At 43.8% G+C, this 72,089-nt stretch overlaps 1 protein-coding gene and 1 long non-coding RNA gene across 2 annotated transcripts; one reads left to right on the top strand and one right to left on the bottom strand.

Moving 5' to 3' along the window:
- Positions 1 to 19,543: 19,543 nt before the first annotated feature.
- On the bottom strand, positions 19,544 to 54,926 carry LOC132029054 (uncharacterized). Its single transcript, XR_009407673.1, has 3 exons — positions 54,662 to 54,926; positions 54,008 to 54,087; positions 19,544 to 19,824 (listed from the first exon to the last, which is right to left on the bottom strand). It is a non-coding gene; the product is annotated as an uncharacterized LOC132029054 (long non-coding RNA).
- Positions 33,600 to 35,323, top strand: LOC132029053 (transmembrane protein 106B-like). The gene has a single exon (XM_059418458.1). It carries the CDS (start codon positions 33,752 to 33,754, stop codon positions 34,577 to 34,579), a length of 828 nt encoding a protein of 275 aa, XP_059274441.1. The 5' UTR covers positions 33,600 to 33,751; the 3' UTR covers positions 34,580 to 35,323.
- Positions 54,927 to 72,089: the final 17,163 nt, after the last annotated feature.

The following is a 72,089-nucleotide window of genomic DNA, read 5'->3' as shown; positions in this document are numbered from 1 at the left end:
TTACTGAAGAACACCAAGCAGCTTGATGCTACCCATCCTCACCCAGGCACCTGGCCCTTCTTTCCCTTAAGAGTATCACCAAAAAAGGTTGGAAACCCAACTGCTTTATAACTGGCTGCATTATGAAATCGGTTTATAAAACTGGCAGAGATAAAGTAATCAAGAATGGCATCCAAATGCTAGTCCAGATGGTCAAGGAAAGCCATCCAGTGTTATAGAGCTAGAACGTAGAGGAATCCGAGTGAGAAATGACGGTGGGAACTGGGAGAGGTTGGCTCGGTGATTCTGTTGAAAGATGGACTATGGCTCAGGGTATGTCACAGGCTTCGGAGTACTGTGTTGTGGTATCTTTTTAAAAAATTGAACATATAATGTTAAGTCAGCTTTTTAAAAAAATTGACATATAATTGACATACAACGTTAAGTCGGCCATGACCTGTTATGTTTATATATTGCAGTGTGATCACCACTATGATTTAGCTCCACATTCTTGTCAACACTTGTTATCTTCTGCCTTCTTGATAATAGTCATTGTAGGTGCAAAGGGATATCTCATGGTGGTTTTGGTTTGCATTTCCCTGATGTTTGTGATATCGATCATCTTTTCATGAACCTGTTGGCCATTTGTGTGTCTTCTTTGGAGAAATGTCTATTCAATTCCTTTGTCCACTTTTTGCATTATTTGTGTTTTTGTTATTAAATTGTATGAGTTCTTTATACATTTTGGGGCATCTACCCCTTAATCACAAGGGACAAAAGCAAAAAGCAACAAAGTGGAACTCTATCGGACTAAAAGTAACAGTCAACAAAATGAAAAGGCAACATACAAGATGAAAGGAGCTATTTGCAAACCATCTGTCTGTGTTACAGTGTCTTGAATCAGGGCTTGGTTATTCTGTGAGTAACAATCTTAAAAGGACCCTTCTCTACCCTGAAGATGTGAAAATGTTGCCATTTTATTACCTCTAACGGATAGTAGGATGTTAGGAACTAGGGGTTAGACTGGATGGGATGAAGGCCTGGGGTACTGTTGGATGGCAGGAGCATCTAGCAGAGACTCCAAAGCTGCTGGGGACGCTCCTCTTGAGATTTTTCCTTTTGTTGGCTTTGCTCTGTCAGCAGCACTCAGTCTACCTTGCAAAAAGCTCCTGCAGCTCACATCTCAAAAAGCTGCCCCTCTCCACCCCTAGGGAGACTGATTCTCCTAACCCGGGTCCACTGAGAAAAACCCAAGAGGTAGACCTTAATTAGCCACCTGAGTGGCGTGCACAACCTCTAGGTGATCAGCTGCTGCCCCCCGTCCAGAGCCCAAATAGCCATACAGCATTTCCTCTGTGGCTGATGTGAATTTACTCAAGTGAATTCTTACTTCTTGTCACAATGCTAGAGGGTGATCCATGACGGAGGCACTCTTAGGATCATCGCTTCTGGGGACACAGAACGAGGCAGAGAGAGGTTGGAGACCTGTCCAGGGGAAGTTGCAAAGCTGGGATGAGAATCCAGGCAATTCTGACCCAAAGCCATGCTCTGAACTCTTGTTCCATAGCGGGTCTCACAGGATGTTGGAGAGGAAAGGGAGACAGGCTGCCCCGAAGAGGGCCGATTTTCTGAGAAGAGAGGAAGGAGGTGGGCAGCTGGGTACTTAACCTCTCTCAGTCTTACCACATGTCGCATGGGGTTGGCACTGGCTCGTACCTGGCAGCCAGGACAGCCTCCTAAGTGATGGGTTGTTGCTTTAGCATCCTTCCTACTCGTTCTAATTTCATTCCGTCTTGGTGTTCGAAGAGCCCCTGTGAAACCTGCAGGCATCTGTGCCGGGAGGAAGCAAGAGAGCCGGCGGTGTCCTGTCTGAAGGCGGGGGCAGGTGCGGGCGCAGAGCCCTGTGAGGTCACACGCGGGAGGAGAATTTGAGGCCACAGCTCCCTGCGGAAAGGTGACTTCAGAGCTGCTCCAACCATGTGGATGCTGCGTGTTGTCTAGTGAGGGCGCGGAGGTCCCTCAGAGGTCACAGTGGGGCTTTTCACGGCCCCACAGCTGACCACCGGTGGGGTACCTGTCCCAGACCGAAGCGGGTCCCACAGGTAGATGTGGATGTATTTGTTTAAATGGGAAAAAGTAAAAGTGGGAAAGGGAAAGGCTGGGGATAGAGCACACCCCACGTCCGAGGGGCAGGGAAGTTGGAAACAGCCTGAAGTCAGCAGAGCATCCAGGAGGGGCTTCCTGTGGCTTCCTGAGAGCTGACCCGGCGGCGGGACTCCTGCTTTTCCAGGCGCAGAGGTGTCGGCAGCGGCAGGTCCTGGACAGGGAAGGCCTTTCTGTGCGGCTGGTGAGAACAGGAACCGTGGCTGGCCGTGGCCGGAGGTGGACGGACAATGGGCGCATCTGAACTCGGCGAGGTCCCTGCTTCTCCCCCTGCTCCTTTCTCTTCCTGTCCTGCCGGTTGCCGGCTTTGTCCGCTCTCTCACCCGCAGCGCATCCACATTTGGGAGGAAGGTCTTGAAGGAGAGCGACCCAGTTAGGATGGCTTCCTCCGAGCCCGGCAGGGACAGTGCTGATTCACACGCGGCTTCCCCGAGGCCCACATCCACCTCCTCACAGCCCTGCCCAGCACCACACTCGTCTCCCAGCAGACTTCACCCCGCGCAGGAGGCTCTGGGCTCCACATACCAGAGGGATGAAAGTTGGTTTTGATTCCAGCTGTGGAAAGGAAGTGGGGAGAGCAGTTAATATTCCTGCCAGAGTGCTCTGCGAGATCAAATTCCTGCTTTTTTTTGAAGAGGGAGAGTTGGGCTCAGTCCACCGAAACAAGTCAAGAAATGGCCATGCTAATTGCTACTGAAAAGGAGGGTTCACTTTGATGTGAGGTTAATAGACCTTATTCCTGTTTATCATTCCTTCCCATACATCCGAGCTGCAAGCCTTCCTCTTTTCTGGTGTTTGCATGTTTCAAGCTTTGCGCTTTTCAGAGTCAGAAATCCATTCCCTCAGGCAGCTCCAGGTAGGAACTGAAGAGATATTAGGGGAACCTGCTCTTTTTGTTTTTATAAATGTGTCTTGAGTGATTGAAGAAAACCACTTCCTTTGTCACCAGGTTCTGAACTACCGTTGGAAGGCTCAGGATTCCCGGGGAGGACACCGGGGAAATGTTGGTAGGTCCTCTATGCCTTGATTTTGTCAAACTCTAACACTCTTCTCTCCTTACAAGCCCAAGTACACTGGCTTCCACTGCCAAGCTCAGGTGAGGAATTGTGGGGTTCTGCACAATGAAAAGCAAGCCTTTGATCTGGGATAGGCTTTCCTTGATCTAAATGGGTGGCTTCTAAACTTTGGTTAAGCAGTGACTGTGCTTGGGGAGCTGCTTTGGCACAGGGAAAGTGGAGATGAATCAGATTCAGTCCCAGCCCTCCCAGAATCCACATTCTTAGCCCATTAATGACAATGCAGCATTATAAATGCTTCTTTCCGTTTGTGAAACATTTCTGGGCAGACCTCCTTCTGACCTGGAGATCAGAGCAACTGTGTCTTGAAGGATGAGTAGGAGTTCTAAGAGCAAAGGATGGAGCAGGGATTTGTGAGGCACAGAGAGAGCATAAGGCGAGGAGGGGTCTGAGGGCACGAAGGACCCTTAGTGGACACAGGGCGGCTTCGTGCGATGGGCGGGGGAGCGTGGCGGAAAACAGGGAGACGCAGCTGATGAGTTCACAGCATTAGAAAAGGGGGCAGGAGATGAATCCTGGGGTCTTGCAAGTCATGCCACGGAGTCAGGTTCCACTTTCTAAGAAGGGAGACCTACCGAAGTGTGTTAAGCAGGAGTGTCTGCAGGAAAGCAAGGCAGGCAGGAGGACTTCTCAGAGCCCACAGTCGGAAGGAGTCCGGAGAACTGGAGAACAGACATGAGGGGTCAGATGCAACAAATACCTGAAGATATTTGGGGGTAAACAGAGATTAAGAAAAAAATCTGAGTTTAATAATTAGGTTTACCACTTCCTGGCTGATTGATATTGGCCAAGACTTTCACTAGAACTCAATTATCTTGAGCCCTACAGTACAGATGGTAGTCATGTATTTTTTTAAATATATTTTTAAAAGATTTTATTTATGTATTTGACAGAGAGAGAGATCATAGGTGGGCAGAGAGGCAGGCAGAGAGAGAGGAGAAAGCAGGCTCCCCACTGAGCAGAGAGCCCAATGCCAGCCTCGATCCCAAAAACCTGAAATCATGACCTGAGCCAAAGGCAGAGGCTTAACCCACTGAACCACCCAGACACCCTGGATGGTAGTCATATTATCAACAATCAACTACAGCCAAGGGCCTCAGATGCTGGGCTCTGAGGTCACTGCTGGCTTGCACCCAGCCTTTCCTGGCTGGGGCTGCTCCCAGGGTCCATGTTCATGGGGGCCACAAGTCCTGAACATCCTGCTTTGGCTTGCAGACTCTCTGACGGCCTTGCGGAGCCTCCCCTGGACTGGCTGGGGCCAAGGACATCTCTGGGCACCCTTCCCCACCTCCCCGTGGGGTCAGAGGCTTGCACGGTGTCCCCCGACCTCCAGCCTTCCCCACTTCCCTCACAGGCAGCTTAACGAATGAAAAACCCGTATATATTTAATCCCATTTGGGCGTCTGCCTTTCAGAGAACCTGACTGAGATGGCTATTGGTAAATTTTAAAACTCTGCACAGAGCAACCCGGTTACCCACGGATGGATGACTGCACAGACGCAACGTCATATATCCACAAAATGGAGCATTATTCATTCATAAAAAAGAAAGGAAGCACTCACACACGCTACGACATGAATTGACATGAGCTATGAGATCTTCTTATGCTACGGGAGAGACATCAACCACACTACCTCTCTGGTACGAAATATTCAGAACATTCAGAATAGGCAAATTCACAGAAACAGAAAGAAGATTGGTGATTCCAGGGGCTGGGAAGAAGGGGGAAGTGAGTCTGTTTGGGGGACTGAGCATTTACTGGGAAGTTTATTTGGGCTCTGGAAAATCACCAGGAGGTGACTGTGTCACAAGTACCACTGATTTGTGTACCTTAAGATAATTAAAATGGTGACTTTTACATTATATGTATATTTCCACAATGAAGCCCTGGACGCCGGTGTTAGGCATTTTTACTGTTATAAAAGCAGTTCCTCTCCGTCAGCCTGCCCCACCTCCCAGCTCCGCGGTCCTTTCTCTCTTGGCTTCTCCTCCCCAGCGATCCGTTGAAACGGATCCAGCCCCCCAGTCACACCGTACACGATCTGCTGGAGCCGTCTCCCTGCCGCTTCTGACATGACAGCTTCTCGTGTTGTCTCGTAATGCCCTTGGCCCCTGTGTTGCCTGTTCCCGTACTCCCTTTAAACCTGGGTGGTCCCAGGGTTGGTCTCGATCCCTCTTCAAGAAATGGGGACAGTCTCCAAGAGTCCAACTCAGCCTCATGTGCTCCCTGGAGCTCCAGCCCCGAGGAGTCCCCGCCTCCTCCCAGAACGGAGCTCGCGGCGATGCTTCCCGGGCTCCGATGCTTCCCGGGCTCCCGACCCACCGGGGTCACCACCAGACACACACTGGGTCTCACTTTGAACTCATCCCTCCCTCTCAATCCCCAGATCAACTTTGTCCAGAGCCCAGGCAAAGCTCTCATGTGAGTGTGCAGTTCGAGCGCACAGGGCGATGAGCCCTTGGCAGTGCTCCCGTGACGGTCCTCCTCCGCCACTAACCTGGACCACACCACAGCCTTTCACGGGTCTCCGCGCCTCCCTTACCTCCTCTTTCCAAACCGTCCTCTTTGTGGCTGCTAACATAATTTCCAACAATGGAAATGTGACTATGTCACTGCCCAGCATGGAACCCTTCAGGACCTCTGGGTGCCTCCTCCTGTGACATGACTGCTGAGTCCTCCGGAAGTCCCATGGCGGGTCCTCACCCTCCCACATGTCTCGGCTTGCAGGCTTCCCTGCTCTCCCTTCTGGCCCAGAGGGCCTGACCCCAGATCACATTGGGGGATGATGGCTGAGCACTCCTGACCAGAGATTCTGGGCTGAGACCCGAGACACTAGTGTTTTGTTAGTTGAAATTCCCAGAGGCTGCTGATGTGCGTCCAACTTGAACCAGCCCTCCCTGGGAGGGGCGTAGGGACCTCAGGTCCCGCAGGTGCAGGAGGAGAAGGAACCAAGGTAGGGAGCCTTCCCTCCCCCATCCCGTCATGATGTTTTAAAGAAGGTTACCGTGAGCTGTGTAGCAAAAACCCCTAGAAACCCACCCAGGGCCTGCTGAAATGAAGGCTGGTGTCCTTCCTACCGGCTGGAGAGGGGAAGGGGTGGAGGTTTCAGCGTCCGAGAGGAGCCGGCAGGGAAGGGTTGAGGGTGACTCGGGCCAGTGTCCCCTGTCCCTTGCCACCCCCTCGATTCCCCCCGGCCTCGCCGTGCTGGTTTGTGAGGGCTGCGCCAACAGCATCACGCGCTGGCTGCCTCCCCAGAACCCAGATCACAGTTTGGAGACTAGAAGCTGGCCGTCGGTGCAGGTGGGGGCGTGGTTGGGTTTTTCTGAGGGGACGAGGAAGATTCAGCCCCATGACCCCGTCCCAGCCTCTGGCGGTTGGCCGGCCCCCGTTGCAATCTTCTCTGGTGGTTCTGCTGGCATTGCCCTGGCGGCTGGACTCAGTACCCCAACCTCTGGTTTCACTGTCTCATGGCGTTCTCTCTGTGTGCTTGTCTGTGTCTAGATTTCCTTTCTATAAAGAGCCCATCATTGGATTAGGGGTCCAACCGACGCCAGTGTGACCTCATCTCAACTAACTCCTCCTTAATGACCTTCATTTCCAACAAGGTCACGTTCTGAGCTATGCAGGGTTAGGACCTTGACATATGAATTTGGGGGGGTAACACAATTCAGCTTATCTCACTGCGGAGAGGCAGGCAGCCCAAAGGTGACGGAGGCCTGAGAGGGGGCAGGACATCTCTAAAATTGGCAGTGGGTCACCCCTGCTCTCCTGTCCACACAAACCCCTCGAACCCAAGACAAGCGATGAAAAAGTGACCACGTCTGCACCACAGCCCAACCCCCCATCCGCCCGAATCTCCTTTTAACCTCTCCAGGCCTGTTTACATCCCAGATCCCCATGGCCAGTTTCAGACCTGACTTTTATTCAACCCCTGGGCCTAGTCATGGGCAGACGCACCTTCTTGTCTGAGATGGAGAAACGGAACTAAAACCTCTTCTATGGGTGCCCCGTTTCATTACTCCGATCTGATCTACGAGGATTGCTGGAAGGAACTAGGGGAGCTAGCAGTGTAGTGAAGGGTTAAAAATAGCAAATAACATTTGGAACAGCCACCCTGAAAGTAAGTCAGCGGAAGACACAGAGAACAAATTTTCTTTTCAGCCCTGCCTGCCTCTCCATCTCTTTCTCCATTTCCAGGGTGTGGGGGAGACCCCCCCCCATCTTAACGCAGGCTTTCTCGGCCTGGGCACTGCGACGTCCCTTGATGAGGGGCGGTCCTCTGCGTGCGGGACCCTTGGCAGCATCCTGGGCCTCTCCCAGTGTCTGGAGGCACCACACACATCCTCTGAAGGGAGAAATCACCCCCAGTTGAGAACCACTGTCTTCAAGGACGCAAGAGCACTTGGTAAATGCTGTGCGGCGCGTGTGGAGAGATCTCCCGTATGACTTCAGACAGCTCGGTGGTTCGCTATTCTTCCCCGTTTACAGATGGGGAAATAGGGCCAGTTGTTTGATGACCGCTTCGGGTCGCACTGCCCACGTGTCCCGGCCCAGCGTGCTCTGGCCACCACCATCATCACGTGAGCTTCTCTTCTAAGAGGTCTCATTCGTTCTGTCCACAGGAAAGGGTGTTGTCCCCAGGTCGCCAGCTGAGGACGTCTCTGGGGGCCCCCTGGACTCATCCCCGGGCTTGCTGGGACCTGTCCCCGCAGATGCCGCTGGTGCGGATCTCACCTGGACGATGGGACAAGCGCGCGGTGCACACACAGCCTCCCTGGTGAGTGTTTATTTCAGCTCACGTTCTCTGTGCGGGGGCGGGCGCAGCGACTCAGGACAGATCCCCGGGTTTAAGCGGCGTAAAATGCAGGGTGTGAATGAGATACCCCTCCCTCCCACCTCTGCCATGGTCACAGGGGCTGGTCCTATCCAGCCTGCCAACTGTGGGAAGCTTAGTTAATCTCATTAAACGAAGCCCGTCCTCACCCTTCTCCGTCAGGGAATGGCTTTAATAGGTCCACCAAGGGTTCAGCCCAGTGCACCATGAATCTGAGATAACGTCCCACGTTGGGTTAACGGAACCCTCCTGCCGGGGAGAGCTGGTGCCATCTGCCCATTTACTGACAGCCTTGTCAGCAAGAATCTGAGTCTGGGGGTTGGCAGGCAGCCAGCTCGCCTTCCGCGGTCTCTCCGGCGTCTCAGTAACAGATGTTGTGCCTCGTGCCTCGAGCTGCTGCTGGCAAATTGCTGCGTGCCCGTGTTGTTTATCAGGGGCGGAGGGAGGGCGGGCAGGGAGACTTGTTTTCCAGGAAGGAATCTGGATCCCTCTCCGGGTTCTCGTCTTGCAGACCAAAAAATAGAGAATAACAATAATAATAATAATAATAAATCATCACTTGAAACTGACTTTCTAAAAGATGAAATAATTAGCTGGTTTAAAAAAAAAATAAAAGATTATTCCAAACCCTGTAACTTGGAGGTTCCAAATCAGGAGTTCTGCAGCTCACATGATCAGGGACCACAGTCCATCCCTCTTCCCATGCCCCCGCCCCCAGAACCTGCTTTTTAGTTCCAGTGATACACAAAAGCGACTGCGTTGGGAAGACCTTTCAGGAATCTTAGCTGACTCAGGAGCGTTCTTACCTCTCCTCCATGGAAATCGATCAGGGGGGCTGTTTACTGAACGGGTTTCCAGAGTCAAGTGTGACTCGGGGAGGAGAGGTTTGCTATGTCCTTGAGAGACGACATTTTTCCGGCAGCACCTTTCCTTTTGCAGGAGGGAACAGGAGCAATGGGAGTGCGACTTCTCTGCAGAGCTCTGCCCCCACGTCCCAAGCGGGCGTTCCAAGCTGGGACTCGCCTAGGTGGAGCGTGTTCTGAAAGCCATCGTCGCGGGAACGTCTCCCCTTAAGTGGGACTCTCAAGCACGGGCTCTCGGAGGCTCTGTGTGTTCCTCCAGCCGTAACAAAGGGAGTCTTGGATCAGGACAGAAAAGTCATGCAGGGGGGATTCATGCCGTGCTGGCGTCCTGGGAGAGATAGTCATTGACCAGGGCGGGGCGGGGGAGGGGAGGCGTCTACACAGCCCTGAGCCCTGATCACGAAGGTTGATCACTTCTCACTGCTGTGCACATTGAAAGGGAGGAATCCAGGAACTTGCCAGCAAAAAGGCCCCAGAGAGGACATCTCCCCCAGCACAGGGACTGTGAACCGGTTGGCTCTGGGGAGGCACCAGAAGCCGCACACCCCTCTAGGATGTCCTGGGGCAGGCAGCAAAACCCGGCAAACTGCCGTCTCGCGTCTGGTGCCCTCTCTGCTCTCTAAGACAAGTCTCACTGTCTCCGGATGAGCGGATCTCGAGCATGAATAAGACAATGGAAGCCTGAATGCGAAGGAGCGCAAAGCACATGGGACCGTAAGCCCCCAACCCACAGAGAAGGCATCGTGGACATGCTGGGCTCCGGCACGGAACCTGGGGCTGGCGATCACGTTAGCATTCAGATGGCGCTTTGCTGTTGGAACATGGGTTTCTGATGCATTTTCTTCGCCACCGGAAGGCTTTCTTCCTTGCTGATGTCCAGGCTGGCCTGTGCCGTCTGGCACTCGCTCCGGGTTAGGACGATGGCTTGGATCCCAGGCGGGGTCCCCAGCTGTTCATTCTTCACTCATTGTCACGGGTTCGTCTTTCCGCACCTTCGTGCCTGCTGGGACAAGCTGAGAACCGGGGACCCCTCTTCCGCTCCGTTCTCTCCTGCTCCACCTGCCAGAGCAGGAGGCACTGGGGGCCCCTGCCCCTGGACTGGGGACCCTCCCTTCATTCTCCGTGTGCTGCCAGTGGCTCCCTGCCGGGACACACCCCACGTGTGCTCCAAACCCGCAGCCTCCCCTGACCCGACACTGAAAGTTAAAGAGGGAAAGAGTTCAGGTGCCCGTTAACTTGGAGACAGGAGAGTAGGATCGCCCCGTCTGGAAAGGGCACTGCTGCTCAGCCCCATGGGCTAATGTCGCATCTTCCAGGTTTTCAAGAAAAGCCACCCATTCTAATTTTCATGTAAAATCTTTGGGTTTCACATACTGGTAACAAATCCCAAGTTTTCTTAAGCACCAAGTAACCCAACTCTGCAGGCATGCAAGGCCCAGGGCCTGTCAGTGTGTGTTTTCTGCCCCCAACGTGTGAGGGTAAAGCTATAAACAAAGCCCTTCTGGGGCTGGTGGGGGTCATGGGGTTGTGTACTGTGGTTCTGCGCAGTGAACCTCTTCTCAACGGTTCTGAGCTCCTCCCGGGTGTCCCATTTTGGTTTGTGTTCTTGGGGGCGTAGCTGAAGCCTTTCAGTGCAGTCCCCACCAGGAGGAAACCAAATTGTGAATAAAGAGACTGTTCTAGGCCCCGCCTTGCCCAGGGTTTAGTATCTGATCTAAGCCTCTTTGTTTTCTCTACGGTATAACGAATTAGCATAAAGGTCAAGGCTTAAAGCAATGTGGATTTGCCTTAGCACAGCCTGGGGTGAGCCCCGCAGCAGGGGGTCCACAGCTCAGGGTCTCTGTATCACTTGGCTGGGGCTGTGCCTGCCCATCCAAAGCTCGGGGTCGTCTTCTAAGCTCACGCAGGTTGCTGGCAAAGTTCATTTCCTTGTGGTTGTAGGACCGAGATTCTCGGCTCCTTTGAGAAAGTTGTCCACCACGCGGCCCTGTCTGCAACGTCACAGGGTTTCTTCAAGGCTGATCAGAGAACCTCTCTTGCTTGGAATCTCCAATTTCATTCAGGAATCAACTGATTAGGTCAAGCCCACCCAAGGAGGTCCCCCTTTTAATGAACTCAAAATCAGTTGATTAAAGACCTTCATTCCATCTGAGAAAGTCTTTTGCTTTTGCGCCCATATGACATAGTCTAACCATAGAAGTGAAATCCGTCATGTGAACAGTCCCACCCACACGCAGAGGGGAGAATTAAATAGTCATGTGCAGCACGGGAGAGTCTGGGGGCCCGTATGGCAGTTCTGCCTGCCACCTCCTTTTCTCTCTGGTTTTTATATTTTTGATTTTTTTATGATTTTATTTATTTATTTGACAGACAGAGATCACAAGTAGGCAGAGAGGCAGACAGAGAGAGAGGAGGGAGCAGGCTCCTCGCTGAGCAGAGAGCCCGATGCGGGGCTCGATCCCAGGACCCTGAGATCATGACCTGAGCCGAAGGCAGAGGTTTTAACCCACTGAGCCACCCAGGTGCCCCTCTCTCTGGTTTTTAATTACTCATTAAATTAAAGCTAGTCTAGATGGCTTTTTGCATCAGCTTCTTACATCTGAGATGTGACAGTGTGATCTCAAAGAATGTGTTGGACTACAATAACTATTACATTCTCCATCGGAAGAGCCGCTGAGATGAACCGGGGTTCGCAAGGCAATTCTGAAACAAAGCGGATGTCTCGCTCAACAACCGATTCGCTCAGTTCTTGGACAGATGAGATTTAAGGAGCATAAAAGGGTCATGAATACTCACGCGTTGGAGCATTCTCCTTGGTTGAATCGACTCAGATCATTAAGATCTGTTTTTTTCAAGAACCGAGATTCAGCTGGATCATAAGCTTGATGGCTTCCGGGTCAGGGCTGGTGTCTAGCGGAGAAACCCTCTTGTGAGAGAGCTGCGTCACCATCCTGAAAACTCTGGTCCCCTTCTTGTGCCTCTCACCCTCCTGGAGGAAGGGGTGAAGGCTGCCACGCCAGGAGAATCTTGGTTCTGCCTTCAGCTGCGCGCTCTCCCCTGCCCTTCCTGTCTCTCCAGGAACTCAGGGGTGGACGCACACCTCCACTCTGCTGTGAGCTTGTCTCCTGCCTGTTCACAAGCTCTCCCAACCACAGCAACATCCAGGCAGAGGGTAGGAAACAGCGCCGTCTGCCTCTAGAGAAGAGAGAAGGCACCTATGTTCGCATCCTCGGAAAGATGGGCTCACATGAGCCAAGGAACGATCCGTCTATCACCAGCCAAATTTCTCTGTGAAAACCACAGAGACTCATTTCTCAAGAATCAAGCAAATACGGGACTGCCGCTTTCTGACGCTCAACAGCAGAAGAGGGCAAAGACTTGCCGACATCCTCAACCAGTCTACGAGGGGCGCTGACCTCGCAACGCTTCCATTTCTAGAAGAAAGGGCTAGAGCTTCAGGAAAGCCCATCTCTCTGAGATCTCTCTAAGATCTAAGGCTGTGTGAAGACCTTTCGTGGTAGAAAGAAAGGTCTGGGAATCTTCTAGAAGGGCTTGCTAACAACATAAGGAAAAATACCCTTTTGGGAATTTTGAAAAATGCGGACTTGGCTGTGTCTTTCCCTCCAATCCATTTGTCTGTGGCTTCCCTGAGTTTGTTGGGAACTATGTGTCATTTGTATAGTTCAGTTACTCTCTGGGCTCTTTCGTGTAGATCCGGAAAATGTTCCAGATTCAGGCAAACAAAACCTGAAAAAAAGAAAGTCAACAAGTCCAATAACAAAACCCCCTCTTTCCTTCCAAACTCATCCTATCTTTCGTCCTGGGGGGGGGCCTTAGACCACGTCCAGTGACTGGGGTTGGCAGCAAATCTTTGCCAAGGTGCTTTTGAGATTGATGAAATTAGTGGGGATGAATGAGTGGCCTGACTCTTCTCCAAGTACAGGCTAATTAACAGTCTCAGTATGTCCTCTGCGATTATAAATTTTGCCCTGGTCTCCAGAGTTTAAGTATCTAATGACATATTTAATCAGTTTGGTGCATTAACAGTTAGCAGAGGGCAGCTCTCTTCAGATGGACTGAACACCGGACAAGTTAGCGAAACGGCTCGGCGCTGGGTTCCTCGGAAGCTGATGCCGCGTGTGATGTGACGCCCTCCGGTCCCCCCTGAATGATTCCTGACCTCATTTCCAGCATCTGTAAAAGAAAGAGAGCTGGATTGGACTGCTCACTGTCACACTCTGCTCCCTGGGATCTTAGGACTCGACCGGGACGACCGGAGGCCCGCAGGTGGGGATGGGGGGAAGCGGGGAATGGCGAGGCCTCCATCCATTTGGGCTGTTGTAACAACACAGCACACGCTGGGGGGCTTGTAAGCCACAGAGATTTCCTCCTCACAGTCCTGGAGACCGTCAGTCCATGATCTGGGTGCCAGACCGTTGGGCAAGAACCTTCTCCTGGCTCGCCGATGTCTAGTTGTATCCTCGCACAGTGGAAAAGGCAAGGGAGATCTTTTATAAGGATGTGATCCCATACGCAGGGCTCCATCCCCATGAGCTCATCACCCCCAAAGGCCGTCCTCCTAATACTGTCACCTTGGGGGGTAGGTTTCAACATGGGAATTTTAGAGGACCCAAACATTCAGACCACGGCAGGTGGACAGTCTAGTTCAGCCAGAGCTCTACCCCACTTTCCGTAGAAGTTCCACTGACATTGGGTGTGGCCGTATGACTGACTGTGTCCAGTGGGATCTGTGTGAAAGCGACCGTGTGCCGATCGCCCGGTGTGGGCAGAGACTCGCAGGCGTCTCCTGTTTCTCCTCTTACACCTCCGCTCTCTGCCATGAGGACAGTATGTCCCAGGTAGGAGATGCTCCTTCCCCCTGCCCTACAGAGAACCCGTGGAGAGCCCAATCAATTCTCAACCTGTCCTCCGACTTGGAAGAGAGGTACACCGGCCACGCCACCGACCTGTGAGCAAGAATGAAACCCTTGTGGTTGTTACACAGAATTACTGCTCTTACAGGGACCGAGGTTCCCAGCTCTGTGCTCTAGACCTAAACTCCGCCGTCACTGCTGTGCACATCAGCATCCCCGGGAGAATTCCTGTGGGGCAAGGAATCAGCTGCTGCACACCCCAAAGAAAACATCAGCTGCGTTACAGTCCTTTTATTTTTTTGAACCTTTTGTTGACTCATGATTTGAATATTTTGTCATTTTAAAAATATACATTTCTGATCATGGTTAATTTTTATTTCTACTGTTGCAAAATAAACAATAAAATAAAACCCAAACCTCAGCAAGTTAAAGAGAGGGTGAGGTTGAAGCCTATCTCTCATCCTGGACCTTCTGGTTTTTATCACTACTTTCCAGAAATTAAATTAAAAACCACGTGGGTGTCAGTTCAGCCACGTGGTTCATGACCGACTTGTTTTTTTTTTAAATGCTTCCTCTGGCTCAGTAGTTTGGAAGTCCATATATTGTCCTCTGGTCCAGAAGGGGTTTTCTGCAGACATGGAGAACAGGACGAGAGCTTGGAGATAGTTCAAGGCTGGCCAGGGGCACAGTGTGCAGCGAGGTCTGACCATGAAGGGGGCGGCCTTAGCTGGGGCTATGTCCCAGTCCAGCCACCAAGGGATGTGGCCAAGTCCTGGTGTTGACGCCCTGTTCCCTGCACCCCCCGCCCCCAGCAGTCAGTGCTGCCAGCATACTTAGTGCAGAGTGGACTTTTCTGACCCATTATTCTGTCCTCACAAGTTAACCCTTCCGTGTCCTACTGAATCAGGGCTCCTAATGGTGAGCTGCGGTCACATCTAATAAGTGAGTGGTGGCCAAGCTTCATGGGCAATGCCAGGCGAAGATGTCCGCTTCCCCAGATGAGTCTCCTAGGATCTTCCAGTGTTTCAGTCCAAAGAAATGAACGATGCTGTGGGTTCCAGACACCACGGGAAGCCTGTGTTTAGATTTTCATACCTATGTCAGGGACTGGTCCTGGCGGGGTACCTGGGTGCCCCCACGCAGCCCTCCTCCTCCTCCCCCAGCCTGGGCAAGGCCATTCCCTTGCCAGGATGCACTCTGTGGACAGCTTGCTCCCCAAGCTCCTGCCTAAAAATGCTCCCGCTCTGTGGTCCATAATTTCCTCTCAAATGACCCCAGTTACTTCATCAGTGGACGGAGTAGATTGGATGAGACGAGTGTTTTTCTTCCTTCTCTACTTCTTTCCCTGTCTCACCTTTTTTTAAGGCTGTTTCTAAATTATTATAAGTATAAAATATTCTGAATATACAAATATGCACAAAGAATTATTTAACAGATCTTTGCATCCACCAGTTAGATGGGACAGATGTTAATTTAAGTCTTCATATTTGCCCTGGGTCTGTTTTATTCAAGTCACGAAAGAATTCTGAAAAAGTGTTAAAAAATATGAAAGAACAGCCCTTTGATTATTTTTTGTTTAATTTTTTTTGAAAATGGCCCTTTTAAAATCAAGGAATTATGGCATGCTAAGGAGGAAATCAAATATACAGTAATAAGTAATTATGAAAATTAGAACATTGCCCGTGAGAATCAATGGAAGCATGCCGAATCCGTCCTTGGAAGGAAATAATCTTAAAGATTTTCATCATTTGCCACAAAGAAAATACAGTCTAGAAAAGCAAGCGAATGATCAAAGATCCATGAGGAGAGACAACAAAAGAATTAATACAGATGAACCTGGAAATAAATCAGGAAAAGTTTATATAAACACGTCCTAGGAAGAGTTTATATAAAATGAGTGAACTCATCCAGAGTGTTAAAAAGGTGGGCGTCCAGGCAGGTAGAAGCAAACGGAACAGTGGTAACAATACCCACCAGAGTGAAGAGCCCAAACGCCGGTGCTGTAGTGGTGAGCTCTGTACCTTCGGAAGCTAACAACATGGAGACACCTGTCGCAAAACAAATTCATAGCACTCGTAGATATTCAAGCCTTACTGGGCTCAAAAATGTGTTAAAAGAATATCGTGACCAAGAAGGGATTCATCCGTAAGCAGAAGCTGAATTGTTAGGGTGTGTTTTAATAAATATGTAATAGTAGATCATGTAAGAAAAACAATTGTCTCGAGGTTGTCCCCAAATGTACTTCACATCCCCCTGAGGAACGAGGATGACAGTGGGCTAAGTGAAATAAGCCAACCAGAGGGGACGACTCAGTTATGATTCCTCATAACTGAGGTACCTACAGGGTCAAACTCAGAGACCGGAGGTAGCCTGGGCTTGCTGGGGTGGGCGGTGGGGGTGGGGGGTTTGAGGGGAGTGCGAAGTTGTTGTTTGATGGGGGCAGGGTCCGGCTTTGCAGGATGAGAAGAGCTCTGGAGCAGGATTGTGCAACATGTGGATGGGCTTAGGGTCACCGAATTGTCCACGTCAAAATAGTTACGATGATAAATGGTTATGTTTTGTGTATTTTAACTACAGTTACAAAAACTGAAGAACGGATCAACATGTCAGTATTTATGGAAACTCACAAAAAGCAGAGATCATCAATTTCTGGCCCCCGTCTACACATAATTAATGAACTTGTCCCAGAAAATCCTAAAAACAAATGCTACCCAAAAAAGTGGTTCATTTTGCATCTGATGGATTCCCAGAAATCAGGGGGGGAAAGGGTGAAACCTATTTCATAGAACTTTTCAATTTGCAAATGATACCAGTTATTTTTTTGTCTGATTTTTTTTAACTCACAGCAGCTATTTATTACTTTTTGTCAAAGGAGGTGATATGGATTATTTCTGCTTCTCTCACTTGTTACATTTATTTTGTGACCACAATGAACCTTTAAGCACCCCTAGACCCCATATTAGAATGTGTGTTGTTGGTTTAAAAAATGTAGATTTTCATCTATGTTTTATTAATTCTTGTCTAGCCATTGTGTAGTTTAGATTCTTTTCACCTCTTTTTTATTTGTTTCTTTGTTTCTGTATACTTGCTCTCGTACACTGAGATTGATGCATTTAAGTAATTCACTGTAATTACCTTTTCTTCTTCTTCTCCTAAGAGTTTTTCAATTTTTAAGCCAATCACTGTTGTAACAATGTTCAGCACTCTTTTTTTTTTTTTTTTTAAGATTTTATTTGTTTATTTGACAGAGATCACAAGTAGGCAGAGAGGCAGGCGGGGTGTGGGGGAAGCAGGCTCCCCACTGAGCAGAGAGCCCGATGCGGGGCTCGATCCCAGGACCCTGGGATCATGACCTGAGCTGAAGGCAGAGGCTTAACCCACTGAGCCACCCAGGCGCCCCGGTGCTCAGCACTCTAATTTCTTCAGTATGCATCATGTGTTTACCGACCTCGAGTAACTGTCTCTGTAGGTTGGCAGAGATGGGACCAGGAGCAGGACATCCTTGAGGTCACCAAATAGCGCTGTTAAGTGCTGTGGCAATGGAACTGGGCAGCTGGTCTGTCTGGGGTGTGGGGACACTCACTCAGCTTTTAGGCAGCAGCCCTGGGAGGAAGACGCCGTATGACGCCACCTGGTGTGGTGCGGTGTGGACGTGAGGGTAAGAGGACATAAAATACACAACAAGTGAGAGGCTTGGAGACTAAGGTCAAGGGGACACAAGGTCCCAGGGAGAGAGGGGCCATGCCACCCCACCCCCCCATTTTGGACTGCCGCTCCACAGAGATGAAGAAATGCTCCAGTGGCGAGGTCTTTGTGATGCCAAGCTAATCACAGGTCCCCTACAAGCTCCTCTGCTGAGCCTTTGCCTGCTTTAGCTAAATACAATTTGTTCCTGAAGGTGTCGAGTTTCTCCTTCCGAGGGTACTTGCGAACTGGGGAATAGATTCATTCTTCTTTGACCCCAGATATCCTTTCCATGTTTATTCATTTGTTTTCTTCAATTTCAATCTCCTGATCTTTGTTGAGAGCCAAGTGCCTTTTTATTTCTGTGGAAAGACATGATCTTTTTACTTGTGGAAACATGAGTCATCATGCCTCCTCATTTGAAAACTTTCTTTTCTTGAGCAGTGGCCAATATCGAGGGTGCGCGCTCGTTCGTTTCTCCAGGGATCACTGTTGGGATGGTTCGCCCCCGCCGCTGTTTCTCTAAATGGAAGCATGATACTTTGCAGCCTGTGATTTTAGGTAAAATCAAGGCCTAATGGATGGCTTACCACATCACGCCGTGTGGATATACCATTCACAGGTCAGGCCCACAGGGACCTGGGGGTGAATGGGGTTCACCCTTCAGTGGAAACTGGGAAAAGAGTTGACTTTTAGACAAATATTAACAGCAATTGCTCAAAAACAAAGCCAGGGGGCGCCTGGGTGGCTCAGTGGGTTAAAGCCTCTGCCTTCAGCTTGGGTCATGATCTCGGGGTCCTGGGATCGAGCCCCACATTGGGCTCTCTGCTCCACGGGGACCCTGCTTCCCTCTCTCTCTCTGTCTGCCTCTCTGCCTACTTGTGATCTCTGTCTGTCAAATAAATAAATAAAATCTTAAAAAAAAAAAACCAGGAAACAATGCTCCAATGCTTGTCTTTACTAAAACACTTACATGAGGTAGCACTTGGAAACCCATTCTCATTTTGAAGCGAACACATTAACCTTCCAAGGAATGAAAGAAGAGTCCAGAGTGTAGGAAGTGGGAATAACTTCGCTCCGACTTCATCGTCCAGACTAAGGAGTAGAGCAGTTAATTGATTCAAAAGACCTGATCTATGAAAGAGTGCAGAGGCTCTCCAAGGCAAAGCCTCACCTGGGCCTCATTATTGATGGGTCTGTGTTCACGTCTGTGATCATCTCCCCTTGAGTGCTGGGGACAGGGGGCCGTGACTTGCCTAAGACCAAGAGACTATGGTAATGGTAACAAGACCTCTCACCTTTCAAGCTGCTGTGTGTGTGTGTGTGCGTGTGTGTGTATACACGTGTGTATGTGCCTGTGTGAGCATATACACAAGAGGGACTCTTTTCCTATTTTGGAACCACCAAATAAGTAAGCCACCATGCTGTGAGAAGGGCTGTGAAGACAGGCCCTTGGTTCAGAACTACAAGTGGCCTCTAGGACATGAGAGAGTCCCGTGGCTGACAGCCAGCCAGCCAACAGGGACCTCAGTCCAACAGCCAGGCATGAGTTCTTCCAACAACCTGGGGTACGTCCCACGTGACTCTTTCTTCAGTCCAGCCTCTGAGGGGACCCCAGTCCCGGCTGACGCGTGCTTAACTGCAGAGTGGAGCTCAGTGAAGCTGTGCCTGGATGTCTCACCCGCCGAAGACTGTCACATAGTCAGTACACATCACTTGAAGCTTCCGGGCTTGTGGTAATTTTCTGCGCAGCTGCGGAAAACCAACACAACCGTGGGCCATGGGACACAGGTGGGGAAAGTTGTATTTCCCCAGAGTCCATGCAAAGGAGAACCAAGTAGCATGGGAAGAAATAGTTTCATGAACCGCTGAGAGGGGTTCATCTATTGTCTCACAAGGCGGATGGACCGGAAGTCAGGACTAAGCTATTGAGAATGATCAGCAGTGGACTTACGGCCTGTCTGCGGACTTCTCTATCCTTCCCCTATAGGGCTCAGACCCTACATAAACGGACACAAGACAAATATTTCAAGGACTTTATTTCTGAAGGATGACAAAATGTTAATTTCCCTGGGCCACCTGCATGTTTCCGTCTGGCTTAATGTACTATTGAGGTTGCAAGATACGCTCAAAGACACACTTGACCTTGGCAACCAAAGAGTCAAGAGAGTCCGCCCAGGTCACAGTGACATCCCTTTTCCCAAGGGCTGGTAGCTGGAGGAGAGCCAGTGTCTCTGAAGGATGCCCGAAGATGATGTCTCTGGGCTGGTTCTCAACCGGGGGCTCTCCCTATGCACTGACTTTTCCTGTTGGGGTCTCTGAGAAGGAGTCACACTGTGTTTCTTGTTGCCTACAGAGAAGAGAAGAGTGTTAGTGGTACGGCACTGGAGCTGGCTGCTTTTCCTGAGGAGACAGAGCCTCTTGCCCCACGTGAGTCCCCAAGTGACTCGCCAAGGCACTGAGTCACGTGTTTCCTCCAATGACCTTCTCTTAGCCTATCCAGAACAGTTCCTTCTCACCCACTGAAAATTCTGTTTACATCCATCTGTAGTATTTTTTTTACTTTGCAATAGCACACATACTGTGTGCAACTCAGTCAGTACAGAGGGAAAATGTAAACATGTGTCCGTTTATATCCATGAATATATCACGTTTATATCAATGAATCCCACCACTGCATCTAGACGTAAGCATTATTAAAGTGCGTGCGTGTGTGTGTGTGTGTACACTCAAGGAGAGGTTTATTTATAAAAATTTGGGACCACTATTTATATATATTGCTTTGCAACTTCTTAATCACTCAATGAAATGTCTCCAATGTCCCATTTTCAATTCCTATAAATCTACCTCTCTTTATTTAGTAACTGTGCAGTACTCTATTTGAAGAGAACATCAACATTTATATCACAATTTCTTTATTGTTGCATATTCAGCTTTTGTCTGGCTCTCCCCGACACAGACATAAGGAATCTTTATATGTATTTACACGCATATGCAAATGTTTTTTAATTTTTTAAATTTAAATTCAATTAATTTTTTAAAATTAAATTTATTTATTTTCAGCCTAACAGTATTCATTATTTTTTCACCACACCCAGTGCTCCATGCAATCCGTGTCCTCTCTAATACCCACCACCTGGTCCCCATATAATGGATTATTAGTTTCAGAGGTAGAGGTCAGTGAGTCATCAGTCTTCCATAACACCAGAGCTCATCACCCACGGGCTCTCCTTCATGCCCATCCCCCGGTTACCCCCATCCCCCCATCCCTCCCCTCTAGCAACCCTCCATTTCTTCTCTATGGTTAAGAGTCTCTTCATCCTGCAAATATTTTCGAGGGTAGTTGCCTTAGTCAGATTGTTGGGTCCGTAGGATACATATATTTTCCCTTTTCAGAGGCAGCTGCTACGTTGCCTTCCATTAAGGTTGTACCAGTAAACACTCCCTCGTGAGAGTATGAAGGCACCCATTCCCCACATACTTGACTACGCTGGATGTTACTCATCTTTTAGAATTTTGCCTGCATGGGTGAAAAATGAAATCAGTAACTTGGCTTCTTTGTCTTTGGCCTTTCCTTCTTAAGTTTCCCAGCTGGACAATGAACTTTCTGTTCCTCTTCTCTCCTAACCCAAAGAGAAGAGGTCTGATGTAATTCTCATGTGTAAATTTACATTTAAATTACATTACTAGGTTTCCTAATTTTGAATCACTCTTGTACTCACTCCGGGGGTGGGGAGGCACTTTGCAATATTTTTAATTTGCTACTGGATTAGCACGGTTCAATAGCATTTTATTTGGAATGTTTATAGTCGTAAGTGAAGCAGTTTACAATCTTCCTCTTGTAGTTACTCTGGTCTGGTTTTGTTACAAGGGTTTTACTAGACCAGCAAACTAAATTGGGGGAATTTTCCATTCTTTTTTGAGCTATGGAACACCTTATTGCATAGGAATTTTCTGTACCCTACAAAGTTTTATTGAACTTGGTGGTCAAACTTTCCAATCTATGTGCCTCTAGGGTAGAGGATTTAAAATGGAGACAAAGCCTTTATCTCATAATTACAGATAGAAACAGTTACAAATATCAAATTAAATTAAGCCCCCCTCCCACCACATACACGTCTGCAGAATCGCCATCTGTCAACAAGACAACGTATGAAATCTTTCCAGTTTGTATCAGTGGAAGGAACTGGAGAAGAAGCTTCATAAAATTCACCAGGAGGAAAAAACAGAAAGGCTTGAGGAGAAGTAGCTGAACTGGGTTGGCCACAGAGCTCACTGGACCATGTTAACCTCTTTTCATCACAGAGATAATACGGAAGTTCTGTTCAGCTGGGTGGTTGTGCAATTCAACTTCTCGGCTTGACTTAGAATTTTGAAGCATGGCCCACTGTGTCATGAAATGTTCTCTTCCCAGAGGACCCACAAACTGAGCTATCACTTCACTTTGCAAATATGCAAAGAGTTTTTAGCACTGGGTCTGGTTTGTGGTAGGTGGTCCATAAAAGCTGGGTTTCTCCTCCCAGACCCATTAAAAAAATGTTGCTTCGTTTCAATGTACACGCTTCGGTTCTCTTAGAAGGAAAGGTAGCAGGTAGGGGTGTTACCTAACTTGGTAGCTTGGAAATGAACGCCAGCTGTGCGCACTTCAGATGCAATCAGAATTCCAGGATCTCAACTAAATCTAGATGTTTTAAAAAAAAAAATTGTAAAGGCCCAGCAAATCCAGACAGCCAAACCTCATCCTTGGAAAAAACTTGGATTTTCAATCAGCTTCCATATGTCTCTGAAACTCTTCTCCTTCCCAATTTGGCAATTTACCAACCCAAGATGTGTAGAGATAGGCGAGCAGGACAAACCCTGGGGTTTCAAAAATAATTAATGGATCAACCTACCGCTTGCAAAAATTTCAGTTTCGGGACCTAGATCAGAACGATTCTTACTCCATCACACATAAAACAAAATCATTCTTTCTACTTTCATAGATCATTCCATACATTCTTTCCATGTTTTGGCACAAGTCACTGGTTCTCATATAAGACAAGCCTTGTACTTCATTTTAATTCAATAACCCAGAGAGCCGTTGTTTGAAGGCTGGCTGGGTTAAAATCAGCACTTGCAGAGTGGGGTTCCAACACTCCAAACATCTGTTGGATGCGAACGCACTTCAGATGGTTTTAATACAGCTAGATGTTTGCTATCACATGGAACCAGACCGTCTGTGATCAGAATTCCTATGTAATAGCTGCAGATCGCTGCAGATAAACATGTTGTCTCTGAGCTCCCCTTGGAAATTGTACATATATGGCAGACCTCTCCAGTTCTCTACCCCATTTCCATTCTCCCATTCTTCCTTATTAATAGGAGGCCAGCTTTGTCGGACATCTGGCTGAAATACTAATTTTTCCAATTTACAATGAAGCTATGGATGGCGGCACATCCATGTCCCGTGATGGTACAGAACTTTGGATAAGAAAGAAGCAAAAGTCAGCTAAGCATTTCTGGCAAATGTTGTCCTTTTCTTCTTTTCCTTTTCATTTTTGTCCCCCTTCTTCCATTGCATTTTATTTTCTGGCCTGGAACACAGTGCCAAGGCTGGAGTGGGAGCAGCCCTCTTTTGACCAGAGGCAACACACATTAAATCAAAGCCCGTTTTAAGAGGGTGGGCGTGGACAGAGAGATGGTGCCTGGAACCAATCTGTATAGGATTTGTTTGGTTAAGCTGCCACCACGATTATCATCGACAGTTGCACACAATCCAGATAGACGTTACGCAGACATTTTTTCCTTTCTTTCTCTAAATTTTAGTGCTTCTTTCCTCATTTTATCTCTCTTTTCTGGAAGAGTTGGAGTCATCTGAGGAGCATAGATAAGAAACCTCAGAGACTGAAGCTTTCCTTAGGCTGAGCTCATGTCCTTTCAGACCATGGTGCTCTCTCCATCAGTGTGCACATCCTTATTTCGACAAAGGGACCCCGTGTAGGTTTTTATAACCAGTGAAAAGGCAGGATCTAGGTGACTCCTAGGTCTTTCATTGTAGATTTAAAAAAAAAAAAAGTTTATTGAAGAGTTTATTTATTTGAGAGAGAGAAAGAGAGAGAGAGAGAGAAAGTACACACAGTGGGAGGGAGAGGGGCAAGCAGACTGCACTGAGCACGGACCCCGATGTGGGGCTGGATCTCACCACCTTGACCTGGATCTCATGACCCGAGTTGAAATCAAGGGTGGGACTCCTAACCGAACGAGCCACCCAGGCCTCCTTCATTGTAGATTTTTGCAGAAAAGTTACACCGTGTGCACAGACGCATGTGTCTGCAGGGGCTGGGAGCTCCCAGAGAAACCAGCGCATCGCCTCTCACGGTTGAACGACGCTCTTCTCCCCGAAGGGGAGCCCACAGGTTCAAGAACGCCCAGAATCACCGATGGCATGTTTGGCATTTTCAGAATCGACAACACAGCAGACCACTCAGTAGAGCAGGGTTGCAGTAGAATTTGGACGTGGCATATGCAGAGAGGAGAAATTCATGTAGTTCGGCTGCTGTCACGCCATACGTCACACCATGCGATCACAAGGCAAGGTTCATGGAATCACGCCATCCCCTGACTTCATCGAGGTTTCAGCTTCCTGTGGCCTCTTTGTGAGAGGGGAATGTCCCGCCCAGTCCCCCGGCAAGTATGGGTCCTAATGCATTCAGGCCAAACGAGTTCATCTTTACCGATATGACTGGGGCTATAATTACTGGCGGTCAAATGGCCAAGTTAGGTCTCCATAACTTAGGGTCATATTTCTGTTCATATTGGTCTAGGGAAGTTTAGAATCATCATTTTTTCTTGTTCTTTAAGCAATTGTTTTAAATGCAAGAGTAAGGAAGAGAATTGCGACCCAGCAGACATCCTTGAGGACATAATCCCACCACGTCAGATGCCAGAAGCTCCGTTTCACTCCCTGGATCATCGTCAGGGTCCCTCGCTCCTATTCCTTCTTCCCTGCAATTGTATTTGAGTCCTTCGCGGTCTCTCCATAGCTCCCCTGATACTGAGTGTGCAGGAATGAGGAGAAAGGGGTGTGATCCATGCAGTCACACATGCCGCCCGGCCCTGGAGTGGAGTGGGCAACTGCGGGAGGTGCCGTCACTAGGTGGCTCTGATTCATGGTCCTCCACGCCCTCCCATCTCATCCATTTCCATGGAAAATTAAAAATTGTTTACAAAAACAACTTTGAGGGACAGGAGGAATGTTGACAACATTAGTCACAGATGTGTCTTTGCCATGTGGCTTTAATAGAACTACTGTGACAAAAACTTCCAAATAGTTTACCATAAGGAAAAAAAAAAAAAAAAACCTGCACCACTAAAAAAGTTTTGTTTTGATTAACTATGTTAAAATATTTAGAGAAAGGAAGAGATGTTTGGAACCCATAGAATTTCTGGCTGAAGCTGAGAGTTTCAGGTGGGCCAGTGCAGAAGGGGACAGATGGGACACGGCCATGTGTCTCCATCACCCCGGTGAGCCCCCTGGAGGATGAGAAAAGAGGGCATGGGGGCCAAAGGTCACTGGGATCAAGCCTACAAAATCCTTTGCAGGAAAGGCTGTGGAAAGATTCTACGGCAGAGTTCTAGAAGGGAGAAAACGCACCAGAGATAAAATGATTGAGAACAGCCTCAATGAGCGTCACCAAGACAAGCAAAAGACTACAGGTGGGGGGGGGGGGGGCGGGGAGGGGCTGGACCAGTGATGCCGAAGGTCCACCTGCAAGTAAGTGTAACCAGATGTGCAAGTTCAAAGCTCAGGGAGACATAAAAAGTGTGGAATGGACAGATTTGGTGGCGAGGTCAGGGAAACAGACCAGGCTAAAGACAGAGACAGAACCAACGTGTGAGACCAACAGAAAGAGTAAGGCAAGATCAAACCAGGAGTCGGCCGGCCTTTCCTGTGACGTCCACAGCTGGGGCTGTGAGAGCCCTGAGGCCTCCCTCGCAAGTGCTCAGCTCTGCTGTCCTGTGGCAAAAGCAGCCAATAAATAAAGTTTTATTAGAAACCCTCCCTCTCCTCCTCTAAAACCCTCAGTTTGTTTCCCAGAGTCCAGAGTGTCTCATGGTTCGTCTCCGCCTCTGATTCCCCCCACTTTCATTTTTCCCTTCCTTCTCCTAATGTCCTCCGTGCTATTCCTCATGCTCCACAAATAAGTGAAACCACAGGGTAATTGACTCTCTCTGCCTGACTTATTTCACTCAGCATCATCTCCTCCAGTCCCATCCATGTTGATGCAAAAGTTGGGTGTTCATCCTTTCTGGTGGCTGCGTAATATTCCGTTGTATATATGGACCAAAGCTTCTTTATCCATTCGTCCGTTGAAGGGCATCTTGGCTCTTTCCACAGTTTGGTGACTGTGGACATTGCCTAGTGATAGGCATTAAGGAGGGCACGGACTGCACGGAGTCCTGGGTGTTACCTGCAAACAATGAATCTTGGAACACGACATCAAAAACTAACGATGTACTGTATGGTGATTAACATAAAAAAAAAAAAAAAGAAGAAGAACACAGCTACACCTGTTTGTTGAACGTTGTCTAGGGCACTCCAGTTTAACTTTCACATAGTTGCCACGGGTCACAAGATAGCCTTCTTGCCTCTCCTCTCTGCCCACCTCCCAACCATTGGGAAGTGTAAAAGCTGTTCTTAGTCCCCCGGCTATGCAAAACCAAGCAGTGGGCAGGGCCCTGTTTTGCCAACTCCTGTGTTAAACAAAGGTGGGGTGGGGGTTGGGAGGGCAATGGGGGGGGGGCAGGGCAAAGGGGTGGAAGAAAATGTATGCAGTCAGAACACCCAGTTTAGGTAGTGACGATCTCAGGGGCTGAAATATTCCCAGCATCTTCATCCTTTAACACAAGTATCTCAAATTTATAAGCACAGAATAAAATGCAAACAACTGATTCCTATTTTAAAAGAAGGAACTCTATTAAACAAAAAGCAATGCCTTTATTGCCACAGTTCCTTCTTCTCTTGGTTTTTCCATGTCTGGAATAAGACACAGCGAGCCGGTCACCCGGATCGCTGTAGCTACCACTGGTTTCTGGGCTGCGGTTTAGTAACACTGTTGCTTAGAAAAAAACATTTTTAAGTTTTAGAATATTATCTCAGAAATCCACACCTTCCTTAGGTGACTTTAGATCTATGGGGAGCATGAGTTTATCTGGAATCTGTGTTCTTTGCTTCAGAGCCAGCGTGGGTACATAGCAGGTTTCCCTGAACAATCAGTCCAGCTGCCTTCGAAGTGTTTCTCAGAAGGTCTGTCCATGGAAATTTGTACTTCTCCGTTGCTTTAGGCACTGAGCTCATTTAATTTGATTGAAATTGATTCTAATTGGGGCTCCTGGATGGCTCAGTCGGTTCAAGCACCCAACTCTTGGTTTCAGCTCAGGTCATGATCTCAGGGTTGTGGGATCGAGCCCCACATAGGGCTCCACATTCAGCACAGAGTCTGTTTATCCCTCTCCTCCTGCTTGTGCTCTCTCTCTCCCAAATAAATAAATAAATAAATAAGATTTTTAAAAAAAAAGGAAAAGGAAATTATTCCAATCGCCAAGTCACTATTTGGGAGCTTTCGTGAAGCCAGATGGCACGTCAGGTCACCTCTGTCTCCTTCCCATCTTAGTATCTGCTTTTCCTTCGGACAGTGCTTGGGACACAGGGCAGGCTGTGCTGATGGAGTGAAGGAGTAGCTGCCATGTAGCCAGTAGGAAACAAATAGACTCTGGGGAACAGAAGATGTTCATGCAGCTGTGCCACAGGTGCCCATGTTTCTAGATTTGTAAGAAATCACCTGCTAGCGAAAGTCACCAGAGAGGGTATTTCTTGGTTAGTGTGGCCTGATTTTTGCCTTTCAAATCAGGGATTCTGAATGCTGTCAGTCTGGAGAGGGTATCGTTTGCCTGTGACTACACAGCTGTGGTTATTATTGGAGCCAGTTCTTGGCCATGGTTTGCTTTGTTAAGTGTTCTCTCTGAAATGTGGCTGGATGGGAACCAGAATCCAAGACGTGTCAGTGGTTAGAGGACACGCTTGAGGATGCTGTGGGTATCTAGGGCCATTTGGGGATGCGGTAAGGTCATTAAGAATGAAGAGTAATGATCACTGAGGAATTATGGTGCCTTATTCATCTTTTAATCCAAGACTAGACAAAGAGAAAAACAAAAGAAGCTTGCTTTTTAGCCAGATTTGGTGAGTAACCATAACTCCCTTCATTCGGTTCCTTGGTTTGTGTTGTTACATAAACGCCTTCACTCGATGTGAATCTTCCTTCCGGTTCTTGCCTTAAAACACAACACAACAGAACAAAGAGACAAAGGCAGTGTGTAATTCTGTCACAGGTGAGGGGGGGCATGAATGTGTGAGGGAAACAGGACTAAATGAGGCCCGATAAAAGCTAGGGGTTTCAGAGGGCAGGAGCAGTGGGGAAGTGAGCTGACGTTACACTGTCCGAGGAAATGGCCACGTGTCTCCTTTTGGGTGACACACGTCTGGGTGACACAGTGTTTACCTTGTGGTCCTGGCCCGAGGTCTCCCGATGGTGCTCCCCCCTTCTTGGAGGTAGCTCTGGAGCTAGATTCAGGGTCAGGTGGATCAAGCTTCTGCACAGGGGTGACGTGGCATCAGCCTGTACTGGCTTCAGTGCACCGGGATCCAGACAGGCCGACATACTGTTTATTCCGTCCTCATGGGGCTGGATCATAATTGCACATATGGTCACCAAAATCTGCTCCCCTTTCAAAGTGTTCACTGTCTGGCTGGAACTATGGTGGGATTTTGCAAATTGGCACTCGGGCAACGGCTTTTTCCTGCCGAAGTGTCAGAGCATTGAAGTTCAGCTCCTAATCCTTCCTTGGCCCGTGACTTCCAGAGTTATTACAAACCGTAACTGCACAACGGAGGGGTAGGCTGCTCATGTGGCAGCAACGTTTTCTTTACAAGCTTTTGCGGAACATCAGGAGGGAAACTTTGTTTTGCATTTTTATGGGCTTTGTAAATAGCTTAAAACTGGAGAAAAAAAGAGCAGCCACTAACCCCAGCTGAAAACACACACACACACACACACACACCAACTCTAAGAAGCTGCTTTTTATTGCTAATCACAAACATCAGGTATCTAGTGATGAAGCAATTTCCTGGCAAGAAATAACATCAGACAAGGCTGGAAGGGCTTTACGAATGTTGACTAGTTCATGGACCACAGCCCATACCCAACTCTGGCAGAATGTTAGGTGCAGAGTCTAGCTCCAGGAAGTAGGGGGTGTCTCCGGTGCGCTGTAGGCATGCCGCAGTGGCTAGTCTGCGCTGGATGGCCAGGCCTAGGACAGGTCGCCCTGCCTCAGCACTGGTGATCCATGAGGTATCACCTCAGCTATGAAGTTACAACAACAAATGTCCTGGAATCACTGAGTCAGTGCTGGAGAGGTCCTGAGAGGCCACCTCGCTTCAAATCCCTCCAGAGAAGAGTTCCCCTCTAAAGACGAGCATCACTTTTGTCTCTACATTTGATCAAGTATTTTCAGGGGCTGGAGGCTCATTTCCAATGAAGCTCTTTTGTTGGATACTTCTCCCTAGGTCCTTAAAGACAGCTCTTATGCCAGCTCTGGGTCTTCCCATTGGTAAGAAGAAAACATGGAGCGACGTGGCTCAGGAAAGCCCAAACACTGGTAATCACCATGACTGTGACCTACAACCTCACAGCTCTTGGGTAGGCTCCTGAGCAACCAGCTCTAGTGACAATGTGTCTCTTCCCTTCCAACATTGTCGCCTCTTATTTCATTGTGTGATTGCACTGGACAGCCCATCGGTCCATCTGATTCTGTGTCCGAACAGTATGTAGATTTGCCTTAGCTCTCCCATGTTCCTGCTGTCCCTTATCTTGGTCTAGGCTGCTGTGTTAGCTTCTTGGATGCCATAACAAAGTACCACAGACTGGCAGGGAGGAGTGGCTCAAGCAATAGGAATTATTGTCTCGCACTCTGGAGGCTGAAGGTCCAAGATCAAGGTATCGGCAAGGCTGGTTCCCTCTAAGGGCTGTGAGGGAAGGATCTGCTCCAGGCCTCTCCTCGGCTTGTGCCTGGCTGTCTTCTCCCCAAGCCTTGTCTCGCTTCTCTGTGTGTGAATGTCCAAACTTCCTCTTCTTCTAGGGACACCAGTCACATTGAATGAGGGTCCATCTTAATGACCTCATTTTGAATTAAGTGCCTTTCTAGGACCGTATCTCCAAATACAGTCCTGTTCTCAGGTTTGGGGGGGTTAAGACTTCAACCTATGAATCGAGGGGAACAGACATGACCCAGCCCATAATAGCCACCATCCTCTCTCATCTGGGTGACTTGGGACTGCCTCAAAGCTGGAATCCCTGTGTCAACTTTGTGTTCCTCAGTCCCATTTCCAAAGAGTAGCAGAAATGGTTTTCCTCAACTAAGCATTGTATCGCACCATTCCCCAACTTAGTCCTCCCATAGCTGTCAATGCAATTCGAATCCAGTCTCCTAGAAGACATTGGCATTGACAATTCGGTACCTTCCTAACCTGGCCAATTTCACTAATTATCTCCTTGTCCGCCGTGTTTCGGCTGTACCAAGCTTTGAACCCCAATACCCACAAACCCCTTCTGTCCTCTGCACGTTTTCCTCCACTTGGAACATTTGCCGCCCCTTCTACGGCCAGACCCTTCTAATTCTTAGTTCTCAGCATAAATATCTCTCAGGGAAGACTTTCTGGATCCACCTGAAAGTGCCCCTTTTCTCTAGCTTGCAACCTTTAGAATAACTGGTAGTTATTTTGCTTTTACTGTCATTTCTCCTAGAAGTCAGAATCCGAGACTCACTTATTGTTGTTATTTTTTCGTACCTAATACCGTACCAGGTGACTAGGAGGCACTCAAATAATATTGGATATTGTTAGGGTCTCTAACAAAATGGCAACTATTAGTGATACTGGAAACCCCATCTGGTTTCTGACTTCAAGACGCCTGCCTCTAATTTCCCAGCCTTTATTTATATATTAAACATGCTATTTATTTCAGGGGTTTGGGAGAGCTCTCTCACAGACACTGCTGGTTCCCTAACTAGCATGCTTATTTATTTTTAATAAAACTACGGTTTCTGTTTCGGTGACCCACACAGCTCCACATGGCCATGTTTTCTTTGGAACCTAACTCCCATCTCCAACAACTGGTCTAAGAAGGAGCTTAAGATGAAATTCTGGCTAATGAAACAGAGTCATCTGGAAAAGTTTCCCTGTTTTACACATGGCAAAAGAGAGCATTCCTTCTTATAGGGCGCAGTGCTGTTTTTGCAGAGTAAAGTTTTGACCGTCAGGTGAGCCGGCAAGGTGCATGCCAATACCATGAGGCTCTCAGAGTGGGAATCCAAGGAGAAACTGCATCCTTGAGGATTCTGGGTCATTTCAGTCACGGTCCCTTACCTCAAGTCCTCTTCCTTATGGTTTAGGCTGTTGATTGAAGACAGTGGAACATTTTGACATCTGTCTGATATATATGGCTAAGACTTTTTTCTGCCATATTGCTTATTAGCTTATTGACATTTTCTTCTTTAAAAAAAAAAAAAGATTTATTTATTTTAGAAAGGGAGAGAGAGAGAGAGCATGTGCATAGGAGATGGCAGAGAGAGAGAGAGAATCCTAAGCCTCTTCCCCGCTGAGCATGGAACCTGACACAGGGCTCGATCTCATGACCTGAGATCATGACCTGAGCCGAAACCTAGAGTCAGATGCTTAATCAACTGAGCCACCCAGGTGCCCCGACATTTTCAATTTACTAAGATGATTTTTGTGTTAGTGCTTTTTATTTTTCTCCTCAGGAATAGCTTCAGATATTTTTCATCATCTTTTGAGAGAGAGGTATGATTTTTCTTTTTTAATCTGTTAATGTGGTAAATAGCTCTCATAAATTTCCTAAGGTTGGAACACCTTTGCTTTCCTGGGATATGCCGAGCTTGGGTGTGAGGCAGTATTCACTTTAATGCTGGACTCAAATAATCATTACTTTTTTTTTCAATATGTGCATCTGTTTTCAAAAGTGACATATCTGTAGTTCTTTTTTTTTTTTGGTTCTGTCTTTGTTTGTTTTGGCTAGTTGGCTATGCTGATTTCACATGATAAATTTGGAACGGTTTCGTATTTCCCTATGCCCTGGAGCAGTTTCTTTAAAATGTAATTTTTTTTTTCCCTAAAGACTTCAGAAATTTTTTTCTGTAAACAGTGTGAGTAGGTCTTTTAGTATCTTTTCAGAAGTAGCTATTTTACTAGCTTTTCAGTTTTTTGGTATGACTCTGAGTCTATTTCAGTTTTCCCCTTCTTCCTGAGTTGATTTTGGTAATTAATGTATTCCTGGGAGTTAACTCAATCTACCTATATTTTCAAATGTATTTCATAAGTGTGAGTGCAATATCATTCATATAATATTTAGATGACTATAGATGTGTAGTCATCTTTACTCTTAAGGTTGCACACTTGTGCTTTCTCCAGCTTTAAAAAATGAGATTTACCAGATTTTGCCCATTTTATCACTTTTAAACACTTTGATTTGGGTCCAGTCTACTGTGGTTTGTTTATTTATATCATATTAATGTCCATTTTTCTTTTCTTCCTCTTCCCCTCCCCCATTTCCTCTCCCCGCCTCCCTCCTTCAGATGAACTCGGGAGTTGCCTGGAAAACTCTCAGAGCTGGGGTTCCGGGGTGGCCTGGACCTTCGTTGTCTCCCAATTCTTCCCTAAAACATCAATTTCACTTCCTTTCTGATTTTCTTTCTACCTCACAGACATTCCTTTTCAGCCTTCATCGCCGGTCCCTCTACCTTGTCCTGACTCTGAGAGTTGCTGTGTCCCAGCACCCCATCTGTAGACCTCGTTCCTTTATCTTCGTGAACTCTCTGGGTGATCTCATCCAGGCAATCTGAATGAACAATGGTTCTGGGTGTGGGAGCTGGATCTAACGTGCTTTGAACCTCATCCCCACTCGTGCTCCACAGCCTTGAACCAGGGGAAACTTAAATTTCTCTGTTCCTCTAATTTCTGAAGAAACTGTAATGCTATCTACTTCAGAGAACTGTTGTGAACATTGAGTTGAAATATTTTTAAAATATTTAAAAAAAAATATTTTTAAATATTTTTAAAATATTTTTTAAAAACCCATAGAAGGATGGACTATAGTTCAGTGCTCTATGAATATTAGTTATTATTATCAGTACCCAGCTCTATGCTTTCAACATCGTGAATAAGCTGATGTGCTTCCCCTGCTTCCCCCCTGCTTCCCCCACTCAGGGGGAAACAGCCTGGATGAAACTGTTCCTTCTCTGGTCCACTGAATTCTCTCCAGTCCCTCAAAAGTCTCCAGCACAGGGTAGGGGCTCAATAAATAGCAAGCATGTCACCATCTATGAATATAATTTTGTCTATAATCCCCCAATACAGTGTCATTATTTCTCAACAGTGTAATTCTTCAGTTTGAATAGTAGAGTCATAGACCCAGGATATGGGAAAGAAAAGGCACCCAATAATACAATAGAAAATACAGTACACATTCCAACTCAAAAGTTGGTTAAGTTGAAAGTTAAAAAGTTAAAAGTTAAAAATCATAGAATCAATGCTTTTCTGATCAAACCCACCACTATAAGTAAAAGAAAAAGAAAAAAACACGCTTCGGCAACGTGAGTAACAAACATAAAGGAAGACTGAAGGAATACAATGGACTAGCTCCATCATTGCAATAAATTTGAGCAGGTTGAATTCTTTCATTAAAATAAATTCTTTCATTAAAATAAATATATTATTTTTAAATATATATTAATATATATATTTTTAATATGCATATTTTTAATATATATATATTTATATATATAATATATCTTTAATATATATATTTATATATATAATATATTTTTAATATATATATTTTAAAAAATACAGCTATATGCTCTTTTTAAGAAACCCATTTAACCCAAAATTATAAAGAAAGCTTGAAAATAAAGGGGTGGAAAAGAGTTATGAGGGCCAGCGTAAACAAAAACAGAGTGTAGGTTGAAATGATAATGTCAATGCGATGGCGCTTAAGACACAAAACGAGGGTCCTGCCGCCCCTCCCCCGCCCCAAATCCGCGGTGCCCCGGCGCTTGTAGGCCTGTCGCTCCAACCCCCGCGATCCGGACGGCAGACCCCGTGACCCTGTCCTCGGGCCTGTGGGCTCCGGAGCAGCTCGGGACTGCGCAGCGACCCGAGTGTTGACATGGGAAAGTCTTTTTCACATTTGCCTTTGCATTCAAATAAAGAAGATGCTTATGATGGAGTCACATCAACTGAAAACATGAGGAATGGACTGCTTAATAATGAAGTCCATAATGAAGATGGAAGAGGTGGAGATGTCTCTCAGTTTCCGTATGTGGAATTTACAGGAAGAGATAGTGTCACTTGTCCCACTTGTCAAGGAACAGGAAGAATTCCTAGGGGGCAAGAAAACCAGCTGGTGGCACTGATTCCATATAGTGATCAGAGATTAAGGCCAAGAAGGACAAAGCTGTATGTGATGGCTTCTGTGTTTGTCTGTCTGCTCCTTTCTGGATTGGCTGTGTTTTTCCTTTTCCCTCGCTCTATTGACGTGAAATACATTGGCGTAAAATCAGCATACGTCAGTTATGATGTTCAAAAGCGTACAGTATATTTAAATATCACGAACACACTAAATATAACAAACAATAACTATTATTCTGTTGAAGTTGAAAACATCACTGCACAAGTTCAGTTTTCAAAAACAGTTATCGGAAAGGCATGCTTAAACAACATAACCAATATTGGCCCACTGGATATGAAACAAATTGATTATACAGTACCTACTGTCATAGCAGAGGAAATGAGTTACATGTATGATTTCTGTACACTGATATCCATCAAAGTGCATAACATAGTACTCATGATGCAAGTTACTGTGACAACAACGTACTTTGGACACTCTGAACAGATATCGCAGGAGAGGTACCAGTATGTTGATTGTGGAAGGAACACAACTTACCAGTTGGGGCAGTCTGAGTATCTAAATGTACTTCAGCCACAACAGTAAAAACTGAAAGAGCTGCCAATGGAGAAGAAGAAATCCCTATTAATATTTTCCTGAACTCTGAAGGATGAGGTACTTACTTCCTAATAGGAGATCTTAAATTGAACAAACCTAAAGTTTACATTTCCATTGTAGGGGTACAGTTGAAAGTATGCGGACTTGTACATTATTGCAACACTCTACTCTGTGTTCATGGTATCTGTACCAGGATCTTTTACTTGAATCTAAATTTGCCGGTTGATTTCTTCTCCTCCTCTCCCCAAAGGATAACATTGAGACTTCCCATGTGGGACAGTAAATAATTATTTACAATTCACAACTTCAGTCACCACTGGAAACATAATTTTGATGATGAACGGAATTTGAGAAACTTTATTTCTGAATGTTTTTATAGAAAATTACTGAGAGCCTGTTATTCATGAAAGACTTTCAAAAAATAACCTTTTTTTGGTTTGTTTTATAAATTTCCATTGCTACATAGTAGTATTTCAAGATATTTTAGCTTTTAGCTAGAACATTTGTAGTTTTTCATTTGTTGAAATTCTACTCATTTGCACGTTTCTGTCAGTCTTACTTCAAGCTAGTGCTTGCATAACACTAGAAACCAAAATAATCATTGCAAAATTCTGTACCTAAAATTTTTTAAAGCCCCATTTTCACATATCTTTCCATATAAGTAAGTTTTGTGAAATTTTTGTGTAGTCCTCAAACATAGTTAATGTACAATACTGTACATAAACTGTGCATGGCTTTTATACAGCTTTAATAAATGTCAAATAAAGTACAAAGTGGAGTAAGTTGCTCTTAAAAATAAAACAGGAAAATGAAATTCAAAAAAAAAAAAGACACAAAACGAGGTGATGATTATATGAAATGATGATAAGGCACAATTTCTGAAGTGACTCGTCTTAATCCCCCTTCCCAAAGAAAGCCAATACACATTATAGCACCAAATAATACAGCACATAAAAAGGCGAAAGATCTCTCAAATGCAAAGAAAGCGTCCTTGAAATATAATTATAGGGGAACATTTTGACATCTGTCTGGTTTGAATAACTCTGATGGACAAGAAAGAAGTGACACTATTTTGGTAATCCCTGGAGCTGTTGGGATGCAAGCTCCCAAGTTTCTTGGGGGACGGACTAACCTTGACCCAGACAAGGAGGGCATGGAGAGACCCAGGAAAGAGGCAGACCATGCCACAACGGTAGGCGGCAGTTGAAACAAGCAGGGGAATTCACATATAAGCAGACAGAGGAGTTAAATAAACAATTAAAACCATACAAATATTTCTAGAAAATATCTGAGACCCCATATGCAATCTAAGGTGGAAGAGGGCCTCACCCCAATGGGGCACCCAGAGGTTCAAAATGCATGTGGATGTCTAAAGGGAAGCACTTTTATAGGGGAAGTGATAACCTTATGTCAGTCAGAGAATAAATAATAGATCTCGGTTCAGTGACCGAGACCCATGATAGAGATGTAAAATTACTGCGTATACTACAAAAAGTACTCCTATAAATTGAGAGGGTAGAATAATCCAAAGGAGAATGAAGAAAATGTATATATTGATAATTCACAGTTACAGCAATTCCAAAAGGCTCAAAAAACAGGAGAAGTTCCTTGAATCCATCAGTAGTCAGGGAAACGGAAATTGAATTAATAATAATGAAATAGCACTAAATATCCATAGACAGTAAAAATGAATTAAAAGATTTATAACGGTTGCTAGGAAGAACCAATGGGAAAAGTATCTTACACATTGCTGGTGGCAAGGTAAACTGTTCATCTTTTTTGGAAAGCTATCTGACAACCTCTATTAAAATAATGTATAGCTTTTGACCCAGAAATTCACTCCTGGGAAAATTTTCTCTACAAACGAAAGCCGCAGTACATAAGAATCTATACACACAGATATTTATTACAATATTGTTAGTTGTGGCAAAAACGAGAAAGAAATGTAATGCTTATCAAAAGAATGAATTAGATGCCCACCAGTTGATTTGGAAAATTATCCAAGAAGTATTTTAGGAAAGAAAAGGAAGTGGGGAAATACATGAGTCGATTATGGCAAGACAAACTTAACTTCCTCCAAACAAAAAGCTGTTTGGGTGTTTGTATATATAAATAGAATTATATGTATGTACAGTAATATATAAATTCAGACAAATATGTAAGCTTAAGTATTATTATAGTAAATTACGTATGTATAGAACTAAGTGTATATATGTATCCAGGTATATGTAAACTAGCATTAAATATACATCTGCTTCCATACAGAGAGGACTAGGTATATGTATGGCTATCTAGAGAGGAATAGGAAGATGTTAATTTATAAAGGAATAATACTACAGGGTCAGATGATGGGTGTAATTGTGTATGTATGTACATGTGTGTGAAGTTGAGCTAAGATTGGGGCAGCGTACAAAATTGGGGAAGAGCTGAGGTTAGGGATGTGGTATTGGTGGTTATTGGGAATAGAGTTACAGGTGTGCACCTGCATGAGGTTGGGGACTAGATTATAGGCAAGATTAAGGGTATAAACCTGGACCCAAATGTGGATCTGGGAGAGGTTATGATCTACTTTTTACACAATTATATGTGGTTTTATAGCTGGAGCTTCACTGAGATTAGGAATATGGATTTTCTGACTATATAGGATTAATTGAATTTTTTTATCTGTAGCAGAATAGGATTTCGATTCCACATCTGTATAAGATCATGCTTCAGTATATATTTATCTACACATGTGCAGGAATGTACATATTTACTTATGTGCAGATACATGTATAAATATGTAAATAAATACATATGTAACGGTATATATATCATATGCATCATTAAATGATGGACAAGCACCTCTAGATATTTTTAATATCTAGTAGTTTATAAGTATATCTGTGTAAAACTTCCTGTGTGCACTTGTGTAAATAGCCATCTATCACTACAGGAATATGCAGACACATACACGTGAGTCTTCTTCTGGAGTGGATTATGTAGATATATCTGTATTTTCATAAGGTATTATGCAAATGTCTTATTTCCACATTGATTATGTGAAATGGGCACTTTGTTAAGAGTATGCAAATATATCCATACCTTTAGCTGATGTTCTAAATCTTTCTCTGATTCTGTTTTGGATTATATAATGAATTATGTAGCTTGAGTTATAGAACACTAATACGTTTATTGTTCTGTAAATGTGTGGGCATCCACTTAGTATTACAAAAATGTTACTAGATCAGTAATGGTTTAGAGGACATCATTAAATATACCTTTAAAGGTCATGTGTGTCACTTCCTCTCTCTCTAATTTTGTGTGTTTAGTATATAGGTAGATCTCCGTACATACCACCTCTCAGCATGGTATTATTTAATGTATTAGCTTCTGTCCCTTAATAGAATCATGAAAATGTCTGTGTCACTGCTGGTATAGGATTATGTAAATAGAGCTCCTGTATATATTTGTGTATATCTTTATATATCTAAAAGATTATATGTAAATACATATATTTGACATTATATGGGATTATATACATGTGTCTATATATGGGGCTTGTTTAAAATTATGCAAATGTGTCTGCATAACTACATGTATGGGATTATGGAAATTTATTTGTGTAGATATTTGTAAATACATTTGTATTTGCCTACATAGGTGTCTGGTACCTCTAAGAATGTGCAAACATCAGTACCTGTATAGGATTACCCAAGTAATCCTATATTGGGTAATCCTATACAGGAATCGAAATCCTATTCTGCTACAGATAAAAAAATCAACTTGTTTTTCTATTCCTTTTTTTTTTAAAGTTTTTTATTTGTATAAACATATAATGTATTATTAGCCCCAGGAATACAGGTCTGTGAGTCACCAGGTTTACACACTTCACAGCCCTCACCATAGCACATACCCTCCCCAATGTCCATAGCCCCACCACCCTCTCCCTACCCACCTCCCCCTGGCCACCCTTAGCTTGTTTTATGACATTAAGAGTCTCTTATAGTTTGTCTCCCTCCTGAGCCCATCTTGTTTCATTTATTCTTTTCCTACCCCCCTAAGCCCCCCATATTGCATTCCACTTCCTCATATCAGGGAGAGCATATGATAGTTGTCTTTCTCCCATTGACTTATTTCGCTCAGCATCATACCCTCTAGTTCCATCCACGTCATCGCAAATGGCAAGATTTAATTTCTTTTGATGGCTGCATAGTATTCCATTGTATATATATACCACCTCTTCTTTATCCATTCATCTGTTGATGGACATCTAGGTTCTTTCCATAGTTTGGCTATTGTGGACATTGCTGCTATAAACATTCGGGTGCAGGTGCCCCTTCAGATCACCATGTTTGTATCTTTAGGTAAATATTCTGTAGTACAATTCCTGGGTAGCTATATTTTCAACTTTTTGAGGAACCTCCATGCTGTTTTCCAGAGTGGTTGCACCAGCTTGCATTCCCACCAACAGTGTAGGAGGGTTCCCCTTTCTCTGCATCCTCGCCAGCATCTGCCATCTCCTGACTTGTTAATTTTAGCCATTCTGACTGGTGTGAGGTGGTATCTCATTGTGTTTTTGATTTGTATTTCCCTGATGCCGAGTGATGTGGAGCACTTTTTCATGTGTCTGTTGGCCATCTGGATGTCTTCTTGGCAGAAATATCTGTTCATGTCCTCTGCCCATTTCTTGATTGGATTCTTTGTTCTTTGGGTGTTGAGTTTAGTAAACTCTTTATAGATTTTGGATACTAGCCCTTTATCTGATATCTTGTTTGCAAATATCTTCACCCATTCTGTCAGTCATCTTTTGGTTTTGTTAACTGTTTCCTTTGCGGTGCAAAAGCTTTTGATCTTGATGAAGTCCCAATAGTTCATTTTTGCCCTTGCTTCCCTTGCCTTTGGCGATGTTCCTAGGAAGAATTTGCTGCAGCTGAGGCCGAAGAGGTTGCTGCCTGTGTTTTCTTCAAGGATTTTGATGATTCCTTTCTCACATTGAGGTCCTTCATCCATTTTGAGTCTATTTTTGTGTGTGGTGTAAGGAAATGGTCCAATTTCACTTTTCTGCATGTGGCTGTCCAATTTTCCCAACACCATTTGTTGAAGAGGCTGGTTTTTTTTTCCCCATTGGACATTCTTTGCTGCTTTGTCAAAGATTAGTTGACCCTAGAGTTGAGGGTCTATTTCTGGGCTCTCTATTCTGTTCCACTGATGTATGTATCTGTTTTTGTGCCAGTATTGTACTGTCTTGATGATGACAGCTTTGTAATAGAGCTTGAAGTCCAGAATTGTGATGCCGCCATCTTTGGTTTTCTTTTTCAACATTCCTCTGGCTATTTGGGATTTTTCCTGGTTCCATATACATTTTAGGATTATTGATTCCACTTATTAGAAAAAAATTGATGGGATTTTGATATGGATTGCATTAAATGTGTAGACTGCTTTAGGTAGCATAGACATTTTCACAATATTTGTTCTCCCAATCCATGAGCATGGAACATTTTTCCATTTCTTTGTGTCTTCCTTAATTTCATTCATGAGTACTTTCTAGTTTTCTGAGTACAGATTCTTTGCCTCTTTGGTTAGTTTTATTCCCAGGTGTCTTATGGTTTTGGGTGCAATTGTAAATGGGATCAACTCCTTAATTTCTCTTTTATTTGTCTTGCTGTTGGTGTATAGAAATGCAAGTGATTTCTGTGTGTTGATTTTATATCCTGACACTTTACTGAATTCCTATACGAGTTCTAGCAGATTTGGAGTGCAGTCTTTTGAATTTTCCACATAAAGTTTCATATCATCTGCAAAGAGTGAGAGTTTGACTTCTTCTTTGCCCATTCAGATGCCTTTTATTTCTTTATATTGTCTGATTGCTGAGTCCAGGACATCTAGTACTATGTTGAATAGCTGTGGTGATAGTGGGCAGCCCTGCTGTGTTCCTGACCTTAGGGGAAAAGCTCTGTTTTTCCCCATTGAGAATGATATTCACTGTGGGTTTTTCATAGAAGGCTTTGATGATATTGAGGTATGTATGCTCTATCCCTACACTGAAGTGTTTTGATCAAGAAAGGATGATGTACTTTGTTAAATGCTTTTTTGGCATCTATTGAGAGTACCATATGGTTCTTGTTCTTTCTGTTATTAATGTATTGTGTCACATTGATAGATTTGCAGATGTTGAACCAACCTTGCAGTCCAGGAATAAATCCCACTTGGTCGTGGTGAATAATCCTTTTAATATACTGTTGGATCCTATTGGCCAGTATTTTTGTGAGAATTTTTGCATCTGTGTTCATCAAGGATATTGGTCTGTAATCCCCCCTTTTGATGGGGTCTTTGTCTGGTTTTGGGATCAAGGTAATGCTGGCCTCATAAAGTGAATTTGGAAGTTTTCCTTCCATTTCTATTTTATGGAACAGTTTCAGGAGAATAGGTATTAATTCTCCCTTAAATATTTGATAGAATTCCTCTGGGAAGCCGTCTGACCCTGAGCTCTTGTTCGTTGGGAGATTTTTGATGACTGTTTCAATCTCCTTACTGGTTATGAGTCTGTTCATGTTTTCTACTTCTTCCTGGTTCAGCTCTGGTAGTTTATATGTCTCTAAAAATTCATCCTTTTCCCCCATTGATTGATTGTATTGGTCAATGTGATACAATACATCAATAACAAATTTGTCAAATTTGCTGGTGTACAGTTGCTGATTATATGTTCTTATAATTGTTTGTATTTCTTTGGTGTTGGTTGTGATCTCTCCTCTTTCATTCATGATTTTATTAATTTGGGTCCTTTTCTTTTCTTTTGGATAAGTCTGGCCAGTGGTGTATCAATCTTATTAATTTTTTCAAAGAACCAGTTCCTAGTTTCATTGATGTGTTCTACTCTTCTTTTGATTTCTAGTTCATTAATTTCTCTTATTATAGTCTTTGGCTTAAAATCTAATTTATCTGATACAGAGATTGCCACCCCAGCTCTTTTGATGACCATTAGCATGGTAAATTGTTTTCCACCCCCTCACTTTAAATCTGGAGATGCCTTAAGGTCTAAAATGAGTTTCTTGCAGACAGCATATCAATGGCTCTTGTTTTTCTTATCCATTTTGATGCCCTGTGTCTTTTGATTGGGGCATTTAGCCCATTTATCTTCAGGGTAACTATTGAAAGATACGAATTTAGTGCCATTGTATTGCCTGTAAGGTGGCCATTACTGTATATTGTCTCTGTTCCTTTCTGGCCTGTTACTTCAGGCTCTCTCTTTGCTTAGAGGACCCCTTTCAATATTTCCTGGAGAGCTGGTTTGGTGTTTGCAAATTCTTTTAGTTTTTGTTTGTCCTGGAACAACAGCAACAACAACAAAACCCTTAAACTTTGTTTTAGTTTTGTTTGTCCTGGAAGCTTTTTATCTCTCCTTCTATATTCAATGACAGCCTAGCTGGATATAGTATTCTTGGATGCATATTTTTTTCATTTATCATGTCAGTCCTTTCTGCCCTGCCAAGTCTCTGTGGATATATTTTTCTCAATATCATGCCAGTACTTTCTGGCCTGCCAGATCGCTATGGATAGGTCTGCTGCCAATCTAATATTTCTACCATTGTATATTATAGACCCCTTGTTCCAAGATGCTTTCAGGGTTTTCTCTTTGTCACTGAAACTTGTAAGTTTTACTATTAGATGATGGGGTGTTTACCTATTTCTATTTATTTTGAAAGGGGTTCTCTATGCCTCCTGGGTCTTGATGCTTGTTCCCTTTGCCAAATTAGGGAAATTCTCTGCTATAATTTGCTCCAGTATACCTTCTGACCCCCCCCCTTCTTCTTCTGGGATCCCAACTATTCTAATATTTTTTCATCTTATGGTATCACTTATCTCTCAAATTCTCCCCTTGTGGTCCAGTAGTTGTTTTTCTCTCTTCTTTCTCAGTTTATTTATTCTCCATCATTTGGTCTTCTATATCATTAATTCTCTCTTCTACCTCATTTATACTAGTAGTAAGAGCCTCCATTTTTTTATTGCACCTCATTAATAGCTATTTTGATTTCAACTTGGTTAGATTTCAGTTCTCTTATTTCTCCAGAAAGGGATTTTTTTTTCTCCAGAAAGAGATTCTCTAGTATCTTCCATGCTTTATTCAATCCCAACTAGCATCTTGATAATTCTCAATCTGAACTCTAGTTCTGACATCTTACTAATGTCCATATTGATTAGATCCCTAACCATCAGTACAGCTAGGCTGTTCTTTTCTATTCTTTTTTTCTTTCTTTTTTTTTTTTTTTTTTTGAGGTGAGTTTTTCTGCCTTTTCATTTTGATAATAGATGAATGAGAGAACAAAATACAAAAAAGGTAGCAATGACCCCAGAAAAATATACAGTGACCAAATTGGAAGATACTTGAAACTAACTTGGGAGAAGAAAGAAGAAAAAAATTATACACACACACACACACACACATCTCTCTCTCTCTCTCTCTCTATATATATATATATATATGTATGTATATATATAATTAAACTGATGAATAGAACAGAGCTACACACTTGATTTAGGGTGTATTTTGATCTGTTAGAAGAAACTACCTCCTAAAATTTTAGAGAAAGCAAAACATATATATACAAAAATAAGGGTAAGCATGATGAAGGGATGGAATATAACTGTGAAGATGAAAATTTTAAAAGCACTAAGGCACAGAGCACTAAAAAAGGAATTAATAAGAAGTAGGTTGAAAAGGGAAAAAAAACGATGAAAGAATGTGATCAGGCAGGAGACTAGAACAAAGACATATGCTAGATTTAGGGCATATTTTGATATGTTAGAAGAAACTGTATCCAAATTTTTAAAGAAAGAAAAACATGTATGTATACAAAAAATAAGGTTAAATACAATGAAGGGATAGAATATGACTAAATTTTTGTTATTATAAACATAGGATACATACAAAATGATGTACATAACAGACATATATTATGAAATGTATTAGTTACAGGAATATCTGTGAAATCAGAATGTAACATACATCACTGGAATATTACTACAACCATGGGTGCCTTCTGGATACTTTCTTATGTGTGCCTCTCTTCCAGAGTTGACCATAATTCCAACTTTTTTTTTTCTTTTTAAAATAGTATCATATATACACATCCCCAAGCAATGTAGTATTTATTTTTATTTTTTAAAATTGCCTAACTTTGAGCTTTCTATAATTTGTTTTATTTTTTTCCTCCAAAAATTATACTTTAAAATGTACCCATGTGGTTTTGTGTGTGTGTAATTTATTCATTTCACTGCTATATCATATTTTATTATATTAGTAAATAACAATTTACTAGTTCTATAAACGAAGGGACTTTACTAATCAAACAAAAGCCAACTTCCACTATCTGTGTATGAGTTTTTGTTAATTCACTCTCCTGGCAAGCTTTGGAATTGTCAGAATTTTCAAATTTTGCAACTAATGAAATTGGACATAATTTCATTGTTTTTAATTGGCCCCTTGTGGTTCCTTTTTGATGAAATTCTCATTTAGGTCTTCTGTTGATTTTCGCATTGCCTTGCCATTGAACGTGCTGATGGCAGATGCATTGAGAGGTTGCTAGAAATGCAGAATCTCGGTCCCTGTTACAGAGACAGCTGCCACTAAAACACAATCCGAAGGGATATGTTTGTTCCTTAAAGCCAGAGAAGCACACACTTGGGTGACTTTGCTTATTTTTTTCAAATTCATTTATAGGATTCTTTGTTCTGGTTAAGCATTCAAGTATTATATTTAGCACATATAGTTTTCCCCTTTGTTACTTATTTTTGACTCTAACTTTGGCGATGTCTTAATAGCCATGCAATTGAATCAGTGAACTATTTTTAAGGGTTAATGCTTTGTCTTGTTTAAATAGATCTTCTGTATTTTAAGATCATAAAAATATTTACTTCTGTTTTCTTTTAAGAGTGTTGTATATTTTTGACTTAAATCTAATGGAAATTGTTTTTTTGTGAATGAGATTGGAAATCAATTTCATTTTTTTCACGAGAATAATCAGTTGTTCCAGAACCATTGACTATTCTGTAATTTCCTTGGTTATCTGCTGTGTACCTCAGATGTGTTTGCGTGGCTTTGTTTCTGGTTTCACTATTATGGCCAATGGTCAGTTTCTCTACACTTGTGTCCACATCACCTGAGGGTAGCTTCACAGGTGTTTTATTTGATGTGGCAATTTCCCCCACTTCATTCTCTTTATTCAGGAACTATTCCTGAGAATACTTTTAAAGTGAGCTTGACAAGTTCCTGAAAGAAATTATGGATATTCAGATTGTAATTATGTTAAATCCATAAATTAATTTGGGAAGAATTGACTTTTTTTTAATATAAAAACTTGGTATCCATGAAGGTGGGGTAGGAACATGCGCATTTTTAATGTCTCACAGTAGAATTTAATTACTATTTTCATGCAAGTCTTACAAATCTCTTGTTAAATTTATTCCTAGGGGATGGGATGTGCGTGCATACATGACTATTACAAATCAGATTTGAAAATCACATTTTTAAATTGTTGTTGTCTATAGAATCTGCAATGAATTTTTATATATTGATCTCATTTTGTATATTGATCTTATAAGTATTCTTTTTATCAGTTCTAACAATTTATCTGTCAATTATTTGGGATTTTATAGATAGTCATAATTTCTAAATAATGACACTTTTGTTTATTACTTTTCAAATCCTCACTTAACACTTTAACTTAAAGACTATTTATCTGTTTGTGTGAGTATGTGTATGAATGTGTACAGTATATATGTTGGTATACTTTTTTGTCCTAACTAGTATATACAATAAACCTTTGTCAAGAAGTGGTGAGGGGTGCCTGGGTGCTCCATCGGTTAAGCCTCTGCCTTCGTCTTGGGCCATGATCCCAGGGTCCTGGGATGGAGTCCTGCATCAAACTCCTTGCTCAGGGGAAGCCTGCTTCTTCCTCTCCTCTCTGTGTGTGCTCTCTCTAGCTATCTCTGTCATTGTTTCTCCCTCTCTCAAGTAAATACATAAAATCTAAAAAAAAAAAAAAATGATTTTAAAAAAGAAGTGATAATAAGTATCATTTGGTTCCTTTTTGAATGGATTATTAGCATTTTAGCAGTAACTATAATATTTTGATATAGTTTTTTTTAAATAGAAATCCTTTAACAGATATAAAAACATCCCTTCTATTTCTAGTATACTAAGGATTTTTTGTATCATGCTTGGATATTGACTTTTAATAAATGTTTTTGGTGTTTATCAAGGTAATCATATTCCCCCTTATTTAATCTGATTCTCTGAGTAATGACACTTAATTTTTTTTAACTTTTTATCATAAAAATTTCCAAATATGTGTGAGAGTAGTGTGGTATAAATGAATCTCCATGTGCCCAGCATCTAGTGACAAACCCTATTAGCATTTTGTTAATCTTATTTCAATTATTCCCTCCATTATACCCATTATTTGATTATGGTAAGACAGAGGGCATGCTGTTCCACCCATTAAATATTTCAGAATGTCCTTGAAGGACATTTTTCTTTTGTTTTGTTTCTTTTCTTATTCTACAAAAATATTCCTTTCTTTTCTTTATGTCACTGACTTGTGGAAACTAGGTCAAGGATTTGGCAGACTGTTCCCCTATACCATCATCTATCTTGTTTCTCCCTTGTATTTCCTGTAAACTGATAGTTCAGATACAAGGTTCTCAATTCAGGTTCAGCTTTGTTAAGAAGACTTCCCAGGGGGTGCTGTGTCCCCCTTGTCGGGTCCTGTTGTTGATCTAAGTCAAGCTAAGATTGATCCCTGGGGTTCGGATGGTGTCAGCCTCATCTTTATGTGCTAAACTTCCAACAATCTCTCACCTAGTGGTTTCAGAGTCTACTGATAGATTTTTGCTAAGACACACTATTTCATTAGAAGCTGCACTATGGTGAATTTCAAATTACATCATTCCTTCGGCATTTACCTGTATAGATTTTTTTCCAGTGTGAAACCACTTAAATGTCTGGAATAACCCCAACACTTTCATTGTATCTTTTTATATGTTGCTGATTTCAGTTTACTCATATTTCGTTTAGAATTTTTGTGTTTACATTCATGTATAAGCTTGGCCTATAATATTTCTTTCTAATGATATTCTTTTTTGCAGGGTATCAATTTTAACTGGCTTAATAGATTGAAGTGAAACTATTCTCTCCTTATCGATTCTATAGAATATTTTGTATAAAGTGGGAATAAAAGCTCTTTCCTAAAAGAGCTGGGACTTGCTTGGAATACATCTGGCCCTGGCAGTCTCTTTGTGGTAAGTCAACTACCAGTTGTTTCTGTAGTGCACTAGAAATTATCGGTCTTTCCATTTCTTCTTGGTTTTAGTTTTTGTTAATTTTTAAAAATCTGTGTATTTTTTAAAATTTTTTATTTTTTATAAACATATATTTTTATCCCCTGGGGTACAGGTCTGTGAATCACCAGGTTTACACACTTCACAGCACTCACCAAAGCACATACCCTCCCCAGTGTCCATAACCCCACCCCCCTTCTCCCAACCCCCCTCCCCCCAGCAACCCTCAGTTTGTTTTGTGAGATTAAGAGTCACTTATGGTTTGTCTCCCTCCCAATCCCATCTTGTTTCATTGATTCTTCTCCTACCCACTTAAGCCCCCATGTTGCATCACCACTTCCTCATATCAGGGAGATCATATGATAGTATACATGGGGTTGGGTTGTTCTTAGTGCTTGCCCTAGGGTGCTAAGTGTGCTCATTGCCACTGGACAAGGCTGAATATTATTTGGTCTTTATTGTTCAAAGAACTGGAGATGAGGAATAGTTGTATCTTCCATTTTTCAATCCAGGAATCCCTAGACATCAGTTCCTTAAATCTCTTTAAACTGGTGATCCTTTTATGAGTTCATCCCTTTGTCTTAGTACCTTGCCAAATGCAGTCAGTAACAACCAAGTCTCGCTGTTAGCATTCTGTTTCCCACTCTCTTTGCCTAAAGTCATAAGCTCATTTGATGTACTATCTGCTTCCCAAGTTATCCGAGAAACAAACTGACCAGATGTTTCACCACTGTGTAATGTGGGTTACTATCTCTTCAGTCTCCATACATCACTCACCACTGTCTGGCCCTGAGGCCAAAGCTATATATCTTATGTTCTGTTATACTGGTAGCAATCTGCTTCTGCAACCAGTATCTGTCTATGTCACCTTAGGCTAAGCATGCTGTTGTGTGAAATTGGACAATTGTATGTGCTATTTATGGGTTTGCAAATTAGCATGGCATAGAGACTGCACAGTAAGAGGAGGACACTGAGATAGACTCTATAAAAGTTAAATTTCCATATCACTCTAAACAGCAATTCCATTACTAGAAATCTATCCTGTAAGAAATATTTGAACATATGTACCAAGATGCATATAGAGATATGTTTATTTCAGCATTGTTTACGAGGGTGAAAAATTGAAAACCACTTAAATGGTTCTCCATAGGGGAATGTTAGTAAATTATGGTACAGTGGTACTATGAGACACTTCTACAGCCATTACTTAGAATGAGGCATCTCAGGGCACCTGGGTGGCTCAGTGGGTTAAAGTCTCTGCCTTTGACTCAGGTCATGATCCCAGGGTCCTGGAATCAAGCCCCGCATCAGGCTCTCTGCTCAGTGGGGAGCCTGCTTCCTCTTCTCTCTCTGCCTGCTTCTCTGCTACTTGTAATCTCCATCTGTCAAATGCATAAATAAATAAATCTTTAAAAAAAAAGATTTATCAGTAATTTAAAAAAAAAGAATGAGGCATCTTTATAAGTTCTGCTATAGGAACATCTTTAAAACAAGTGTTTGATGGAAATACACAAATAAGTGGAAATACATAAACCTGTATTATCATTCCATTTATATAAAAATGAGAAAAAAGTTCTCTGTTTGTATATGTACATGGAGGATGGAATACAACCTGGAAAGCTCTGCACCAAAGTGTTACAAAAAATGTTTACCTCTGAAGAGATGGGGAAGACAGGTGGAGGGTGATAAAAGGGGATTTCAGCCTTTTATCTTTATCTTAGACATGCTTCTATTGCTTTAAGTTTTATAAAAGTAGATTATTATATTACTTTTGTAAATTAATCATTGGCTAAATAATATAATTTTAACCAAAGGCATGGCAGCCATGTAGAGGCAATGGGGAGAGGAAGAATGGATTGTGGGGACAGTGTTCATGACCAGAGTCATCAAATAGTGAGGGGTCTATGGAAGTGAAAAAGTTCTACCTCTTTTTGAAGCCCTCAGAGAGCAGAAGGATGGTAACAATAAACAATTCATCTTGCAGAGCTATCCACTGATGGGATGGACTACTTGTGGGACAGAATGAAAGTCCTAGCCTCAGGGGTTTTGAAGGAGTAAATCTGAGCCTAATGAGTTTAGACTAAAATACATTTAAGTTAGATGGTTCTCAAGCTAGAAGTTTCTTGGACAGCCCTAATTTTAGTTTTGATTGATTGCCCCTAGAAACCATCCCCATGCATCCCAAAGTGCATTGTTCTTGCAAGTGAGTGTTCTACCCTATCGGGGATCAGGGGACTACCTGGGTTTTGGCTACTGATGTGCCCCACTATTAAATAGTCTCATGGCACCACAGTTCCTTAGAGCCCCTTTAACAGGAACACCTTAGCCCTGCCTACAGCAGTCCACCTTCTGCAAGGGGAGGGTCACCCCTCAGCCTCTCCTACTGAGTTTCAGCCCAGGTACTTACTACTCTGATTCCCAGGAAATCATGAGAAACCACGGAGTACTGAGTTTAAAATGCTTTCATGCCCTCTTTCTCAAAGCAAGCACACATAATCTGTCCCCTTTCCACTCACATTTCACTGGCCAAAGCAAGTCACAGAGATATTTCCTAACGGTATGTACTTGACCAAGAGGATGAGAGAACCGACAGAATTTTTAAGTCAAAGGAGACCGTCAAGAGAATCTTACACCACCCTCTCTTTTTCCCAACTGGTGTACTAAGCCCAGCTGGCACAGAGCATTTCCCTGCAGGGCTGGGTGCTCATATCTCAAGTCAGATGCTTGGGGAACGAGTGTCAGTGAGGGACCAGAAGGCAGAGATCCTCGGTGGGCAGGGGCTCATGAATCAGGACATCCATTCCTATACCATTCACTGAGACTTGGGGAAATCAGGCACGAACATCCACACTGCTGGTGCTCTTACCCTGCTGTCTCAGCATGGGAGTGAGCTCACCAGTTATGATGCGAGCTTCTTTGGAGGGGGTGGTACACGAGCATAGGTGTAGATGAGCTGTAGATTGACTTCCCCATGATACGTTTTCACCTTGGGAGAATCATCTTTTCCTTCTCTGTTTGAGGATCTCCGTAAGCTTTGAAAGTGAGGTCAGCACATGGCCAAGTTCACCACCCTTCCTTTTAATCAGCATCCTTTCAAGGGTAATGTTCCGTTCAGGGATGCGGCTTCTCAGCACTCCACTTTATTTTTATAAGGACAGCCAGCTCCTCCCTGGCCAAGCTGTAATCCTCCTCAGATGTTGGGGTGAAGCCCGTCCAAGAGAGCTGATCATCTATCATAATAGATACAAACATTTGTCTCACATTATCCCATTTAGAGAGACAAGTTTATGCTTTTACAAATATCTAGTGTCTCCCTTGTCACAGAGGTTCAAATTCCCTCTATTACACTGCAAAGAAAAGGAACATTATTGAAAGACACTGCATCATGTCTGGTAACAGTGTCTTCATCTAGAATTGCTCCCTTGCTGAATGGTCTTCACTTTTGTTTTGGAAACAGAGACCTAATCTCTCCACCGCGCAGCAAGAAAGACAATTTGTGGTTTTAAAAACATACACTCCTTTGCTTTAATAAAAGATAGAAATGGATCCAAACGTGTGCAACACCATAATGATAAATTCAAAGAGCAAATGATTTTGAGATCCCAAAAATAACATTATCATAAAAGGAAACTGCCTCCGAACATATTTGTTTGATCACCGCACTACCCCGGGTCCTTGAAATGGCCTAAATTCTCACTTCAGTTTAGAAGAAGTTTTACTTTTTAGGAATTGTGTTTTTCATGTAAAGCCATGGGTGATTTTTTAAAATCAGTATTTTATTTACGATTCCTGTTTTGCCCAAGTGGATAATGTAATGTCCTAATGGATGGAAACGGATCATGGCAAGGAAGTCAGAAAGCAATCTCTGCCATTAATCATACACGCTCTACAAGGTAATTGACAGTGCGCAGGCGAGTCTTCAGAATGTTCCTGCAGGGCCTTGGTGTATGGGATATATGAGAATCCAGCCTCCGACTTGAAGAACAGCCTATGTCAGAGAAGCCCCACAATTCTGTGCGACTGTTATCAAGTCTTTGCCTTCAGCAAATAGTTTTTCCACTCATTCAAGAACAGTAGCCAGTTTATTACAGAAGCACTGCGGATGAGTAGAGAAATCAAGAAAAATAAAATGTGCTAGAAGCCCTAATTGCGGGAGGCACGGGCCGTGACATTCCTTTGTTAGATGATTCATTATTTATATTCTCCTCATTTCCATCCCACAGTTCATGCTTCTGCCTTTTTGACAAGGCTCTAGAGTTCGACTTTGAGAAACATTCACCTGATGCACAGAAGGAAGGAGGAGAAGTTCACTCCACACGGGACAGCGTTTGGTCCTCAAGACATCTGCAGAAGCGGGACGGGAGAGCTGGTGTCACGTGCATCTCACAGGAAAGGAACCTGAGGCCCAGCATGGTGCTGTGATCAGCCGAGACCTCACAACTAAGTGGTTGACTTATCAAGACTTGGAGAAAGTGACAGGAAGGCCCAGAGTTTGGTCTTCCCTTTACTTTACCTTGACACACCGGGAACAGTTGTCACGGTGTCTCTCAACAGGAAAGTGATGGAGAAAAGCCCGTAACTGAGCTGTGTGCCCAGCAAGTTACCCATGTGTACTCAGGAAAGCATTTGTCTTTTCTGACCCGCTCTCCTGAAGGCAGTATTTCCAAACACATCCTCGATCTTCTCCCCAAGCATTAAGAACAATTATGTATATAATCCACGTGTGTGTACGCGTACATATGTACACATACACACACATGTGCATGTATTGTGTTATCATATACACACACATTGAGATTGTGTGTGCGCATAATTTTATATGTGAGCACATTTGTATGTGTTTATAGATTACATGCCTTACCTTACTAATATATGTCAATTATACATCAAAGACATTTTTACAGGATGAGGAAGAGATGAATTAACAAGTTCTTAACATCACGTTTCACCTGTACAACTTATTTTGTCCTCTGTAAATATGACCAATCCTGTTACTGAATATCAACAATGTTTTGTGAGATGATGTGTCCTTTCTGGAAAACATTGGTTGACATCTTTAACACAGACTTTCAAAGATGCTTCTAAATTCAGTTTATCTTCGATAGTTTGTCTTCATGCTTCTCAGAACTGAGGCACTCTTTCACAAAGGTTGAAAGATCAAAAAGGAATCAATGCATCCTTGGCTAAAATGGGCTAGATTGGTTCCCCAATTATGCATGGTACTTTGTTGAATTGGACTAACATGCTCCTTGTGGGAATCAGGGGCTCTTGCAAATTTATCCCAAGGGGATGTGGTGTTTGCGTGTTTTTAATGGGTTCAAAGCCCACTGTAGATACTTAGTATTAACCAGAAAATTCCGCTTCCATGTTTTTAGAGCCCACAGACCTGAATGTTGTTGTGGGTAACTCCCTTATATTTAGGAACAAAACTGCCTAACAATAAAAATGATTCCAAACATCATTATTTGCGCTCTCTCCATGATAAGAGATTCTTCCGAAAAGTTGTTACCTTCTTGATCACTGTTAAAACTTGATTTTCATTTTGAAGGAGCAGATTATGCATTTATAATACCTACTGATGAGGTCCTCTGAGTCATTTAGCATCACAGAAAGAGCGAATTTGGAATATCCATCTACTTAAAACTAAAAATTCCCAGACATCTTCAGTTTTGAAAACTTTCCAAGTATATTGCTGCAGGGAAATCAAAGAACCTTTGTGGTTACAGACTATGTGGCATAGACACAGACCCACATATATAAGCTTTTGCAGATACACATAATTCGATCCAGAAACATTTTCTTACAAAATATCCTTTCATCACATTATATGTATATGCAAAATAATGTATATACATATGCATTGGCACATGGGATACTTTCCATGGACACATAAGTTCTGTGTGTTTCTATATACACACACTGACAACATCGTCTATGTAGTCACTAAACACAACTCTATGCATATGTATAACCCTGTCGTGATCGGGATTATGTATGTTCTTACATCAGATACGAAATTTTGAACACAATTTTATACATCTAAGTATTAGTTACACTTTATATATTTCTACAGATACAAACAATCCTTTATATATTGTGATACATATGCACACACATTTGTACAATTGTATATAAAATATAGTTCTACGAGGAAACTTAGACTGACTCTGTGTCTGTACGTGTCCATACATGCTCCACTTAAGATTATGATCTGTGAACTCGCTTGGCAGGGACTCTTGAAATGCACTTTCAAAGGTGGCAGATAGGGGGCGCCTGGGTGGCTCAGTTGTTAAGCGTCTGCCTTTGGTTCAGGGCATGATCCCAGGGTCCTGGGATTGAGCCCCGCATCAGGCTCCCTGCTCAGGGACAAAACAAAACAAAACCAGAAAACGGTGCTCAAAACAAAACACTGCTCAAAACGAAACCAGAAAACGGTGACAGATACGTGAGCACATGCTCAGCTGTTCCCCCTGGTGCAACTTCCTTTCTTACGTCAAGAGTCTTCCTGTCCCTGACTGGTTAGCACGTGGCCAACTGAGAATGCCAGGATCTCTACGGGAATAGTAGTCTAGCTTAGTTTATTTTTTTAAAATCTCCTTAAATTAAAAAGCCAATATAAATTAGAGTTCAGATATTCTCTTCCTCAAGCATTCTCCCTGTGCCCCTCCTCACGGAACCCCTGCATGGTGTGGCCCCTTGGCTGGGAGTCAGGCTGTCCTCACTCTTCTGGGAGGGACTGGCTTCTGCCTCGGATGCTTACAGCCCATGGGCCTTCTAGGAACAGTTGTCCGGGGGCCTCACCTCCTGACCTCCCTGCTCTCATCCACCCGAAGAGCCTACACAGGGGGGACTCCCAACATTTTCAAGGAGAACTTGACACTTTCAGCTCAAAGAACCTACGGTCATGATCAGACAGCTCCAGTCAGGGTGGCTGTGGCCGGCCAATCAAATGATGGAAGCTGGAAGGTTTGCTGACCCTGCGGCTCCTCTCCTTATCTCTATTAGTTCTAATCCTCACAAAAGGCCCACCAAGCAGGTGTCATATCTCGAATGTCACTGGCCAGGAAACTGAGACCCAGGGAAAGGTCAATGACTCACCTATGGACCCCACACCTGGCAAGTTCCAGGAAATCCGTGTCAAGGTCTCGGGCTCCAAAGTGTACGCTCCATGACGCTTCCTCCAGTAAAATAGCATTTTTAACAATCACATGGGCAGAATTTACACATTCAGAGAGTTGCTGTACTAAGAAACATGCATGAAACAAGCGAAACAGAAAAACTCGGGTGCGTGTGTGTAAAAGCTCGAATCAACTTCACTTTTTTGGAAGCTGTGTTGGTGATGCAAAACAAGAACTCGAAACACATTCATGCCTTATGATGACTTTTAGAATTCTACCATCGGAAAAATCATCCTACAACCTCTGTGCTTACAAATGTTCATGGAAGTCTTATTAAAAACTATACAATGTTGCAAACGATATTCCTCTCCAACACTAATTGAATGAGTTAATCAATGATGCTGGGTTTTTGCCTTAGAATATAATGTAATTACTAAAAAGATGTTTTCAGCAAATGTTAAGTACTCATGTTATCACGTCAAGTGAAATAAAGCAGAATAAAATGTTGTACATTTGGTATAATCACAACTCTGGAAATGTCTATGTCAATATTTATATTTCTAGATCTAACCGATGACAAGGAAAGATACTATGTTGATAACAGAGTGATTTCTTTGTCTTAGTTTTAACTTACTCTTGCAAAGCCGGGAGAGGAGAGCCGAGATGGGAGGTGGCAGAAACACGCCTTCTTTCCCTGTCCCTCACATGGGGGTTTGCAGGCACAAACGCCAGCGTCCCCTGTCATGGCCGTCACCGTCAAACAGGCTTCTGGGATGAGCTCCCGACTGCAAGGTCATGGAAGCGGGCCTGGGCTCATCCGCGGTCCCCGCCGCAGCCTGGTTCAGGGCAGGGCCTGGCAGCTCCTTCCCGTGAAGGGCCAGACACTGAGCACTTCAGACTGTGTGGGCCATACACAGCCTCCGTCACGTGCTCTGCTTTGCTTTTGTTTGTTTTCACAAGCCCTGGAAAATTCCCCCAAACACTCCAAGCTTGCGGATTGTGCAAAACCAGCCACGGTTTGCCTCCTTGTGGTTGAGGAGAAAACTCCAGCACTTTCCTGGCTGGGGTCCAGTCCTGACCCTCCCAGCCCCAGCGCCGTTAGCTTTGTGTGGTTGCTTTACCTGCTCTGTGCCTGGGGAACCATGGGGGGGGGGGGGGTGTGTGTGTGCAGGGACTTGGGTTGGGCTGGGGCGTGGAGGGGTCCATAAGAACCCTTCCCCCGAGGGCGTGGTGGAGAGTCATGACTTCAGACACATGAAACCCTTGGGGGATGGAGGGTGCGGGGGACACAGTGTAGCCCCAGCTCTCGCCAATAGGTTTGGGAGGGAGGACGCTCCGGTCTGGTGGTCATTCAGAGTCTGTCATTTCCCCGTGGGGGCCGGCCACCGCAAAATGTCAACCAAACGGGATGTTCCTGCAACGTTTTGTGCAGCAGGAGGGATAAATACTGTGTGCTTTGAGTATTAAAATAGTTCCTATATGCAAAGTGGGATAAAAATAGCTTTTACCTTACAGGGCTGTTTTGCAGATGAATATGAAATTTTCACCATAACGTATAGCTCTTGTTATTATAGTGGAAGAGACCTGATTATAATGACTAATTTAGACGAGACTTTGCAGCAGGATCTCTCTCTGGGTGATACCCCCGATGGAATGCATTTTTGTAAAAGACTTTATTTATTTATTTGGCAAAGAGAGAAAGAGAGAGAGAGAGAGAGAGAGAGAGCGCACAGGCAGGGGGCGCAGCTGAGGGAGAGGGAGAAGCCGACTCCTGGCAGAGCAGGGAGTGTAATGTGGGACTCGATCCCAGGACCCTGGGATCCTGACCTGAGCCAAAGGCAGTCGCTTAATCAACTGAGCCCTCCAGGTGCCCTGGTTGAGGAACAGAAAGTAAAATTTTAAAAAGAAAAAGACTATAAGGATTCCCCAAAGGGGAAAAGACTATGGACTCAGACTGGAGGAGGACTTGTGGGCAAAAGCAGATGTGGGGAAGACCGTTGGAAGGACAGATGGGTTCTGGAGCTACGGACAAGCCTGGGGAGCAGACGCTGGAGGGGCAGGAAGGGAGGTGGCCGAGGGCAGTCATCAGGATGCTTGGTGGGGACCCCACAGAAGAGCAGATGGGGTTGTCTGGGGTCTCTGCTTTTCTGCGTTGGGCCAAACATCACAGAACCAGGTGCTGGCATTTGAGACAAGATGGCCCTAGGCAGTAGCCGAAATCATTGCTGCTGGGTACACAGCCCACAGTAAAATTAAAGTTCAGAACATAGAAGGATATTTGTTTCAGAAAGAAATAAAGAATCCTAATGGGGAAATGGACAAAATTCATGGACAGGTAGTCCTAGTACTCAAAAATGAGGTACCAATGACTCACACAGGGAAAGATGCTCGGTCTCCCCAGTAATGAGAATATGCAGGTTAGAACAAAACCTCGTAGTTTTCTTTCTTTTTTTTTTTAAGATTTTATTTATTTATTTGACAGTGAGAGATCACAGTAGGCAGAGAGGCAGGCAGAGAGAGAGGAAGGGAAGCAGGCTCCCTGCTGAGCAGAGAGCCCGATGTGGGGCTTGATCCCAGGACCTGAGATCATGACCTGAGCTGAAGGCAGCGGCTTAACCCACTGAGCCACCCAGGCACCCCAAAACTCGTAGTTTTCTTACTCATCTGATTAACCAGCTCTCCTATATCCAGTCTTGGTGATGTTGTAAAAAAAAAGTGGCTACTTTTCCTCATTGCTTTTGTGACTGTCAATTCCCAAAGCTGCTTTACAATATGATTTCGGCCGAAAAATGTACACATTCTATGTCTTAGCAGGTTCCTTCCTCAGTGTCTACCCTAGAGATAGAGTCGCAGGCAGCTGATGTCAGAGGACAAGTAAGTTCAGTGCAGCCATGTGGGTAATAGGCAGAAGTGGAGAAACATGTCAGATCTGGAATAAATACACCACATTGTTCAGCGCCTACCAAAAAAAAAAAAAAAAAAAAAAGGAAAATTAAAAAAAAAAATCAAGGGTCTATGTGGACCACTGTACAAAGGTCTTCAAAACCTGTTGAATGAGAAAAATATTATTTACAGGACAAAAATGTAGGGTAAGGAGAGTTAGAAAGTCAAGCCCTCCTCCACACAAAACACAAAAAGATACAGAGACAGAGACAGACAGACACACACAGAGGGTGAGGGAGAGACTGAAATTCACAGGAAAGATACATTTGGATACTAAGTCCCTCTAAGGAAACATTATTACAGACCTCTTAGAGAGAAAGAACCAGAATTGTGCAAACAATAGTGCATACAAATCTGGAAATCCTAGAGCCTCTGTGTCTGGGAATTTGTACACATTCTGATTTTTTTTTTATCATTTTTTTAAAGATTTATTTATTTATTTATTTGACAGAGAGAATAGAGAGCACAAGTATGCAGAGCAGTAGACAGAGGGAGAGAGAGAAGCAGGCTCTCCGCTGAGCAGGAAGCCCGATGTGGGGCTCGATCCCAGGACCCTGGAACCATGGCCTGAGCCGAAGGCAGCTGCTTAACCAACTGAGCCATGCAGGCGCCCCTGGAGTATTTTTTTTTTTTTAATGAGAATATTTGTGTTTTAATTTTGAATGAAAAAGTAAATGATCTTAAAAGTACAATCCAGCCTCACCATGGAAAATTAACACCCCGGAAAGAAAATCTGTGAGCCTGCCTTGGGAGAAAAGCACGCATAGCACGTTGCCTCGTGTCCTTCTACCCATTTTTCTACACCAGGGAGTCTCTCCTTTTGCAGGTGGGAGATAGACTCAAGTCATTGAGCAGGTGGAGAAGGCAGGGCAATATGTGAACTCAGGTTTCAGGGCTCACGTGTGGGTCACTGACATCTTACGGGCAAACAGGAAACGGTTGAGAGGCAGTGGCAAATGTCCTTGATTGGACTTGAAGAGTGTGAGGCGGGGACAGGTGCAGAGTGGCCCAATGACGCCCCGATGACAGGTGTGCCCCTTGTGCTCGCCTCCTGAGTGCTCCTTTTATGGTAAGGAAATCGCACAGAGAAGCAGCGGAGATGAGCAACGCCCCAGGTGGGTGTTGGGCTGAGTCCGTCCAGCAGGCATGAGAGGTAGAGACAGAGAACCAGAATTGTGCAAACAATAGTGCATACAAATCTGGAAATCCTAGAGCCTCTGTGTCTGGGAATTTGTACACATTCTGATTTTACATTTCCCAGGAAAGTGGTCTGCTTCAACTCTGTTTTCAAAGGTGTTGTGGCATTTTTCATAGTACCCTGTTACAATTTTCGAACATCGTATTTATCTGTGTGGGTTTTTTCATTTGGTTTTTAATGTGAGTTGTGCTTCATCTTTCCCAATCCTATTTGCCTAATATTGATCTGTCTTATTAGTCATTTCAAAGGACAAGCTTTGGATTTTGCTGATCAAAACATTTCTGGGGAAGAGGAAATCTTTTCCATGAATGTCAGGTTTTATCTCAGTATTGCTTTTTGAATCTCTCCGGGTTTCTTTTCCTGTATCTTCCTGCCTGGGCATGGGATTTTGGATATCTTCTCTGGGTTCCCAGTGCATTGCTTGCAGGCAACAGAGCTCGTGGCTAACAACAACAAAATAGTAACAATGAACGAGAGAGGGTCCTGGTCCCCGAAGCCCAGACCAGGCTTTTCATAGAATGAAGGAGAAAGTAATCACAGGGACCCAGGCAAGATCTCATCTTGGAAGGAGATATCCAATGAGGGCAGGACTTGCCCTGAGATCCCAGATTCAACCAGAAATGTTCACGAGAGAGCTAGATCATCATAGCCAAACGTTAGAGAAGCAAGAGGGAAGTATTTGTGGCTGATGTGCCCCCACGCTCTCCAGAGGAGTCTTAGTATTGAATATTTTAATTCTCACATCCACCAATAGTGCACCTGTATTATGAGAGGAATAACATTTCCAGGAGCTACAGATACGAGACCAGAAGTTCCAGGGATCAAGTCAATAATTCTGAACATCGAGAAATGCATCCTCAGTTGGTCCAACCCGTTTTCCTTGGAGACCTTGAGTAAGGGTTCGCTCCAGTGAACCTGCTTTAAAAAGCCTGTTTCTCCTCTGCCTCCAAGCATCACTGTGAGCTTTTCTCCACCCTCTCAGTTTAGGAATTTGGGGCTCTCTCCCTCGAGAAAGGCACTCTAGAGAGCACACATACGAGATCTCATAGACAACTCACCACTGCAAATCGGAAATACAAGTTTGCAGCCAAACAGGACAAATGATCCCACTGGCTGTTAAGGTCATCATTCCTCTGACTTTGAGTTCCTTTTCCCAAGGGTTCAATAGGGCCTTTGTTCTAACCATGTCACACCAGGGTGTACCCTCCAGTCTGCACCCCTCGGAAGGGCCTCCTTCTGCTCTGTTTCTGACATCAGCCTGTTCTCATCGGAACGCTTTTCACATCAGCGCGTTTTTACGGCACACAGTGGTTTCATCGGTTACACAACAGACCCAGTGCCAATAAACCCTCTTCCAGGTAATGTAAAGCATATTTGAGCTCCAGAATGATTGCATTTTCATAGCTAAAAATAAGCACTTGTTTTTGATTTTCCACGAGAGTACTGTCCCTCAGCCCAGGAGGTCACCTCCTGTCTGCTGAGAACCTTTTGTGCTAAAGTCATCACCACATGGCTGGGAAAGCGGAATTCAAGTTTTCATTATGAAACACAAAGGGAAAAGGCCGCATGCAAATCTCTCTTTAATCCCACCTTAGCTCTGCTTGTTCAACGTGCTTAAAAAGAAACTAGACTATGTCAAATATACGCCAGCGTAGAGGCGAATCCCACCAGAGCCAGGCTACATGGAAGAATATCTTGATTCATAGAATACAGACAAAGACCCTGGTAGAGGCATTAAGAAGTTGGTAAGCTTATACCCACAAAAGGAAGTCAGTCACTTCTTGATTTTACCCAGATGCTGCAAGCTTACTCTCCCACTTCGGTTTTGCTCATTGGGAGAATTGTCCTTTCTTCCAAATGCTTTTTGACTGTGACCGTGTCCTGTCACTGCTGCAAACTGCTGATCAACTCTGTGGAGGAATTTACAAGCCATCAACAGCTGCATTTTTCTTCCTGTGGCCAGATACAACATTATTCCTTCCAAGAGGAACATTTAAGGGTCTTCCTTATATCTGTGGAGGGCTGGGATAGAGTCGTAGGGGGAACCACCCCCATGATTGCAGGGGCACCTGGGTGGCTCAGTCGGTTTAGTGACCTCATCCTGGAGTCCTGGGATGGAGTCCCACATCCCCACATCACGCTCTTTGCTCAGTGGGGAGCCTGCTTCTCCTTCTGCCTGCTGCTCCCTCTGCTTCTGCTCTCTCTCTCTCTCTCTCTCCCTGACAAATAAACAAAATCTGCAAGACAAAACAAATGATCTGATTGCAAAAGCTCAGAAAAAAATGTTTTTTAAAAATGCCCCAAGAGAAACAGTGGTTCAGAGTGAGGGCACTTGAGTCAGACAAGCCTGGTCGAAAGATACAAACGTAGTGATCCAAAGGGGCACGTGCACCCGAATGTTTATAACAAACGTAAGCTCTTATTATCACCATCCCCAAGTGTCCTAGATCTATTCTGCTAATCCCAAAGATCTAATGATCTATGCCACCGCCTATTACAAAGGTCACGCTTAACGGGTCACAGGGGAGGACAAAGACTCCATCTCCAGTCTGTCGGAGGCAAGGGCAGACGCTCTCGAAGAGCAGTGTGCCCGGTATGGTTGCCAGGAACTCAAATGCAGTAGCTACTGGGATCCTTTGAACACTCTCAGTAGGTAGGGGCTCTCTTCACTTCCCATTTGAATAAAGCAGAGTATCTTGCTTAAGATAATATGTATATGTATATATAGTTGAGCGATTGTAGTCATATAGCTCCTTGGCAGTATTACAGATCCTTGATTCTCAAAATGTGGTCCACGGTCAGCCTCACTGGCACCAGTGAGAACTAGTTATTGATTCGTCTTCACTGTGCATACAGCAGGAACCTTCAGTACAAATGTAACATGGTTAAATGTTAGTTTCAAATAGAGATCACTTCAAATGATAGACATATTTGATACATTCTGCCAAATGACTTCCTAAAAGTAATTAACAGTCTGGAAGCTCGGGGCATGATACTCTCACCCTGATTCCACAGTGACTTACGAAAGCCACACTTCTCATCCAGACGGGTCTGCGTTCTGACCTGTTCACTGCCGTTGCTCCCTGTGGATGGCGTTACAGTCAGTGTCCATGCAGGGAGTGTGGGGGTACACCTGCAGGTCAGTCGGCAGCAAGACCCCAGGTATCTGGTCGTGAATAACGGAAGGACGCATTTCTTTCTTGATCGCTATTAGTCCTAGTTCCTGTTGTTAAAACTTTCCCAATTTGTCAGTAAGAAAAGTCTTACATAAACTGACACACACTCTCTATTTCTGGAAACTTGCAATAAAAATTCCACAGAGGGGTTTTTTTTTCCCCCCTTGCCATTTTAATTATTGCTATTTTATCTAAGTTTTATTAGAGTCTCCGGAAAAACAATTTTGCTTTAATTCCCCCCAAACAGGGGTTCCGGGAGAATGTGCTTTCAATTACTGACCATCCAGGTTTTGCCTCAACTTCTTTATCCTTCATGACTCTAAAAAATAACATAAGACACATGAGCTTATTGTAGGGAAAAAAAGTTTAGCATTTATATTGGAATAAAATGCCACGATAATACTAACAGTCAGCAACAAATGGTTAAAATCATGCCATGTAATTATAGATGTTTTTATGAATATCTAATTGTGAATTTACACATATAACCATTCATATGTTGCTAACAGCTCTCTTCACTTAAGAGTGTGTCCTTTTGTCAAAATGTGCCAGTACACACAAATATACTTTATAACACAATGTTTTTGGGTCCATGGTGTACGGCCACCCCATGATTCATTTTATCTGTAGCTATTGTTGGACATAAAGATTGTTGGAAGAGTTTTGATTTACTTACAATTTGGCATTAATCAATGTTGTTCCTAAATTCTTGCTACATCCTGAATTATTTGCTCAGGCAAAATTCCTACAAACATAAATACTGGATCAAATAAGAGCCACATTTTACAAAATCAAATGACAATAATATTTAAAAATCTAATATCTGCTAATTGTGGGAAATTGACAAAGAGAAGTAAAACAAAGAGAAAACTACTTGAAACAATAATAATAATTCTGCCCTATGCACATAATCATGTCTTGGCTTATTGTTCCCTGGAACTTTTCTGTGCATATCTAATTAACTATCTGCACATTTAATAGAGTTGATTGATAAGTATTTCAGAGATATATCTACCCACAAAAGAATATTTTTACATGCTTGTCAAGTTCTTGATACTTTCTGAACTACTAAATATATGGATAAAAATAGAATAATTCTGTAGATGCCAGAGAGTAACCCAGTATTTTTGCTTAAAAATCTCTTTAGCATCCATTCATGCTAATACTTTTCACCTACATTTTTATAATGACTGAGTAGAATCTGTAATGTGTGAATAAAACTATTTTGGAAATAAAAATGGCAGCACGATTCAACCAAAATATATGCCAAAGCTAAAGTGATTGGAAAATTTAGAGCATTTACTATATCCATTATAAAATAAAAAAGGAATCAAAATAATTGAAATTGGTCCTTAGTACGAAAAAAGCCAGAGAATGCATAATTAAATAAACATATGGGAAAAGAAGCAAGGAATTAATAGCAACATAGATTTTAATGAACTGGAAAACTAATTTAAAGTATATATATATATATATATATATATATATATATATACACACAAGAACTGTATCTTTAGGGAAAAAAATAAGAACAAAGCTATCCCCCCACCCACCACCAAATGCACTGAGGAATTGGGAGAACACAACCATTCTGAATTCTCATTTCTCATAAAAAATTAAAAAGTAAACATGAATATACAGCATTGCTAAGGCAGCCATGACTATAGATGCAGATGAGATTCTAAACGAGTAAGAGAAAACCATATGAAGATATATTCCAATAAATTTGATGATTCTGGTGAAGCCCATGATCTTTAAGGAAATTACCATGTTTTAAATTTATTCATAAGAAAGAAAAAAATATGAATTCAGATCAATAACCTTGAAGGTTTGAAAAACTGATCATAGGAATAGCTCTTTAATTAAAAAATAAAAAATCCAAACACAGATCGTTTCCCCGTGGAGCGTTTCAAAGCCCCAAAGTACGGAGGAGTTCTCTATTCTCTGAACCCCTCCCCAGAAAGTAGGGAAGTAAGTTACCATGACCACTTTCTGCAATTAACACGACCCGCGTAGACTTGACACGGAAACCTCAAAGGAGAAACCCACAGATCAGTTTAATGTATGAATGTAAACACACGAACCACAGGTAATATGCTATCTGAACTCAAACACTGAATTAAAAGAATAATCCTTTAGGACTGACCAGGCTTCAGTCCATGATTTTAAGGAGGATCCTACATTATGACATTGATTCAACACAGGTGGTTCACTGGTGTCTGGTATTTCGTGTTCTTCTAGAAACAGGAATGCAGCTAAGATGAGGTGGGACGCTTTTTCTATGCTATTATCACAAAACGCTGAGATCCCACAGGAAGTCAAAATCACTGAATGAGCCTTCCGGGTTTTGATGTCTCTGAATTGGGGGAACATGTATTTTGAGCTCATGGGTGACCAGGCATCCTGTGCAGTCCGCGCCATGATGACGACGGAGGGAAAGAACATCAGTACTCTGTTGGGGGATTTTAGTCATACTTCACTAAAGTTTTGGTCCAAAACAATTTCAAAAGGCAGATTTGGTTTCCTATAATGGTGGAACAGCTTTTCAGGACAACACTCCTCCTGACAGAAAACAATGATAAACTCTGGACAAAATATTTTTTAGAAAACAGTTATTTGAAGACACTGGATAATGACAAAAAGTGACTGGAAACTTAAGTGGACAGAACTCTTGTGATAACTGAATGCCACACAGTGGATAAGACCATTATTAGACGGATCACTGAACTACTTAGCAGTAAAGTGTCAAATAATCTCCTTTGCTAATTATTCAGAAAGGAATTAGCTAGTGATTGTAAACTGATTCTCTGTTATCATGACTATTAAACAGCTCAGAAAGGATGAACATATAGACATACATACAGATATGATAATAAATACAAGTAGACAGAAAAAAAGGGAAAGAGTGCATAGATCAAAATGTAAACTGCTGGTGAATAATTAATATAAAAGATGTGCAAGAATTCTTTGAATTAGTTTTTGCAACTTTTTGTAAGTTGAAAATGACAGTAAAAATGGCATCCTTGAGACAATAGATACCCTTTAGGTATTACCAGAATTGCCTCCTCTCCGAATTGGTAAACCCTGGAAGACTGAAATGTTGAAATAAAGTCAAATATGTAACGTGCTGAATGATCCAGGAATTCTACTCCTAGACATTTACCCAAGAGAAATGAAAACATATGTTCACAGAAAGACTTGTGCAGAAATAGTCCTATCAACTATCCTCATCGTGGTGAAAAAAAAAAAATGAAAACAACCCAATGTCTACGAACGGAAGAGTGGATGAACCAACAGTGTGCTTCTAAGATGGAGTGCTACTTGCTAGTAAAGAAGAACCATGTGCTTGAGTCTCAAACACTGCCTACTGGAGGAGCCGGGCACGGAAGGTGACGTGCTACGTGGTTCCATTTGTATGAAACTCTACGACAGGCAAAACTAGGTTGATGGACGTTGGAACAGCGGTTGCCTGCAGAAGGAAGACCAGAAAGGAGAGCGGGAGAACTTTCTGGGCTAAGGGACATGCTTATATGTTGACTTGGGTGATGGTAACATGACTACATGTAGCTCATGGCATTACAGAACTAAGATCTCTGCATTTCAGTCGAGGAACATCTCACCTCAATTGTCATTCCCGCTCTGGAAGCGCAGCGCGCCCCACAGTCAGGTCAGGGCCTACAGCACAGGATGGCGATGGGCATCCTCAAGTCACTGCGTGTTCTTAAGATATTACTGGAAGCGCCTCATCTCTGAAATTCTGGGCTTTTGTCAGGACTTCAAAGCAATTCTAATTCCTAAGAGTGAGGGTGGTCCCCAGAGCATTCACAGGAAAGAAAAGGGCACAAGACCAGTAATTGGGCATGATTCCTGGAAAATAAACAAAGAATCAATTGAAAAACAGCTAACCGTGGCAATTTAGAAAACCAGCTACAAAATGAACTTTTAAAAAAAACAAAAGCAATATCTTTCCTAGGGTGCATAAGCTATTAAAACATAACAGGGAAATATTTTAAAACACCAAAAATATGAAAAATCTGACAATAAATTTAAAGGAAACATACAGAAGGCATTTTTTAACACACACACCCCTCCCCCCCCCCCCCCCGCCGAACTATACCAAGAGACATAAGAACTAAATGGAGAAACAGAATGCTTCTGGATGAAAAAACTCATTGCAAAAACATCAATTCTCTCTAAATTAACACAGAAAATATACTTCCTGATCCAAACTCAGTGTGATTCTTCTTTGACCTAGACACAATTATTATCTGCGATAAAAAAGCTACAGCAAAGCTGTCACCACAATATACAGACCAATAGAACAAACTAGAAATCCCAGAAACAATCCTAACTACATATTTAGATTTAGAATGTTGTAATTTTGTTATTTCAAAATTGGAGAAAGGATAGAGCTCATTCAGTATACATTGCTGGAACATCAGGATAATTATTTGTAAAGAAAATAATAATTTGAGATTCCTCCATTCTATCTTACCACAAAATAAATTTCAGATCATTAAAAACAAATGATAAAACTATGAAAACATCAAAATAATAGGAGGATATTTGTGTAATTTTAGGCTAGGAATATAATAATATCAAAAATAGAAATAATGTTTTTGGACATAACCTAAAAATTGAGAGATTTGGATATACAAAAATTATATTTTTGTGGGTCTAAAAATACAGTTCAATGCAAAAGACAAATCAATATAGCAAAGTTTTGCAACATATATAATAAAGCTTGGTAATGTCCTTAATATATAAAGGGCTTTTTCAAATCAATGATAATATATACATCTAGAACACGGTCTCTCAACCTCAACATTATCGACACTTTGGGCCAGAGAAGTTTTTGTTGCGGGGGGGCCACCCACTAGATGCCACCGGTCTCTTCCTAATTTTGACAGCCAAAAAATGCCTTCAGACATTCCCAAATGTCCCCTGAGAGGCCAAAGCACTCCTAGTTGAGAACCATGGATCCAGCAGGAATATTTCTGGATTTTTCTCAGCAGGTGGCTTTATATTTCATCAGGGAAAGCAGATGGGCAATAAATAAAATAAATAAATAAAATGAGTATCTATTTCTGCCTTCCAAGTTACCTGAGCCTCACAAAGTTGTGGGTGCTGCTGTGCTTCTATTAATTATAGTAATTAAGATTTCATCACTTTTTCTTCTTCTCGTTCAGACAAGAAGCCCATCCTCTGCAGATGTCTTCCCAGGACTGCAGAAGCATGGGGGTGGGCGTCCCACGCGGGCACTGGCCAGTGTGCTCACGTGGGATGCTCGTGCTTATCTCGCCTCCACTGTCGTGGTCCGTCCCCAGCTCCCGCCCTGGGACCCCGTGGTCCTCCGCAAAGGCAGAGCTGCGAGCCGCCATCCCCTGCAAACACAGTGCCAAAGCTCCGTGGAGGGGCCCTGTTACCTGTGTTGCTCAGACGACCACGGTCCATAGTTGCAGAATGTTTTCGGTGAGAAGCTCTCTAAGCTCTAGTCACCCCTCCTCCCCCAGAGGCCAGAGACACAAGGGCCAAAGATGAAGCCAGTGCCAGGTTCCTGCTTGCTGGCAGGTGCCTCTCCCTGTGCTGGGGGAGGGGTCCTCACCGGCTCCAGCACCTCACAACTGACCCCCCCCTTCCCTCAGGATGTGATCCACCTGGCTGCCTCCGGGAGAACCTGCCCACTGAGCTCACCAGACAAGATAAGAAATGTCTGCCCTTCCCGGAGATTCCAGCCGGGTCCCCCTAAGTCATCCTCGAATACGTGACTGGGAAGAAACACATGGAGACGTTCCCAGGAGGGCCTGGTGCCGAAGTGGTTCGTTCTAGGGCTGGGCTGGGAAGGGTCAGCATGAGGCTACTTCAAGGACATGGCTCGGCCGAGCCAGCTTCCTTCCAGCCCGGGAGGAGAATGTCCAATTCCTGTAGGAAAACCTTCCCGCACTATTGAAAGCAGGGCCGCGAGCGAGCCTTGCCTCCCGCAGACGGAGTTTTGGGAGGGGCCACTAGCTCTTCGAGAAGCCACCAACACATGTTGCTGGTTCCACTGCCAGTGGGCGCCCCCCGCCCCTCACTGGGGCGACCCTCCCAGCCGACTCTTCCCCTTTCTGGCTCGGAGCTGTGGGCAGAGTAGGGCTCTGGGCCTCCACGGCACGTGGCCTTCTGGGAAGGAAAGGTTTGAGCGGGCACCCCGTGACTTTCTTGAGACAGGTCCCCCCTATGCCGTAGTCAGTCGCCGCAGCCCGCAGCCCGGGCGTGCAGGAGGCACCCTTCTCGATTCTCACCCCCTTTCTGGCTTCCTTCTCCAGTTCAAGTGTCTTTGGATAACTTCGATCAGGGCCTTTTCTGGAAGGTGCGTGGATATAGCGAGGGGCCTTTCCGGAGTGACTGGTCTTCAGGAATGTGCTTCCCGAGAGAGACGGGCGGAGACAGTAGTCCTTTGGGAGAAGAGGTGCCCCCGAGGGCGTCCGGAGTACCCAGGTAAGGTGCGACGCAGCCATCCACCACCTCCTGCCACCAGCACTGTCCCGCGTGTGTCGTAGGGACCCAGACGGAGCCTCGTCTCTAACACCAGATGTTTCCAGACCCTGCTGCCTAGGAGCACAGCCCTCCCCATTTTTTAAAAAGACTTTTATTTGTTTGTTTGACACAAACAGACACAGCGAGAGAGGGAACAGAAGCAGAGGGAGTGGGAGAGGGAGAAGCAGGCTCCGTGCTGAGCAGAGAGCCCGATGCGGGGCTCCGTCCCAGGACCCTGAGATCATGACCTGAGCCGAAGGCAGACGCTCAATGACTGAGCCCCCCAGGCGCCCCTCCTTCCCACTTCAAAGAAAACCACAATCACGTTCCTTCAGTGCCCTGTTCACTCCAGACCTTCACCTGCGTCTGGCTACAACCCAGGGTCCGTGGGGGTGCTGGCGTCCCAAAGGAGGTGCTGCCATTCAGCCTGGTCCAAGGGCAGACAAAAACAGGTGAGGGAGAAAGAGCATGTCCAAAGTTAAGGCCACCACGTGGTCCAGTGGGGTGTGTTTTGGCAGAATTGTGCTGCCAGATGATTCTGAAAATGTAGGCAGAGGCCAGGACATGACGGATCTGCAGGCTTTGCCCCACACACGATAGGAAGCAAAAGAAGGGTTTCAAGGGGAAGCAGAGCAAAGGAGGGTTCACCCCAGTGGCAGGCGGGGCTGGAGCTGCCGAAGGTTCCAGAGCGACGGATGGTGGAGCCCAGAACCCAGCTCACTGCAGGTCACGCTGCTCATCTTTCTTCCGTGGTTTCCGCTGTGTGTGTGTGTGTGTGTGTGTGTGTGTGTGTGTGTGTGCATGGGTGTGTGTGTGCATACGTGTTAACACATGCATATAAACATGTGGGGGTTGTGTGTCGAGAGAGAAGGGGCAAGCCTGGCAAAAGTTGGTCACCGATGATGCTCGTTAATTAATTCAACAACCATTTGCTGCCGGATTGAGCAAACTCAGAGGAGCTGTGAAAAGAGCAAAAGAGCCCCCAGACTCTGGGAAAGAGAGTCCGTCTCTGGGGCGTTGGTTTTGATTATTCCTCAGCTATGTAAACATCCAAAGAGATGACCTCATCTATTCCACAGGCACGACCAAAGATGATGGCACAGATGTTCGGAAATAAACAGTGTGAGTGCAAGCACCCAGCCACGCAGCCCTCTAACGGCCCCGAAAAGAGCTTAGTCCTTAAAAAAAATTTTTTTTTATATAAACCACAAGTTAAGGCTAAATCAGAAGGAAAATAGAAAGCTCTCTTCATCTGCTCTGCTCTTGGTCTCATGTTTTATAGATGGCCTGGGGAGCTCTCTGCATGCCTTCTTCCACTCAGGAATTTGTGGAAGTAGCATTTCTCCTGTTGACAGGATTCCGCTGAGAATTGAGTTTTCTGCCATATTCATTACTCTTTTCTAAACGTTCCATGGTTCTGCTTTTTACGGGCAGATTCCCACTGATAGTGGTTGGAGCTATGTTAAAAGTGACACCAATGTCTGAAAGTCTGTAAACTGTGTATTTTGGACTCTGGGATATTTCCTGGACTCCACTAACAATGAGGATGATGTCCTGTGTTTTTTTTTTTGTTTGTTTGTTTGTTTGTTTGTTTTTTAACTAAAACCTCCCAAAGTACCCAGTGTGGGCCACAACACATAGTAGGTGCTTTATTCTCCACACACCTGTATCTCTTGCCAGCGCAAGGTGCCCAACGTGATGGTTGCACACGTAGGTGGACAGGGCAGAATTTGCCGAGACAGCCAAGACCCTAGTCTGATGCTGAAACAGCATTGGGATGGGAGCCCTGTTTTTTTTTTTTTTTTTAAGATTTTATTTATTTATTTGACACAGATCACAAGTAGGCAGAGAAGCAGGCAGAGAGAGGAGGGAAGCAGGCTCCCTGCCAAGCAGAGAGCCCGTTGCGGGGCTCAATCCCAGGACCCTGAAACCATGACCTAAGGGGAAGGCAGAGCTTAACCCACTGAGCCATCCAGGTGCCCCTGGAGCCCCGGTTTTAATTAATAATAAACATCCTGTCATTCGGGTTGGTGAGCACTCAGGATAAACTTTAAATGATGTATACAAACAGCAACAAGAAATGTTTTATCTGAGAGCAAATTTGTACCTCTAGCAGCTGAGAATGCAGTCAGCCCGTGGACTGCTGGGGTAAACTGAGATCTGCGTGGCCTTCTCAGGGTGGAGACCTTAGTTACATAAACAACTTTATTCACCCAGGGAAAACATTCTCCACAATATGCAATATAATTCACATAATTCATAGGCAGCTACAATTACAAAATCTTTTCTTAGTTTGTACTATTATGCTACGCAATGGTGGGATTTTGGACTATTACACTTTTCCCAGAACTGGCTCCAGGGAAAATATTTTTATTACCTGATTTTAGACTAAGGTATTTCTGCAGAACATTTTAATATAGCTGTTTTTCAAGAGATACGCAAAATTGTATTCATCTGTGTAGTAATAAAGAGTACACAAAGACCATTAAAAATAGGAGTGCCGATTCTAAATAGTTTTCTGTTAAAATAAAGCAGCATGGTGTCAATGGGGGAGACTTTGGTATGTGGACAGCACAATAAAATATCCCGATGTACAAACAATAGTCTAACATATGTATTTATTTTATGTTACAACCCCTCACATTCACAGGCAAGTCCATTGGTTTATTTATTGTACAAGCATTTCTGTGGTGACCAAAATGACCCAGAGCTATAGCTCACAGATGAAATGCAGTCCTTACCTTTGACTAAGTCACACGTGTATGAGTGGATGAGGAGAAATGAACCTTTACAGAGTACCCATTGCCTCAGTTTCCCCTCAGAAAGGCACGGTCAACACTGCTACAAAAATGAAGTAGCTCAGCGGTGTTAAATTACTAGAATCTAGATGAAAATCCGTGATGGAAAATCTAACTCGTCAAAAACTGGAATACCAAAAAGGCTATATTCATCAAAGAGAAAGAAACAGAGACATCTACTAAGAATTATATTCTTCTCTCCATTATTTCTCTTTCCTTCCCCAACGACCTCACTTCCAACCCAGATTTTAGGACTAGATGTTTTTCTAGGTGAGCTATTTTTAACACTGAAGAAACGGAGATTGCATTTCCAGTAATGGCAGAATGGTTTCAATTGGACAAAACCTTCTACAGATAACAACCATATATTTTGGATAAAATTTTTTAAAACAACTTCTCAAAGGGAGAGTCTGTAGGAGAGTGGATGCTTGGAGTGGAGTGGCGGGTGTTTTCCATTTTTACTCCTCTTTGCCCCGAGGCAGACTCCATGTGAGACTGGCTAAAGCTTGGATAGAAACTCAGAGTCTTAGAATTGACATTTGCCATCTCACTGGCTGGAATGGAAGAGCCAGGTGTGGTCAGCTCAGATCAGAGCTGTCCTAACAAAGAAAGAGCCAGAAAAGGGGAGTCATGGTTTTTTGCAAGTAAACCTTTGAACTACACATGCGGGAGCTGACTCCAGATAGCCCGGCTGAGAACAGAATGATGAAAGAGAAGTTTTAACTGCCTCTCACCAGGAGAGAAAAAGCTGGGAGTTTGTATCCAGACAAAATAAACGCCTGCCCAAACAAAGCAAATAAAATAGAGGAAAATAAAATAAAATATACCAAGTCTCTGAAATATTACATCATCCATGATGTTCAGTAAACTACACAAAATTACTAGACATAGAGAGAAGGGAAAATGGGACCCCTGTGGGAAGGAGAGGACAATCACGAGAGACTAAACCTGAGATGAGTCGGACTGGAAGTGCCAGACGGGAATCTTAAAGTAGCTGTTGTAACGACTCTAGAGGATATAAAGGAAAATATACTTACAATGAATCCATAAAGAGGAAGTGTCAGCCCATATGTAGAAACTCTTGAAATACACAAAGAGAATCCAGAACTTGTTGTACTCAAAAGTAAAACTTCCCAGTCTTCCCAAAACCTGCGATGGGAGCGAGGTGGTTTTGGGGAGGAAAGGGCGAAAATGGAGAGAAGAATGTCATGTATGAACAAATGCCTCCCGTTCCTTCGCCGTTCACAAGGACAGTTGTCCACAGTTTGGTTCCTGGTGATTTGTGTGCTGCCAGTCATGGGTTTTTATTTGTCTTCTCCCCTTTATCCTTGTGTCACCCAACAAAAGACCCTCGGAGTAGAAAATGATGTGTAAAGCTGTAAGACCCTTTACTAAAGCAAATTTAAGGTAAATTCTTCACGGTCCATT

Source organism: Mustela nigripes, chromosome 13 (genome assembly GCF_022355385.1).
Source record: "Mustela nigripes isolate SB6536 chromosome 13, MUSNIG.SB6536, whole genome shotgun sequence".
NCBI classification, from domain to species: domain Eukaryota; kingdom Metazoa; phylum Chordata; class Mammalia; order Carnivora; family Mustelidae; genus Mustela; species Mustela nigripes.
This window is presented reverse-complemented; position numbering and strand designations above follow the sequence as displayed.

Coding starts and splice junctions, on each gene's coding strand:
- LOC132029053 (XM_059418458.1), top strand. CDS start 33,752: ATGGGAAAGTCTTTTTCACATTTGCCTTTGCATTCAAATAAAGAAGAT.